Source organism: Trematomus bernacchii, unplaced genomic scaffold, assembly GCF_902827165.1.
Source record: "Trematomus bernacchii unplaced genomic scaffold, fTreBer1.1, whole genome shotgun sequence".
Lineage (NCBI taxonomy): Eukaryota > Metazoa > Chordata > Actinopteri > Perciformes > Nototheniidae > Trematomus > Trematomus bernacchii.
In genome coordinates, this window is record NW_022987559.1 from 498,357 (window position 1) to 563,203 (window position 64,847).

Genomic DNA, 64,847 nt, shown 5'->3' on the forward strand with positions numbered 1-64,847 from the left:
ATAATATTCAAAACAGGGAAAAACCCACTGAACACTATTAGCGATGAGTAACTTGTTAGAGGATTTGGATTTAACCGTCTATCTTCAAAATCTCTATTATATAATACATATTAAAAATATATTCAACGTATCAGGTTTTTAAAGGGGAACAACCTTCTTGTCTTCTGTCTAGTTACACCTTTCTTTACTTTTGTATTCTCGTTGTTGTCCAAGTCAAGTGAAAGGATGATGATGCCAATGAAGCAAATCCATTGTGCACATATGTTATAGGAGGACAGTTTGTAAAGTGAACGCCTTAGTGTAAACATTTTGGCAAGGAATCAACTTAAAAATACTTTGTGCAACGCTCCTAAATAAACTCCTTTTGCTTTGGGATATCTTTTGCATAAGAGACACAGATTGAAACTTGAAAGGTAGTTTATGAAACCAAGAGATCCACTTTGACTCGACACTGAAACACCAAGAGATGAATCACTGAGGAGGCAGAAATAAATGTCTCTTCACCAATAGTTGCCTCAACAGACCATAATGCCGTGTGCCCACAACGTTCTGAGCAGTAACGGAGCTCAATGCTCTGTTGACGATGAGGATACATGTGTTCTGCTGTTGCCATGCAGACACACACATTAATAGGGTGCGTTTAATTACATTAATGGAAAGGAGCGCTGCATGTAGCTCCATCATCAACCTTGTTTCCTTAACAACGGACCACTCTCAGCAGATTACCTGCAGAGTGCCCTGGATCTGATCACAGAGATTATCTAACGGATATTAGACAACACGCAGGAAGACTGACACTACCGTCACCAAAAAAAAGGCCTTTGTGAATGTGAAGCAGTTTCCCAAAACTCACCTAAATGATTCCCAAAAACAGACAAGTGTATTTCTCTTAAGAAAACTCCACTCACCCTCTCAGCTTTTTATTTAAAAGAAGGTGTTTTTATCTACTTCTGCTGAATGCAACAAGCTCAGGCGCTTCGTCTGTTCTGGCTGTGCGCTGTCAATTATTAACAAACTAGCTAACAAGTAACAACGCTCAATATTACTAGTTAATGACAAATCATAAGCATTTGTTTTCCCTATTAAAGTGTCTAAAGAAAGAGGTAGATGGGTTTAAATGTAAAAAAACAACCTCATATGGAGGAATACATGGTGCCAGAAAATACTAAGCGAAATATTGGCATTTTCTATTAGTCCTCTGTAGGGGAGGTGACACAGAGGCTTTTATTTCACGCATTTAGGCTATTTTAGTCCTAATGTTCTGTGGAAAGCTCATCATGGGCTTTCTAGCCAGGACACATCCTGTAGCCAATTTAAAATTTAAAATAAATAACTGATTAAATATATAAAGAAATATGACTTCTGTTGCTCAGAAGGGTGATGCTTGAAGGGGACCTATCATGCAAAATGCACTTTTGTACGTCTTTTATACATGAATATGTGTCCCCGGTGTTCCAGGGAACTCACCAAGTGTCAGAAAACACAACCCTCTCTATTTTCCTCCATACCCAAATCTCTAAAAAAGGGGCTGCAACGGATCTGCACTACGGCTATTGGGCCAACTCCACCAATCAGGAGGAGACAGCCACGGCCATTGCTGTTAGAAAGCTCTGGAGACGCTGTAGTACATATGCCAGGCCTGTAGGTGGTGCTGTTCTCACAGAATCAGCCCTTGCAAAAACAGAGCTAAAAAATGTCAAATTGAGCAAAATGAGGCATGGCTAAAATGCATGCTCTGTTTGGTATTTTGAAAAAAAAAAAGTATAAATATGCCTTATATAGGTATGGTCCTATACTATATTATTCAAATATAGCATGATAGGTCCACTTTAAGTCTTTCTAAATACATATTGTACCCAGGTGCTTTGTGGGGGACAGAAGGGATTGCTTCTTACATTTTCAAACATTTTCCAAACTTCAGGAAACAGATCATAAAGGATTTTGTTGAAACTATTGACCAGATAGATAGATAGATAGATAGATAGATAGATAGATAGATAGATAGATAGATAGATAGATAGATAGATAGATAGATAGATAGATAGATAGATAGATAGATAGATAGATAGATAGATAGATAGATAGATAGATAGATGGATGGATAGATGGATAGATAGCTTTGGTATAAGGAATAGTCAAACAGCAATTGTCTTACGCACACACACGAGCACCCGCCTACACACACAATGTATAACCAGTGAAAAGCATGCACTGTAGCATTAATTACAATAAATGACGTCACAGTTATTGAATGTTTGAACCTCTCTCTCTCTCCCTCCCTCAGCCCTAGCAGCCAGTGGTGGCCAGCTGCCTCTTTCCAGTCTTGAAGGGGCCAGTAAGCTGATGCTGGGGGGGGGCCACGGGGGCCTGCCCTCCTCCCTCTTCCTGAACCACCCGGCCCTGCTCCACATGAGCCAGAACCCCGGACTCTTCAGCGCCGTAGCCAAAGCCTCCCAAGCCTTCCCATTGGCCAGCAGCATCAGCCCCACCCCCTGCTCCCCATCCCCCTGCTCAAGCCCCGCCTCTTCCTGTTCCTCCAGCGAAATGGCGCACAGCCCGACCTCTCTGGGCGGGGCCAAGATTGAGTGACCGCGCCAAACGGCCAATCAGAGAGGAGGAGGAGGAGGAAGGAGGAAACGGAAACCTCGCCTTTCACACCAAAGCTATCTCTTTCTCTCTCTTGCGCTCTTCTTCCGATATTTTTCTCGCAATGGTTCTCTCTCTCGTTCTCTCCCAGTCTTTCGATGCCAAAAATACACAGAATGAAAGAGGAGAGAGGGAGGGAGGGAAGAAGTGAAAGAGGGGAGAAGGGGGGGGAAAGGGGAAGATTGAAACCAAAAATCTTTATCTATCCAAACAGACGGAGAGGAGGCAGCGTGGGACCTTTTTGTCAAAAACACGTGATATCGACATCGCTTTCTCTCTCAAGGAAAACAAACCAATGACTCTTTAACAGAGAAGCATGTCGAAGCGCATAAACCAAAAATGACAAAAGATAACTTTACTATGTGACAAAGGAATGGCGGCAAGGACAACAAAAGATGGAGGGGAGGACTGTGCTTACGTTTTCCCTTTTTTAAATTATTTCGAAAAGCTGCGGGTCTGAAGGAAGAGGAGAAGGGAGGAGAAGTTTAAACCAAAAATGTACCTGAGGAGGAGAAGGAAGAAGAAGAATACACAATGACAAAAAAAAAAAAAAAAAAACGACAACCATACCAAAATCCCAAATACCAAAAACCAAAAATACGGAGAGAAAAGCTTTATTCAAAGGACGTGTAAATACTGAAGCTATCCAGGACCAGGACTACTGCTACTGCTACACACACACACACACACACACACACACACACACACACACACACACACACACACACACACACACACACACACACACACACACACACACACACACACACACACACACACACACACACACACACACACCATCGATCATCCTGTCTGTCAGCTCATGTGTCTCTCTTCATGCTAGATATATATTGAATGATTTTTGTAAAGAGTGTTACAGAGCGAGTCCAGACGTCGCGTTTGAATGATCGCCGTCTTAGTCTCTTTACCTACCTCTGGTTCCAAGAGCATAGAATAGCTTTCTTCTTTGACAGAGGCTTAGTGTGTGTTTTTTTTTACACTTTTGAGAGTTGGGATTGAGTTATTTATTAGTGTCATTTCCATCATCATTGTCTTCATCATGTGTTCATTTGTTTTAAGTGTGACTATTCTGCAGAAACAGCGGTGAAGAGAAGCTCACCAAGTGCCATAGATACAAAAATAGAGTTGATTTCAAGGTGTGACTGAATTTATTAAGACCTAAACATTTAGCGCTCATAATCAGACCACTCTCTTAAAGATAACCCCATCACCAGAGCCTCCGTGACTAAATGAACATGCCCTGGAAAACTTCACACACTGAAAAAAGACGTTGGTTAGCAGTGAAAGTATGAAATGGGGCTCTGATTGGACATTTAAAAAGTAATAACCATTGAGACTGAAGAATAAATAAGTCAATAAAGGCAAGTTTAGTCACAGTCCTGCCACACACCTGTCTGTCTAGACGTGTTTACTGATGTTCGTCTGTTTCCATCATCACCCCATCGATCGCATTTCACTGTCATTTTCCACCTCAGACTGCCATTCATTCTCAAATGGAAACCAAAGCATTCTCAAGGCCCGGGCTAAAGAGCCTCCGCCAGGACGTTTGAACACAATGAAGACACACGGAGGGGCAGGACGTTTAAGCCCCTCTTTGGTGTCATCCCCTCCACCTGGCCCGTCCCAAAAACCCGCGGGGGAAGCTTTATTTAGGGAACTGATCCTTTACTCCGAAACCCCCCAGAAAGAAAGGGACAGGGCGGGATGAAGGAGGGATGCACCGTAGTGACGGGAGCAGGCTTCTTTTTTCTTTTTTTTTGTAAGAGGATACCAAAAATAAACCCATACCAAAAAAAACACAACCCAAGGAATGACAAACCAAAAAGAAACCCTAACCAAATGTGGCTGGAGGGGGGAGGGGAGGAGGACAAAGTGCTGGTGTCTGTCTGTCTGTCTGCGAGCTTTAGAGTTTCCCTCTCTGAAACTGTGTAGCATGGATGGAGGGAGGATAGACAGGCAGACAGACAGGTGAAGGACACACAATTCCTCCCCTCCTCTGCCTCTCTCTCCAGCCCAGCTCTCTGGTCCTGGATGGAGCTAAACGCAAATGACCTCACTGAACTGAAATCTTCTAAAAAAAAATTCTGTTTTTATTTTTCTGTTGGTTGTTTTTTTCCGATTGTTTTATCTCTGCTGTGTCTCTTGATGCCGTTTTATGTACTGTACTTTAGTGCTTATTACTCATTTGGAATAACGTACTCGCTTACTTATTACTACAAGAGCTCCTTATTTTTTCGTAGTCGTGCTAGAGATTTTTATCAGGTGGTTGGAAAAAATACTGTGAAAATTTAGCTTCCAGATTTTTATTAGATAAAGAAACAGACTGTCTTGGCAGAGGAAAAAAAAAACGACACACAAAAAGCCAAAAATAAATAGCAAACCTTGAAAAACCAAATACTGAACCAAACCAAACACAGTAGAGGAATCCCACGAGGGAACAGAAACGGGTCGATCTGTCTGAGGTGAAACTGCGTTGTTCTGCACTTATTGGGAGGCCAGAAAAGAAAAAAAGGGTCTGCAGTGATGTCTTGTCATTCATTTTGACCCCAGAGACGGCACTTCCGACGCAGAATAACTCACACACACAGCGGCCTCAGTCAAGGTTGACGTTTCTGAGAGCTGGACGTAAACGTATCCAAAGAATATTTGGTTTGATCCACACCAGAAAAACAGTCGACACGCGAGAATCGTTTCACGAACCAAACTTTAGATGTGGGGTTCGCACCTTCAAGGTGAAACCTGTTCTCCACATTGACTCTTAGACGGAATGTATCTGTTAGTGCTTCTATAGATTTTGTAGAAAAAAGATCTATGTTCTACTGCTTACTTATCGCTAATGTATTAAAAAGAAAAAAACGTACAAAAAAGACTTTGAGAAAAAAAAAAGATCCTTAAAAACATTGATGATAATAACTTGATTTTAGACCAAAAATTGTAACTATCTCTCTTTGGACTTTTTTTTTTTCCTTATTAATGATGATTTAGACTTTTGATTGTACTATTTATTCAGGATAGGGTTGATTTATTTGCTTGCTATTTATTTGTTAATTTATTTCTAGAGGTGCTTTTTCATATCCTGGGATGTATTTGTGATAGATTTTCTTATTTTGTGCCCCCTGATGAAGTTCTTTCCTACTTCTTTAAACCAAATAATACCAGAAATGCAACCACGTCCTGTCGGGACTTAATAAGAGAATATGGCGGATTGAATGGTCAGCCGTTAAGATGTGCTCACAGGAACGAGAGGCAGCACTGTGTGGCAAACACCTCATCATCAGCAGGGTAAACAATGCATTTGATAGAGGCTTTCTGGACTTCTCCTGATAATGGGACAGAAATGGTTAGTTTAATTCCTGTTTCAATGCATACATACAATGTGTGAGAAACTGCAGGATGAGGTGTTTTTTAAGACGCTGTTCTGCCTCTTCTTGATATCTTCTCTCAAGGGAGAAAACACTGAAAGCTTTACAGCTACGCAACCAAAAACACAAAAGAAGAAAAGCAACTGGGGCTAGCGGTTTTTACATGACAGGAGGCAAGCGGGTGATTCTGGATTTTAAACCCGTATATTACCTTCTACTTTGTCTCTTTTTTCAGTTTTTTGTTTCCACTTTTCTAGACGTCTGTTTAAAACTTTTTTCTTCATCCACTGTAGGATGTAAAAGAGAGATAGTTCATCATATACCTCATATTCTTTGATGATAAACCAAATAGATGAATGCTTTAAAATGCGGGGTTCGAGCGGGGATAACGGTGTTATGTGTGGAAAGTGTGATTTGTGGCATGAGAGCAGACGCAGTAAAGCCGAGGTGTGAACACAGAGGTTTGGGATTGATCTGGGAGTCGACAGATCATGGAATAGATCCGTTTTTCTCAAGGGATTCAGAAGTTGCCATTTAAGGTCAAAGGGCTGCACTGGTTCAAGCTCTGGTCCACACACACACACACACACACACACCTTGTCCCTCTGGAAAACACCCCCCGCTGTCTGTGTTGAGCTTTGAGCACAGCCCTCTCCTCACATCTGACCCTCGCTGTTTCCTCCCTGTCAAACACGGACTGTAAAGCTGCTCTTTGGTGCAAATCTAGACTCTAATCTGGATCAATCTTTTTGAATTCAAAAGCTTCTAGATTCTTGCTACAGTGCAGCTTTACCCATAAGGTCTCCAAAACCCCCTCTCGCCTTTAGGTCTTGCCTGATGAGGGGGCATATTGACCAGTTTATGTGAATCAGGGGTGCAGCAGGGCAGGTCAATGGGGATTGGCTGGGACCGCTGATGCTAGGTGACGCATCCAAACACTTCTCAAGACCCGGTGTGTGTTGAGACTTTAGAAGAAGCATTTGTTGTTTTGCTCTCCTTCAGCATTCAGAGGAAATGGGAGGATGTTTGTGACGAGGCTCTTCTTTAGTGAGCGTTAGGGTTTGAGGGACCGGGTGTGAACGTGTTGGTCTCTCCGGCGGGGATACCCCCTTAGTGAATGATACCAAAGTTAATGCCCCGCCATGGGATCCAGCACCATGTACACACTCCCTAAAACCCTGATGTCCACCTTCAGAGAGCGTTCAGAAACTCTTCTTTCCTCCATGCTTTAATCTCTCTCCATAAAATCAGGCTCATATGCGGCCTTTTACAACATCCAAAAAATGTGTTTTAAAGGAGTAACTTGACATTTTTGGGGAATTAAGTGTATTCATTTTCTTGCCAAGAGTTAGATAAGAACCAGGAAGGAAGGTCTTTGCAGGGCCAAGCTATCGTTCTTGCAGGCTAATATAAGTTCTGAACAAACTAACTAACATTTTTTAGCTTTAAAGGCAGATTTTGTTCCGTACATATAAATAATTGTTTATTGAAACTAAACTGAATGTATTAAGACAGTAGCTTCTAGCAGTGGAGCTCCTCAACTGAAAGCTCAAACTAAATAAAGGCTTGCCGACTGAAAGACCACATACATAATAATGCTGTGATAGCACCGTTGCAAATAAGCGTTGCCTGGGCTATTCATATTGAAAACAGTTCCTGTTTAGGTATTGTTTTGTACTTAAGTGACGACTTTAACCCTAAACTTGGCACTTAATGAAGACAGAATGAAAGAGTTGTTAATGGTGATGCTTTTAGATACTGCTGTGTATTGGATGCACTCACGTTTCTTTTAGAAAAACAGACACAAACGAATTGATCAGTGACCTATATATTTGTGCTAAAGTGAACAAAACAATATGAATCAGCAAAGTGAGTCATCATTTCCACCTCATTTGGACAGAGACATGCTAGCTCTTTCCCCCTGCTAAGCTAAGCTAACATAGCTCCATGTTGTTATCATAAGGGTTTAGGGTTCATCATCCAAACCTTGGCAAGAAAACCTCAAAACATGTCAAACTATTCCTTTGAAATGCAAGAAACAGTGCTTGAAATTGAATCATGTCAAGATAAGAAACAGAAGGAGAGACACGGTGAGCAGAGCCAAAAACAACAACAAACAAGCTGCTTCTTCTTCCTCCACACCCCCCTCTCCTCCATCCCTCTCTCCTCTCTGTCTTTCTCTCGTCTACAATACAGCTTTAGTCCAAAGGTTTTCCTCCAGCAACACAGAGTCAGACGTTAAAGAATAAAACCAAAGAGCTCTAACTTCTCTTCAACACAAAGCCTCCACCGACTCCACTTCTCTCTTTCTCTCTCTCCATCTCCCTGTGTACTCTCTTTAAGTCCTCCGTCACCTAGCGCGCCGGTCTTTGAAGCGCTAACCTCAGCTATCCAAAGGGGAATAATAATAATAATAATAATATTGATAATTAAGATGATAATGAAATGTATATTTTTAAGTATTTGTCATTGGAAAAATAATCTTCTCATAATTATGATGATGATGATGATGATGATGGTGGTGATGATGATGATAATGAAGTTTCTCTTGGTATCTTTGTAGCTGTTCTGATCCTTCTTAAGTTCTTGTCCTTTCTGCTCGTCATCACCCCTCCCTCCCTCCCTCCCATCCTCCCCCCTTTTTCATTTGGTTTACCCAGTGTGTGGTCCTAACGTCATACCTGTCTGACCTTTACCCCTGTGTGTGTGTGTGTGTGTGTGTGTGTGTGTGTGTGTGTGTGTGTGTGTGTGTGTGTGTGTGTGTGCGTGTGCGTGTGCGTGTGCGTGTGCGTGGGGGTTGCTGGATAAATGGGACGGGTGTGGTGTGTTTAAAAAAAAAAAAACACACAAAAAGATTCCTTGTTCTTTGGACAACAACGATCCCCCCACACACACATGACCTGTCAACTGTAACGTACCGTTTGCCAACTTCCTATAGTTTGAATTCCCCCTGTCACAACAGTGTGTGTGTTAGTGTGAATATGTTTTTATTTGTTATCATAAAAGGCCTTTTTTCTATTTGTTATGCAACTCTAAAACCGGTTTAAACTTTGTGTGTGTGTGTGTGTGTGTGTGTGTGTGTGTGTGTGTGTGTGTGTGTGTGTGTGTGTGTGTGTGTGTGTGTGTGTGTGTGTCTCTGTGTGTCCTCCTCCATCCTGTGAGCAGCCCCCCTTTCTCCCCCCTAATCCCCTTCCTTTCCCCCCTCTTCTCCCTTGTAGTAGCAAGTTAGCCTTTTAGTGTATTTATCTTGAAAACCAAAAAAAAAGAAGAAAAATAACTCTACTTGTTCATTGTACAGTGTTGTTCATTTTAAGTCATTTTTGTAACTGAAAGTGTTTCATTCATCCAAATAAAACAGGAGACAAAAACTGTACAGATGATCCCCTCCCTGACTCTTGTCCTGTTTCTTAAATCATACATCACTTTCAGGAGAAACCTCATTTAGGAAACAGGAGATGAACTTCCAGTTGTCATGTACCTTTACAACCAGAAGAGGGCGCTGTTAGACTGTATATCTCTCCTCACTGAGCCCAGGCAGAGATAAACCACCGGGGCTGATATTTCCGTAGTTATGGAGGACTACAAGTGTCATGGAAATATAAAGTGTCATTGATTGATGACTAAAGGACATTACAAAAAACAAGGAATTCATAACAGATATTACCAATTAATTACTACTTAAACCACAGGTAAATGGTTGGAAACACAACATATTTTATTGGTTACTATTTGGGCCAAATACTCATATTGTAATCCATCAATAAATAGGATAAAGGAAAACATGAAAGGAAACCTCTATACGATTAATAAATACCCAAATCAATCATTTTAAATGCAATATTGAAAATTGAAATACATTTTGAAATATTTACACATTAAATAAAGAATGCTAGATTTTAATCAGGCATTTGAAAAGGCTATTTATCTAATTTTGTTATAGGGACAGTGCATTTTAATACAAATCTGTATATAATACAAGATGTCAAAATGCTGAGAAAAGCAACACATATATAGTTTACATCCACAGTGCCTGGGCAGGTAACCCTTTCCCATTTGTGCTTTCATTTTATTTCTAAATTCCCTTTCCATGCTGTGCACCTCTTTCCAGGGTAAGTGATTTCCTCTTATCAACATCGAGACAATAAAAGCTCTGTCAAAAGTCACCCAACATGTAACTTCATGACGTACTGAAGGGTATAAAAACATTACCAATTTGTTGTTTTGACCTCAAGTCTGTGTTGTTTGGAGCTGCAATGATTACCCAGAGATTTCTGACACTCTGAGCGAGAGGAAGTCATGTTGAAGTCTCACCCTGTGTGTCCTCACCGTGTCTCCTCATCCTGTGTCTCCTCACCCTGTGTCTCCTCACCCTGTGCCTCCTCACCCTGTGTGTCCTCACCATGTCTCCTCACCCTGTGTCTCTTCACCATCTGTCTCCTCACCCTGTGTCTCCTCACCGTGTGTCTCCTCACCCTGTGTCTCCTCACCCTGTACCACCTCACCCTGTGTCTCCTCACCCTGTGCCTCCTCATCCTGTGTCTCCTCACCCTGTGCCTCCTCACCCTGTACCTCCTCACCCTGTGTCTCCTCACCCTGCACATAGGTTCTCACTTCCAGACTTGTTGTTGTCATTGGGGGTGATGAAGAGGAAGCAGATCGTCTTCATCTGTCCCTCCATTTATATTCTCTCAGCTGAGTCAGGGGACATCTGCTAGTTGACCTACAGTTGCGATCGTTTGGCCTCCAGAAGTGTTGATTCTCTGTTTTGTTGTCTCCTTCTCTTCCTCTGAGTAAGTAGAGTACGTTTTGTTGAACAAATAAAGTCTGTTCAACATATATTACTCACACATCTAGACTAAGAGAGATTTCATGTATCATAAAGAAATATTACAAGCAAAGAAATTCACATTAAAGTAAGTAAGTAAAACTTTATTTATATAGCACCCTTCTCAACACGGATGTACAAAGTGCTTTACAGTACAGTACACAATTCACAGTACAACTATAACATGTAGAATAAAAGGCATAAAACAACAGCAGGTAATACATAGGATAAAACATATAAAAACACTATAAACACTAACCAAACACCCTAAAACAAATCTAACCCTATCTACTAAATGGTCTCAAATCATGAATTGAATCAGTCATATATTGATTTAAAATAGGTGCGATAAAATAAACAGAGATATGGGAAAACATTTGAATAATAAAGGGCAGCATTAGCTCGATCAGTTCGGTTTCCAAGCCGAAGGGTCGCTGGTTCAAGTCTAGATCGGAGCAAAAATACAGATTCCTAGATGGAGACTTGCCAGTTTGCATCCGAGGCACTGCCGAGGTATCCTTGAGCATGGCACCAGCACCCCCAACGCTCTCGGGTGCCGCACCATGGCAGCCTCTTTCGCTCTGACACTGACTCTCTGACACTGTGTGCATGTGTGCATTTCGGCGCTTTGTGTGTGAAAACTGAATTTTCCCTGTCGGATTAATAGAGTATGTCTTAATCTTACTTTGCAATGCAAGTAAAGTAAACTTGTTAAGAAGTATTCAAGCTTTGACAAATTTAAAATATATTTTTAAAGACAGACACAGAAAAAGACATGCCATTGGTGTTATTCAATTCAATTCAAAACCTTTATTTATCCAGGTGAAATCCCATTGAGATCAATGATCTCTTTTTCAAGGGAGACCTGCAGCAGTAGGTTCCACATGAAGACATAAAAACATAAACAACAGAACAACAAAAGGACATTTTCATACAGCAAAAATTACAGGGATTACAATTGACATATCTATCCACATGTACAGGTACCAACAGCATCTGATTGTGTAGCATCCAACCGAGCTTTAAAAACATGTAGTGGTACCAGATTGGTAATTTTCCATTCTTTTTGCAGACTGCTCCAAGTTAGTGGAGCTGCACATCTAAAAGCTTTCTTCCCTAAGACAGTCCTAGCACTTGGCACATTTAATAAAACCACAGCATGCGATCTCAGGCAATAACTACTTTCAATTCGCCGAGAGATCAGAGAGCAGATATAAGATGGTAGTTTATCCAACATGGCTTTGTAAATGAACATGTACCAGTGACTGAGCCTCCGTACAGTAAGTGATGGCAAAACCGCCTTGGTATACAGTGTACAGTGATGCGTAAGTGCTTTACAGTTTGTCAAAAATCTCAGTGCACTGTGATACGCAGCATCTAACTTGCTCAGGCAATGGGCAGGTGCATTCATATATAACAAATCACCATCGTCCAGCACAGGTAAAAAGGTCACAGTGACTAGCCTTTTCCTGGCCTCGAGCGAGAAACAGGACTTATTTCTGTAAAAGAAACCTAGCCTAACCCTCAGTTTTTTTAAGCAGGTTATTTACATGAAATTTAAAAGTGAGACAGTCATCAAGCCAGATACCCAGGTATTTGTAACAGGCAACCATTTCAAGTTGTATTCCTTGCGTAGTTACAATATCCAAAGCCGTCTCTGGTGTATTTTATTCAATCTCACTATCTCAACCATACCTGTTCCCTCTGCAAAGCACACAACAGCTTTTTTACCCTCTATAAAATGCTCTTTCTTTGTCTTATATGAGGGGAAATAAGGTGGGAAAAAGTCTCCTCCTCTTCCTCTCCCTCTTCTTCCTCCTCCTCACAGTAGGTGGATGATTAGGTAGGATGCTGAGTGTAAGTGTGACAGCTTTCAGACTCCCACCTGGAGTTGAGTCACGGTGAGCATGTGATCCTGTCGCCACGGTGACTCGGGTAGATCTGCTGCTTGTGTCGTCGCATCGATATAAAAAATGTCTCCTTTCACGAAATGAATCTGCTGTTTACACTTTTTAATACTGCATGGGGAAATGTTACTGAGTACATTTACTCAATTATTTAAGAATACATTTAAAGTACTTGTACTCTGTTGCCATTTTATGTTATTTTATGTATAATAAGTACTTTTACTTGTTGTACTTCAAATACATATAGCTTTTTGAACTTCTTCACACTTACTTATAAGATTTTGAATTCAAAAATATAAATAATGACGTTTTTAGTCCAAATCCTAACAAATGTGCACATCTGCCCTGCCTCACCTTAGGAAATGTTGACCAGACACCATCAATAATTAGCAAATCTTAAATTCACTTAAAATGTTTGATAGTACATTACTGCAAATAACAACATGTATGTTTTTTGAAACAGTAAAGTCTTACCTCCACTTACCAGATTTCCTGCAGAGCTTTAACCACATAGTACTTCTTCCATACAATAATAGGATAGTACGATAATACTTTAATGGTAAGATCAAGTCTGAAATTTGACTTGCATCACAGCAGCTCCATGTGTAACATCAACATAGACAAATATCAAGACACATCTAACATAACATCACAATCACTGAGAGAAACATGCTGAAAGACCCTTTAGCGTGCATTTGATCTGGGATAAATGCATGTTGCTTAACATTTCTAATCGTTATTTAAGTCATATTTATCATACTCCTTAAATAGTGTCTCATTCCAAAATAGGTTATTAATACATACCATCCTTGAGGTAAAATATGGTTGCCATGTAACAGCGCTGAGTCATAATGTAATCTCCATATACTTGTTACAGGAAGCAGCAAATGATGTTCTGTTGGCCTGATGGGGATCGTAACTTTCTGCGTTGCATTGTCTGAGCACTAAAGGTTTGACATCATCTGAGAAAAGGAAGTCAGTCTCCGTGACTGTAAAAGCACCCTGTGGCACAGAGCGGGTAACAGGAGAGCAGCGTATCTGGTGAGGTGAGGAGTCAGTTAACACACAAACAGCCACTCTTTTGGCTCCAGAGGAACCGGTGAAGGTGCAGTTGGCCTCGAACAGGGCCTCACTGTGTCAGCGGGACGAGAAGACAGAACACCAGCTGTCAGTTAACCAGGAACACTGCCAGTGTGTGTGTGTGTGTGTGTGTGTGTGTGTGTGTGTGTGTGTGTGTGTGTGTGTGTGTGTGTGTGTGTGTGTGTGTGTGTGTGTGTGTGTGTGTGTGTGTGTGTGTGTGTGTGTGTGTGTTGGTGCCAGTGAGAGACAGTGCCAGCGGTGAAGTGCCACTAGGCAGATCTGGTTTCCCTCCCTGAGCAGCAGTGTGTGTGTGTGTGTGTGTGTGTGTGTGTGTGTCTGTGTGTCTGTGTGTCTGTGTGTGTGTGTGTGTGTGTGTGTGTGTGTGTGTTGCCTCACCCCACGACCTCTTACCCTCTACCAAGCCATACACGTAAAGAGTAGTTTTTTAGCACGTTTTTTTACAAAATATATTATTTAGGTGGCTGTAGCTCAATAAAACATCTTTCTTGTCAAAGAGTTTGTGTAGCATTATCCCTAAAAATAATTCAACTGATCTTTTTCAGGCAACAGATGTGTGAATTGCATGTTCTACATCAGACTAGCAACTTGCGTGTTAATAAACGTGTCAGTTATTTATGAATGATCAATATTTTCAGTTATAACATGTCACAGAAACATAACGACAGAAACAACACATGTGATAAGCTAAGGGGCGGGACATCTCTGAGCGGTTGACCAATCACAACAGGGCCGGTCAGCTAACCAATCAGAAAACACTGGGCTCTGGTTTCAGACAGAGGGTGAAAAGATTTTGATTTGATTGTTGATGATACTAAAGTTGATCCATTTACCAATGAACTCATTGCGCATTCAATTACATTTCTTAAAAATAATTTCTTGAAGGTTTCTCAACTTGTTCAAAACTCTGGTTCATTAAACATGAATACAGTTTCATTAAATCACCACAGAATTCGTTTTCATTAAGTACAAATAAATGATGAGATTTTGAAAAGATTACAGTTTGACTTGTCCTTGTGCTGGCTCTCACATTGTTATTCAGTCACTTCAATCTGTGTTTGTGGCTTTTGTGAGAACGTGAATAGGTTTTGATAAACTCAAACGTTATGCTGTTCTTTGATTTCCTGCCATCTATTCAATTTCAATGACGTGTTTACGATTTAATGCTTCAGGGTAAATCTGGAACAACGGTGTAATCAGCAGCACATAAATATCCCGCAGTGACTGTGGATGTGTTTTATATGTATTATTATAACGGCTCTGTTCTCTTAGATGTTCTTTCATCCCCTCTGCTTACACCTTGTCAATAAAATGCCAAAAACCTGAATGAAGGCAAGATGCTGACACTTCACGGAAATTAACATGAGAGCGCTTTGGGAGAGATAAGGATGTGACAGTCATTTAGTACGTGTATGCCTCCTCCATTCCTGAATCACAACAGTATAATGGAGATCTGAACGTCACACACACACACAACCACACACACACACACACACACACACACACACACACACACACACACACACAACACACACACACACACACACACACACACACACACACACACACACACACACACACACCACACACACACACACACACACACACACACACACACACACACACACACACACACACACACACACACACACACACACACACACACACACACAGAAAGGATGTTGCCCACCCACTGGATGACACATAACCCAGAGAACCCTGAATAACGCTCTTCTCAAAAGTCTTTAGAATGATGATTTTAAATTTCTCCAATTGATTAAAAGATATTTAGCAATAATTAGAATGATCTAACTACATAACTACACATGGTATCTAGAGCGAACAACAGCAAGATTTAGTCAGATAAACTACTCCTGAGAAAAAGTAAGATACTAAATGCTCCTGCTAGTAAATAGAGTTTGACTTGAGATCAAAGGTCAAAAGTGAACCTTGACACTCGAGAATGAAACAGGCGTTTGTAAACCTATGTATTATTGTGACAGTGACAGGGTCGTAAAGCAAACATAGCATCTAAGTGGGGAATGTAAAAAGTGTTACGTCTGATGAAGATCATAAAATATAAAAATATTGCAGCATAAGCATCTATAAATCCAGACATTCCTAGTGTCATACTCGCTCTTCTTTTAGATGATGTTATTCACTTTACTTCTGGCCGTGTGTTTTGATGATTCCTGTCTTTTACCATTGCTATACAAAGTAATGATTGCCTGTTACCTGCCAGCTGTACCTGCCTGCCATCACAACCTGTCAGACATGTTTCTTTATGAATCCATCTATATTGAATCTGCATGTCTCTTAGTTTAAATGTCATGTCCTTCCTACCTCTCCTGCTCTCCAAATCACCACAAGTCGTCCTCTCATCCAGTGGAAAAGAGCATGAAGAAGCTGCTGAGGTGACCTTGAGGTAATATAATGATTTGTTGCACTACAATAATGTTTCGTAACTTCAATTCTTATCCTACTGTCCATGTATACGCACAGCACAGTGAATAGATAATTAGTGGAGTGCTTGCGTGATTAAGGCTAAGGCTTCAAACTGCTATAATACACACCACACTGGTCAGAGAGAATGAATAACATCAGCTCCCACACTGTGAATGAGCCCACAGCGCAGCACCTCCACAAAGGGACCCACAGTAGAGCCACACACGCACATTTGAGAATAAAATCCGACAAAGCAGAGTATGATGGTGATTATGACACATAGCTATGCCACCCACAGTGGTGCCTGTGCGAGGGCAGAGCACATCAAACTGAGCAAGTGTAACACATGCTCTGTGTCAGTCCTCCTCCCCTGCACTGGCATGTAAAGCATGACACATACTGAGCCACCTACAGGCCTGCTGTCTGCGTGCCCAGCTGATGATGATGGGGGGGGGGGGGGGGGGGGGGGGGGGGGGGGGGAGCGAGGGTACGAGCCAAGGAGACGGATCTGCCACTGTCAAGTCTTCTCTGATTTTGGTGCAGTTTCCTCACTTGAAAGGGATTATTATTTGTCACATAATATAGAAGCTATTGAAACAATCCAAGACTTCAATAGAAAAATAATTGCTGCTTTTATTAAAAGGATATTCATATAAATTAGGGGGAAAAAAGCACAACGCCTAAAAAAGCAGATTTGTCTTACTCTTTCAGTTTAGAAATCCAATGCTGCATTGATTTGGAGTCACCAGGTCACGTGACACAGAAGCTATTGAAGAAATCCAAGAAAATGTTTTTTGTTTTATAATGGTAAAACAAGAGGTTTGTCCTACTTGTCCAGTGTCGCTATCCAATACTGCTTTGATACTTTACCTCAGCCACATCATAGACCAGGGGTGTCAAACTCAAATACACAGTGGACCAAAATAAAAAAATGGGTACTAGTCAAGGGCCGGACTGGTTCAATGTTTATTGCAAAACTTATTGAAATGAACTTATTGCACATATTCAACCTGGAACTAACAAAGCTTACATTATTGCCTATAAAAACAACATTAAACATTAAATAATCAGTTGCATTCATTTCTTATGGCTCTATCTGCAGAGTCATTTCTTATGATTACATTTCTCCACAGGCCAACAACAGCTTCAAAAAACTATTCAGAAGGAAAGTGCAGAAGGAAACATCCATTGAAACTCAGTGTGCTGCTCTGTGATGCTAGTTCAAGCCAGATACTTGGCATCTCATCTTGGGTGCAAGGTCATCAATGTTTGGGGTCAGGCTCTGAGCTGAGGAGACCCTCAGGATTGAGTGAAGGTGTGCGTGCAATATACCGGCGGGCCAGATCTAATAGTAATTAAAAATTATCCTGCGGGTCGAAATTAAATCCACCAAGGACCTGATTTGGCCCCCGGGCCTTGAGTTTGACACATGTGTCATAGACTCTATGCCTTACATTAATGCACACAATGTTCAACAATATCTGTTTTCTTTTTTTATTACTTCCGACTTTTATCCCATATTTTATCCCATATTTTATTCCATTCCAATACTGTTATATTTTACTATATTTTTTATTATTTTAAATATTTTTCTAGTTCTCTATCTGTGTTTTTTATTTATTTTTTACTTTCATGTATGCACCATGACATCAAGTCACATTCCTCGTACGTGTCAACCTACCTGGTGATAAACCTGATTCTGATCCTGATTCTGATATCACTCCACTGGGTCACATGACATGGAGCTTCCTTCAATTTCCAAAAACGTTCTCCAAATATCACTCGCAGTAATGAATGTACTGCTGCTGGATGTGATTTATCGCTGCATCCCACCCTCAGTTAAAACGTGTGAAGTCATGTTTGAAAGGAGCCTGGGGCTGTTATGTGGCTGCAGGGGCTCGTGTCCGGGCTCAGGGCTATTCTCTGGATGCGTTGAGCGTTTGGTATTCCTGGGTTATTCGGTGGCCGAGCACCTCTGTGATCCAATCTGAGGAAGGGGCGAGTGACCCAGACTTAACTCGGTGTGAGGAAGAGTAATTGAGGATGAGAGAGAGAGGGAGAGAAGCTGAGGCTGTCACAGGATCTGACCTCTTCTGTACATACAGTACATGCTTCACTCACACAATCACACATACATACACACACTAACCTACTCTAAATCTGGCCTCGCTGTGACACATATGCATGAGAGCGTGGAACAGAGGGAGGGATATTTAGATAGATAGATCTTTCCATCTATTTGAAATCTACATGATAAAAAGTGAAGAACTTCAGTAAAAACTGCTTTTAAGGATTTGAAGTCACTAGTATAATTTTAAACTCCACAAAGCAGTGAATATTGGGATCTCCTCCCTCTAGATATTTATGTCTTTGAAATTGACGGAGAACAAGCATTTGATTTTGTGAGAAGTGCTTCTGTACGTAGCACTTTCAAAGTTCAATCTTATTTGAAGCCAATACAGTAGCACTTACAATAGTTGGGCTTATTGATAGCTAATGAACTTGCAGATTTGATCCTGTTTTGAGTTTGTTTCTTCATGCTTGGATGCACCTATCCTAAATTGATTTGGATAAAAAGGGTCAGCTAAATGAGATTTAATTTAATTCTGACCCTGAGAGATATTGTATAGCACCACTATCAAGCCAGACTTTTAATTTTAAAAGAGCAATTGTTACACTCATTAGCTGTACATTTGAAATGTACTCTTGTGCTCCCAAAACTTAGATACCCTCTGATTTTGGTTGCATCAGCACAAAAACAGATGAGAAAATGTCCAGCCAAAAGGATGAAACCAATATCTTTAGTCCTTATGGTCACACAGTTTTAAAATGTATGTTTATTATTAACTTTACTTAAAGTGTTGTCACAACCTTAACACAAACTGGAGAACCCAAATGCACGACTCAGAGACAGTCTTGAATGTAGTAAAAAATGTCTTTTTAATTTCCAAGAAAACAGAAAATCCCTCTTAACAGAGTAGGTACTGGATTTAACATAAAGCGTTCACAAGGAGGAAAAAACAAGCGTAACAAAAGGAGAATTTAAGATGAACTTAAAGGGGACCTATCATGCAAAATGCACTTTGTGATGTCTTTTATACATAAATATGTGTCCCCGGTGCGTCGGGGAACTCACGCAGCGTCAGAAAATGAAACCCTCTCTCTTTTCCTCCGTACCCAATTATTTTAAAAACGGGTGTACAACGAGCGGATACAGATTCCATCCGAACTGACGTCAAATCGGCGGTGGACCCACAGAAAGTTGCTATCAGAATCAATACCTGACGTGTTTTGGACGTCTTTGTTTACATTAGCAAGCCTCGCTAACACTCAGAGCTAACCTGTACTGGAGAGCACATGTGTTTAATAAGCAGGGGAAAAAAGAACTCACCTTGTGATAAACCTGCAAGAGAAAAAGCATTTGAGCTCCATACTATTTCAGAAATAATCCTTGACGTGGCTTAAACAGGATGGCGAAATATCACAACCGAATTTAACTTTATCTCCGGTAGAATTCTGATCAGGCATTAGCTCCGCCTCTTCTTATTTATTTTTTTCAAGCTAAGGACCCAAAATCTGCGTTTCTCTAACAGGGCTTCAAAAGAGGGGTTTGAGCAATATGAGGCATGGCTACAATGGGTGAACTGTTTGGTATTTTGAAAAAAAAACTTCACAGACATGTTTTATATAGGTATGGCCATACAATATATTTTTCAAATATAGCATGAAAGGTTCACTTTAAGCTTACAAAAATAACAAAATAACAAAACCTGACTAGACTGGAAAAGATCCTTTCTTAGTTGAAGCTTGGCACCATGGAAACAAACAAGACGAACTGACACAGGACAGGGGGAGACAGGACTATTTAAACATGAGGTGAGTGGGAACAGGTGGAAACAATCAGGGGCGGGGCAGACGCTGATGATGGCGGGAAAAACACACAAGGGGAGGAAGTAACAGGGCCTGAAATGAAAGACAAGAGGTAAGTACAAAATAAAACAGGAAATGACAGACAAAATACATAAACAAAACTAACACATTTGACGAGACACAACAAGTGTTTTACGTTAACTTTAGGTAATTATTGTTCATTTGTATATTATATGTAATGCTAGAGACTAATTTAATATGACTTTGTTTATAAAGTACATTGTGTATCATAGCTGCTAAGATACAATCACCATTACATTCTGGTTTCATTAGTAATATATATATATAGTAATAAGTTAATTACTTTACTCAATTCAATATTTTTGATGATGACCGAAAGAGATGTAAGTCTTTGAGAAATGGTTTGTAAAACATCTCTAAATATTACAATCCAACCACAAGGAATCAATTATTATCCATTAAAAATGTATGTCTTAATTAACCATTTAAAGGTGGGGTAGGTAAGTTTGAGAAACCGGCTCGAGTGTGCTAGAATTTGAAAATACACAACCGGAGAAAATCTGCCACTTCCTTATAGAGCCCCTCCTCCAACACACACGAACGCGCACATGACCAATGAGGGCACGAGATAAGTTTGTGCACAGATGGAAGGCTGACAGGCAGGTAGGCCCTCCAGTTATTTTAGCCGGGCCGGCTAAAATGATTGCTCATGCTTTTTACAGTACTACGGCTTCCACAGGTGACATTATTTTATGGATTTCTTGTCAAAGCACTTAAAATATTCATTGCTATCGGGATGTTAAGAGCATTCCATGGAATATAACAAAAAGTGTATCTCGAGCCGGTTTCTCAAACTTACCTACCCCACCTTTAACAGTATAATCATTCTCAATTTACCATGTATTAATGATGGGAATCATCAAGTGTAAATATAACTGAAACAATGGCAAGATGAAGGAAAAAATGACAGTGTGTCTAAAGCAACTACCTTGAAAGAGGTGATATATAAGGACGGATGAGACTGAGAATATAATCAAATTAAAGATAAGGAAGGAAAACAGAGAGGATGATGGGAGGACGGGAGCTCGCACTTTGGTCACAGAGGGGGTAGAGAGGAGTGACAGAGGGGAATAGGAAGCTCTGTCCTGTGCCAATAGGAAGAGTTTGTTCCTGGGTGAGATACAGGAGACAGTGTCAACACACGCTGAGCTCAATATAGCTACTGTCACACAGCCAGGCATACCTCCCTCTCCTCTGCAGCCTCGCACCTTCCTCACCCGTCCTGCCTCACGTTCTTCTGTCCTCCTGTCATCTGAACAGGTTACATTCTTCCTCTACATCCCCTCAGTCCTCCCCCACAACCCCCGTCCATCAATGTCAGCTAAATGAACTGATCTCCCTTCCTTTGCTCTTCCCCTCTCCCCTCGCTCTCTGTATATATTACAGACTTGACACCCTGCCAGACATTGGTTTAATATAACACACATTCTCTGTGCCTTCCACCCGCTCCTCTCACATTACCCTCTCTTTCCAGCTCCCACCGCCCCGCTTTCATATGGGCACTGGCCGCTTGCTTTTTTCCATACTTTACCCACCGCAAAGGCAGCTTTTTGTTCTTGAATAGCTCCCTCATTGCCATGGTAATCCAACAGAAAAGAGAGTGTGTGGTTTCTCTGTCCAGGGCCTCGCGGATGAAAATAGTAAGTCATGATGGGTTTCTTTAAGTGGCCCTGAACCTGAGAAATCAGTCGCTGCAAATGTTGAGCCATTATGAAGAAGTCGCAAGTAGATATGTGTGTGTAAGGTGTGTGTGTATGAACGTCAGATTAGTCACATCTTCTTCTTCTTCCAGGTGGATTTCTTGTTTCCACTTCGGCCTTCCCTGTTGATCCCTCTCTTCCTCTGTCTCACTTGTCCTCCAACGTCCCCCTCCTCACCCCCTCCTCCACCACCCATCACCACTCGCTGTGGTAATCCCATTACTCATGTGCGAATACCAGCTGGGGAAGAGAGGGAGAAAAGGAGGGAGGGAGGGAGGGAGAATGTGGACAGAGGGATAACTGTGTGGAGGCCTCGAATCTCAACTAGACCGTTTTCTTTTAATTCTTGCTCTTAGACAAGGAAATTAATATTGCAAATAGTTTCACTGTAATTTAAAACTCCCCCTATGACCCTATGTGGGGTAAGAAGGGCATAAGAAGTGATTGAGAGGGACAGGGGGAGTGATATCTGGCCGTGTCTCACGACGGTTAGACTGGCAAGCTTGAAAATAAACAAGTTCTTTGATGACAAAGAACCCATTGACTCTTATTCCCTCTCTCTCACTCTCCCACTCCTTATTCTCCACAGCTTTGCTCTCTTTTCCTCTCTCTGTGTTTTTTCTTCCTGATTCGAAAGGGGTGAGGTTGGAGGGTGTGTGTGTGTGGAGGGGGGAGGCATTAACCGCCACCCTGCTGCACTTGTTGTCCCCTCAGCTGCCGGCTCTTTCTTTCATCCGGTGTGCTCTCGCCCTGCACGCCTTTCAGTCTAGCGACCCATCTTCCCTTCTCCTTTCACACTCGCACTGGAAGTAAAAACCTTTTTCTCCTCAGTCAAGGTTCTCCACGTGAAGAATTGAAGCCGAACAAGGGTTTAACTTTGCAGGCTTTCATTCAATACCGCCTGAAGTTGATTATGTAAGATCACTTGCTGGAAGTCAGAGATAATTGAAGCACTTTCAAAGAATAGGTGAATAATAAAAAGAAATCCAAGGCAGGAGGGAGTTGAAAAGAGTGTGTGTGTGTGTGTGTGTGTGTGTGTGTGTGTGTGTGTGTGTGTGTGTGTGTGTGTGTGTGTGTGTGTGTGTGTGTGTGTGTGTGTGTGTGTGTGTGTGTGTGTGTGTGTGTGTGTGTGTGTGTGTGTGTGTGTGTGTGTGTGTGTGTGTGTGTGTGTTCACGTCACCAATGGTATGAATCATCACATGTACATATAACACCTCTGTTGGTAGTTTTACGCCCTGTCCAGGAATTATAACCCTGCCTGGCTTCCACTGGTTGCTGAAATCATGTTAATCATGTACATACATTGTGTGAGCATGTGTGTGTGTGTGTGTGTGTGTGTGTGTCTGCACTGCCTGTGGTGGCACTGGTTAGTGGGCTACCACACCCATTGTCCACGGTAATTACACTGACTGGAGCCATCTGTGTTGTTGAGGCAAACACCAGAAGAAACCAGTGTGTATATTAGTGCTGAGTGCATGGCATGCTATGAAGTTACACCACTAAACAAAAACTCTGTAGGATTTTTGACCTTCTTGAACCACTGTAGTGCGCATCAGTTATGATTGTTTGGCACTGATTTCAATCATGCCGTCCAGATTGGGGGAGCTCACATGAGATCAAAAGTGCAGAGGATGGGGGGTGGGTAAGATCTTCTATCTGAGATATCTGGTGATGTTCACACCCACCCCAACGGCGAGCTTTCACATACACACAAACACTCCAGTGACAAGATCTCCGCTCTCCCTTTCATTCTCCCCGTCTTTCTCTGCGGAGCGTCTGTCTGTCACTCTGATTAGGAACGGACAGAGTCACATAAAGCACGGAGGGGATGAAAAAGGGCGGGATGGGAGATAGAGGGAGTTACAGATGATGTGGAACCAATAGGACAAGGCTCTTCTGTGATACACTCTGTTTGTCAAACACATCATCCCGTTCGCTCCCCAAGAGCCAGGCGGGTCTGATTTAATGACCAAATGCATGTGACATATTCAAGGATTAAATGTGAAAAACTCATTGCATACATGGAACATTAGCAGATCATAATGCTCAATATCAAACCTGGAAAACAATCTGATCATTCTGACTGGGCTTCTCGAGAACACAAATTGTACGTTTTAACTTATATTTAAGGACATCTTATACCTATCTTCGGCCAAATGGCATGGCAAGCTGTTAGAAAGGGAGATATAGAAAATAATATGAAAAAAAGGTCTCAAGCCTCTGGTCTCGGCCCCTGGGAACACAAAATACTGCTTTTAAAATAAGCATTTATTTCAATCAATCAATGTTTATTTATATAGCCCAATATCACAAATGTTACATTTGTCTCAGTGGACTTCACAGTTTGTACAGAATATCAGTATGACAATACGACACCCTCTGTCCTTAGACCCTCACATCGTACAAGGAAACACTTCCAGAGAAAAACCCCACAGTTTAAAGGGGAACATGGGAGAAACCTCAGGGAGAGCATCAGAGGAGGGATCCCTCTCCCAGGACGGACAGACGTGCAATAGATGCCGTGTGTAAATTGAAAAGATAATACATTTGCAACATAGGTAGTCCAAATGTTTGGAAATGCATGTGTCTATAATAAGAAGATGAATCCAGGAGGATGTCCATCCAGGACTTATGATCCAGGACCACAGCAGCAGGCACAGCCACGACTCAAGATCCAGGGCTCGCGATCCAGGACTCAGGACCACAGCAACACGATCAGCCATGACTCCGGATCCCGGCGTATATAGACACCAAAAAGAAATGTGGGGAAGCTGGGTTATTCAGAACATGAGAGTACACAAGTACAGACAGAGAGATTCAATTTCTAAGCATAAGCAAAAAGGACAAAAGATACTTAATTTGGCAACTTCTGAGAGAGAGTTTCCCTTGAATTTAGCTGACATTTGCCACCCATGGTAACTACTCGTAGAATGATTGTTGTTGTTTTTACAAAAAATAATTCTGTCATTGGCAAGCGCTCACATCCTAATGAGACACTCTGTGATAACTTTATTAAAAGCAAGCACACTGCAAGGTCCACCATCTGTTGCGAAATGCACCAAAACAACAATAACAGACAGTATTTCATTAACAGAAGGACAAATACAATTTATTTTGTCTGCTACGTTTGCCTAATTTATAAAGCGTTGTCCGATATAAATGTACATTTTAAATGAAAACTGCCTATGTAGAGAATGACCTTCCCAGATACCCATGAATGAGACCCCTTTGACTTTGTTGTAAGAACAGCTATGTCCTTGCTGTTCATTTAGTTTTAAATTAAACAATAAACAAAGTTATTTTCAAAATATGAACGTTAATGGTGCTCTTACATGAAACAAATACACCTTTTAGGATATTAAAGTTAGCACAATTATTTAGATCCACCAAAAAAATGGGAATGTGCAAGAACATTTGTCTCACAATCCATATAGGCCTGCACATGAATGTATAACCACGCTTAATATTTTCTCACACATTCAGCTCATGAGTCCATCAACCTTGAGCTCAAATAATGATGACCTGAAAATGAGTGTGAGGGAGGCAAAGAGAGGGAGGCGTGGAGCGGGAGGAGAAACAGCAGAGGTGTGAGAGCGAGGGAGGGAGAACGGACGTCTGGATGAGTGGTGAAAGACGACAGGACTGCAAACAAACAGAGGGAAGGAAGGAGGGAGAGAAAACAGGAGAGGTGGATACACAGTGAGGAGGAGGAGGAGGAGGACAGAGGGAGGCTGCTGAGTGTAGCGCTGTGTTGATCAGTGTTCAGACTGTACTGTAGATTTGTCTGTAAATGTCATCTCCTGTGCTTGAGTTACAATAGAGCCTGTTCCCACACCGGCACACACATTGTTTTTCCAACCTGCACTCAATCACTAAATCACTCCTATTTGACTGTCAGGTGTTTTTTCTCTCTCCTTCTCCCTCTGGAGCGTTACCTCTTGTCCTCTCTGTGATTTCTTCCCTCTCATCTTACCCTGGGTGTGAAGACACTGAAGAGATCTTCACCTCAGCCAGAAACACAGGCATCAGAAGATGGGGAAATTATACTTATGTAGTGGATGCATGCTCTAGGAAGAAATTGAGAAACAAGGGAATAGTGCCACTCTCTTGTCTCTCAGCCTCAGCGTGAGAAAATGCCACAGTGCAGTGGGTTTTTCCTGTGCTGAAAAAGAAGACAGGACAGGATAGCTGTTTCCTGAACGTGGATTTGTCTCTCTCTTTAGGTCCAGTTTCTTATCAGGCAGAGCAGAGTGGGTTTCCTGCGTCTGTCAGAGAATGGCCAGTGAAGAGAGGAGAAATCCTGTTTGTAAATCACCCTGCAGGGACCTGCTGCTGTCAGGGGACTTTGTTTACTTTGTTTTACTACCACTGTCTTATCCTGTTGACAAGGCAGGGCAGTGGTGTGTATCGCTGATGTCACAACAAATGCACAAAAAACACACATAAAGCCTTCAGCCACTGTCCCAGGTGTGACACAAGAAGGCAACAGAGGAGATGCACTTCACCTCCCATGTATGACGCCCCACACACCCACTCATCTGCACTTACTGTATTGATGACATGTGACAGCTTTATATCAGTGGCACAGGAGGAAGCAAAAGGTCATGGTGACACGAAACAAGCCTGGGCATGACACCGGTCTACACAATCTAACGAGCCATGCTGAACATCTGATCAGGTGAAAGAGTTACATTTGACATGACCGGATGTCATGAGCGGATGTCTCTGTGCTCGGATGTCTCTGTGCTCTGATGCACATGATGAACATTCATTCATTGTGACTTGAAGGCCTAATTCAGTTGGCTGCACCTTAACAAAAAGAAGGTGATGAAAAGGGTGTTAATGCCCAATGATAAACTGGCATCAGAACAGGATGCAGGTTCATATTCAGATGCAATGTAGGCTACATTGAGGCCTCAAGTATTGAATTTCAAGTATCACTCCAAAGCAATTACAGGTAAAGCCTTCCAGGAAATGTCATATTCATTATTTTGTAACTGGGTACCTTCTTACAAGGAAAAAGAGAGCAGCATATAAGGGGTTAACACACTTTTGTTTAATTAATAACATCAAGCTTGCCATGTTTTATAATTAACTTGTCAGATTAACAAAAAATCTATGGAAAACAAGGTGAAAATTACAATATTTAAAGAAAATAATGTATTTATGGCTTTTTTTTTAAAGCAGATTTAGTCTACCCTTTTGAGTCTTTTTGGACTAATTCTGTGACTTTATTTTACGTTTTATTTATTGCCCCTGTAGTATTTTCCTCCAAACTAAAATGTCACTAAAATGTGTCTAAAATGATGAGATGTGCATAAATACTGATTTTGAATTTATTTATGTTAATTTTGGTCAAATCTGACGCTTTCATGTTTAATTTATCGATTTAAAAAGTGTAACAACAATCCTGATGTGAAGGGACCCCATCAGAAACGTAACCAACCGAGGATTGTTGACGTAAAAAGCCGAGCCGCTCTCGAATCTTTTAGGACCCGGATATGATGTCACCACGGCAACGCGCTTTGGCGGTCTCCAAGGCAACGCCGCGTGCTGCAGTGACGCCAGCCGAGGCCCCCGGCTCGTGGTGAGTGGGCGTGACTCGCCACGTTAGCCCCCCCCCTCTCCCTCTCTCCCGTCAGTGTGGGCGGGGAGAGAGAGAGAGAAACACGACACCCGGAGGACGGAGAGACGCACGGGGGGGAGGAGAGAGCAGCACTGAATGGTGTGAGAGAGAGTGGAGAAAAAGTCCGTAAAGAAAGAAAGAGAGTTTCTTCTTCTCCAACGTTAATTCGTGTCAAAGCGTTTTGCGGCGGAGTGATGTCAAACAGCGACGAAGATGCGGAGTAAACAGCTTCCGGACAGTTAGCGAAACTACTTGTTCAAAGAGGCACCATTTGGGACGGTTGGTCGTTTTCCGGCGCAGATTTCAACGGTCCAAGTTACTAGGAGCAACAACGAGGTGTTGACGGTCGGTTTGGACGGTTGGCAGAGAACCGGGGACCCGGACCGAGAGAGCGCGCGGCGGCGGCGGCTCGCGAAGAAAGAGCCGCTGAAGCTACAAAAGTTTGCCGTGTTTCTTCACCTACTTTTCCCAGATTGCAAACTAGAGAGAAGGGGGGGGAGGAAAAGGCCCAGAGACTGACTTTTCTTTCCACGGGCAACTTTGTGGAATTCACCACCAACTTTAGCAGCTCGCTGTTCGAAACTAGAACATGAAAACACCTGGAGATAATGGTAAGTTTGCTTGACTGTGAATTTCTATCCGCCATTGTGTTTCTTGTTTACTCGCAAACTGAGGTGGGAGAAGTACCCAGATCTTGTACTTAACTAAAAGTAAAAGTATTAGAGTTTAAGAATACTCTGTTACCAGTAAAAATCCTGCAATCAAAATGTTACTCAAGTAAAATCACAAAAGTATTAGCATCAAACTATACTTAAAGTACCAAAAGTAAAAGTATTATGTATGCACATTGGCCCATTTCATATGTTTTGATTATAACTATTGATGCATTAAAGTGTTATCAAAGCTACAATTACTTTGTATACTGCAGGGTAGCTTGTGAATTTACTCCAGGTGTAACTAAAGTCTTATTTAAGTGTTGATTATATTTCACATAATTAATCCAAATATGCAAAGTAACTAAAGGTATAAGGTAAATATAGTGGAGTAAAAGTACACTATTTACCCCTGATTTGTAGTGGAAGTAGAAGTACAAAGTAGGAAACATCCTTATACTTAAGTAAAGCCCCACAAAATGCACTTAGTTATTTTACACCATTATCCACCATTGTGTTTCTTGTTTAGCTGACAGTAACTGCATCGCTGATTAGCGCACAGTAGTTATCAACATCCGCTTCCAATCAAAAAACCTGTTGATTTAAAGTTGCTCTCAGGATCAGTGCAATAGTCCGTGGTTTGGCTAGATAAGATACTGAAATCTGGTGCAGCATTTTAGTACTGTACTCTGGTTCAAGAGGAAGTGGTTTAACTACTGTACAGTTGTTACAGCGGCATCCTCTCCCTGTCACCCTGACAACCTTATTTCACCATCCACCACCTTTCAGAGAAAAAGAATCCTGGAAGCTCTGCATGTTTTTTTACAGACTGAGAGAGAAAGAAAGATTTGGATGTGTTAAGTTAATTTTCAGACTCTTTTCCTCCTGGTGGTGGTGTGGAAGTGATTGGATCTAAACAGGTCTGCACAGAAAAAGCTGATATTAACCCAGTAACTGTGTGAGCATACATTTGTCAGGTACTTGTCCTGTCAGCACATTGAAGTGAGAGCAGCAGGGGGGTTTCCAGTAGTCAGCTGAAGTCTGTGTGTGTGTGTGTGTGTTATTGTCTAATTCCTGAAATGCTTGCATAAGTTTGTTCTTGCTCCTTTCTGTTGAAGGCAAGGCGACTTTTCTATAGAAGGAGGAAGTGGAAGTACTATAATGTTCGCCAGCTATTCAGTTCATTATTTCCCAGTGTCAGTAATAAACTCCCTGACATTGCCATTTTTAATAGACACAACTATAACTTTTAACACAATTAGACTTTACACACAGAAGACCCAGTGGACAGCATTTGAAAGTATATAAAACACATGTATTGTCTATCCCCCTTTGTGCTAAACAAAATATACATATTTAATATGCTTGTATTCCTGTTGGAGCAACGTGGTGACATCCTAAGTAGTTACTGGCAAGCATTTGGCACGCGGCCGTGTGAGTGACTGACAAACTGTGTGGGACCCTTTTCCACTTGGGACGATCCCCTCCCTTCCCCCACCCTTCCCCCACCCTGTCCCCTCCTGACTCCCGCTGCACCCGGCCTCAGCCCCTCAGCCCTCCACATTCCTACACACACACACACACACACACACACACACACACACACTCTCTCTCTCTCTCCTTGCAGCAGCCCTGAGGAGGCTGCCATGACATCACACCACAAGTAGCCCTTTATTACAAGGACCTCAGTGTTTGTGTGGCAGCAGATATCTTAAGTCCTTCTGGGAAGGTACTAAAAATGGATTGTGCTTAGGTTATGGGTTTGATGTATGTGGTTGTGTGTGTGCGCGCGTGTTTATTAGGTTGGCCGTAACAGTAGCTGGAGCTACTATATGTAAGATTAGTGTAAAGTGTGTGTGCTTCAAATCAAACCATTCTTATTTTACATTTACCTTTGTGGCTGGGGCAGCCTTTAATTTTTTTATATATTTATTTTTTGTTAATTGATTGTATTGTTAATAAAAGTTACAAAGTTAATGATTTTTTTTTGGCTTGTAAAATAGACTTATATTCTAAGCTTTTATCAAAAAGAAAGTAGATTACTAATCATCGAGTACGTCTTGCCCATGTGCCGGCTTAAGTGCCATTGAAGTTTTTGTCAGAAAGTATTACATTTGATGAATTCTATGTTGAATAAGTAATAGGTTAATCCTTTCAGCACTAATTGGTAAACATAAGAACTGTGCCTGAGAGGCATTATCTAAAAACAACTCTGATCTTATAACTGCACTTTTTAAATAGTTAAATTATGGAACTGGTTAATCTGTGGTGCTTTTCTGATCTGTCTGATCTCCTGCTGTTGCGACGGTTGCAATCAGTACACAAGTTTTAACCTTTAACTTGTGTAGATCTCATCGCTTGGAGTGAACACATTTCTTGAACACAGAAGGATATAATTGTGCCTGGATATGTGTAGGATAAAGAATGTAATCATCCCTTCCTGGGATGTTTGGTTATGTAGGATTATGTCCCATACGGTAAGCTGCCTCTGTATGGAGCTTACCTCCTTTCTCTCCATCACCGGACACTTCCCCTTGCACTCCTGTTTTCCACAGTCACTTCATTAGTCTGCGTAGATGATAGGATTTCTGCTGAGATAGAGAATTGATATGATGAAGCAGGAAATGGCGGAGCTGCATCTGTTGTTGTCGGCAGATCTCTGTTGGTTTTGTGGTGTTCGAAAGTATCCGTTTTAATTGATATCTTATCATTGCTGCTAACAGTTGTCTCTGTTTCGGTTTGATGTAGTCTAGGGGATTGGTTAGAGGCAAAATATTCTACAGGTTTCATATGTCAGCAGAGGGTTGTGTCCTATCTCGGCTAGACTACCACCAGGGCTGAAACGAATCATTATTTTAATAGCAAATAATGTGCGGATTATTTTCTAGATTAATCGTTTGGTCTATAAAATGTCAGAACATTTTGAAAAATGTCAACCCCAGTTTCTCAAAGTCCAAGGGGATGTCTTGTTTTGTCACTTCAAACGATATTCAGTTTATTATGATATAAAACAGAGTGCGCAAGAAAACTTAATATCATAGCATTTAATTTTTTGCATGAAAAATTACGATTTAAATCACATAAAAAATAGGTGAAGATTTATTTTATTTTATTGATTCATCTATTAAACGACTAAAAGTTCCTGCTCTGACTTCCAAATGAGTTTATATCAACATTTGTCCAGATTGATTTACTCATGGATTGTTTAACCTTAATTGATAAGGACAGGACACAATATTAGCTTGCCGACTGGGCCTCTCCCTCCCTAATATGTTATCTACACTCCTGCCACACACACTTTGCACTTTGTGTTTCACTCATTTTCTTCCATCAATCCCTCCCCAAGGGTTGCAATTTTTCTTCTGTCATTCTTTTCTCTCTCTGACGGGATAAGGACTGGTGTGTGTCTTTGTGTGATGGAATTGCATAGTGGGACCCCTGGCTCTGGAGTGGCCATTGTGTATGTGTGCTTGTATGTATGTGTGTGTGTGTGTGGAGTATGGGACAATGGTGGGAGTGGGGCAGGCCTTGGGGCTGATTGTGTGTGGACTTGTGGGGCCAGGGACCTCTCATTGTACTTATAATGGTGCGGAGTAGCTCATAGTTTGGTGGTGCTTTTGACAAGTGAAGAGACCGTACTTCTGTGTGTGTGAAATGCATTTGTGTGTGTGTGAAGAGAAAGAGTGAGTGTGTGAAAGAAAGCAACGTAAATGTGGACATCCCAGTAGATTTTTCATCAGTCATTCAACTACATAGTTTAACGATTTATTGTTTTGTGCCAGTTCCCCAGAAAGATTGACATGTGGAGTTAGTTTGCCATTTATTCTAGACACACAAACAGTCACACACACACAGTCCTGCTTTATGATGTGGCATGGCAGGAGACAAAAGGCCTGCTTGTGAGCAAGGAATTGAGAGAGAACATTTCACCCTTTCCCTTCCCTGTGTGGGTTTAAGTGTGCATTTGGGAGCATATGCTTTTCAATCTCAACACACAACCACTGTGACGATAAGCGCAGCGATTAGCCTTATCTATGAAAACTCCCTTGCAGTGCTGACCACAGCAAAACCACTACCTCCCATTATCCCAATACCGTTTTACAGCATGGTTTATGGGACAGTGCCCTGCTGTGATCAGCCCCAGACAGCATGCTGTAAGCCTTAAGCAAATGATGTCGAACAAAAGTGGTTATCTTCTATCTGAAAAGGCTTGCAAATTGATTTGGTTGCCAAGAATTAACTTTGAATGCGGGTGTGAACATATCAACTATTTATAGAATACATTTGCTGACAAAACTGGGCTAAAAATCTTATGCAGCACTTTTGTATCTCTATATGTGATAATAGTGATTTTAATTGTGAAGTACTATAGCACTTAACACTCGATAATAAAGAGTTTGTTTTTCTAACAAACTGAGAAAACGCTCACAGTGGAGAGGCAGCATGGCCTACTTGTACTTGTCACAATAGTTCTTCATAAAAGTTTGATATGGTCAACTCGTCGTCCGTGACGCTAAGTTGACAAATGACTTCTGGTAGACGGGGACTTCAGTTGTGGAAATGTCTGTATTTAGCCAGGAATGTGACCAAAGGGAACAATGTGCTTAGCCAGTCAACACTAATGGACCTCCCCACATTAGTCCTGTGCCGCCCTTGACCAGAGAGACCTCAGCCAACAAGGCAGCGTTACCCTTGGCTCCCTGGTGCTTCTGACCACTGCCCAGCACTGCTAGAGGCATGTCATTCCCACCCCCACCCCACCCCAGGGACCCACACATTAACCTCAGATCTGGCCATTGAGTCCCATAGATTATCGGCCTCTCAGACCTGTGTGATCAGCTGCAGGGTCGTGAGGTTCGACACTAAAGAGCTCCATTTGAAATTCACTTTTTACGCACTTAACACAGCAGTAGAACTAAATGTGTCCTGAGGCCATGCGTCTGTGATGTGAGTTGAGCCTAGTTTTACTGCGATACCATTGGTTGTAGCCACCACATGACCCCATATTGATAGTATTGGTTATTGGTCTGGCATGGTAAAGGGTGGGTCAGGTTGGGAAGGACTGATGATGGATAACTGTAACAATTTGACTAACATATGTGTGAGTACACATCGAGAGATCGCACACACACTGCTGCTTTTTATTTGAATTCTTGGACCTCCCACATTCCTGGTTAGGAGGTTAATAGTTGCCGGCTGTGTTGCATTACACATGAGGGGGAAACACAACAGTCACTATCTCTGCAAGCCTTTCCTGAATACATTTAGAGACTTGCAAAGGCATGCATGCATTTATATAGAAACATATTTCTAGTACCCCCGGAGGACAAAATGAATACAATTGATTCAAATAAGGCCTATTATTTTGAAGTAACACTTTAAATTGAACCAACTCTTTAAAATGCTCTTAATACCACCATCGCACACACACACACACAGGGTCTCTTTTCAAATGGGTATCAGAATTCATGTTGAGAATGCAGTAGGGTGTGTTGGTGTGCATGGATTGACCTGCACTGTTCCGCAGCTGTTTGTGTTTGCGCATGCATGTGTATTGTAATGTAATATGGGGAGTTTACAGAGCTACATTGTTGTAGAGGTGACTCAGAGCGAGGCGCAGAATGGCATGCTATTGTAAAAGAATATCAAGTGTGTGTATATGAAGGAGACACGGTTTTCTGGGTGTGTGAAGGTATTACTTGCGAACAAAGTGTGTGTGCCGCTGCATGTGGGTGTATAACGGCTTCTTGGTGACGGCGGCGCCATTGAAACTGATCTGAGTCTGATGACATGCACGTACACACAGTACACACACACACACACGTGAAGATCAGGTAACTTGATTCCTCTGATCCCTGCAGATGAGAGGTTTTATTGTGGATCCTCACAATGACCTGTCCTTTAGGTTAGATCCTGGAGTGTCACCTCTCTGCTGGCTGGTCATTACAGCACTTAGTCAGTCAATCAGTCATGAAGACAACTTCCTTCACCCCTTGCTCATTGCACCACAGCCTGACCTGTTATGCGCGCACAGACACACACATAGGGCACTTTCTCATAATCCTCTTCCGATGTCGTTGTACCCAACACGGTGGCCATTTTTGCCAATTGAAAAGCTCTGCCCGCATGTTGTTGTAATGTATACCCCTAATCTGCTTAGATTAACCCCAATAATACTGGTCATGCTGAGGGCATCTTTACAGGAGGGACCAGTACACAGTGGGCTGCTAACGTACATTCCAGGCGGGATCAGCGCAAAAGGACAGGGTCTTTTATCCACTATGAATTCAAATTAGCAGACTGACGTTTTTGACTAACTTTCATATGGCCAATTTGCATTCTGTAAATATGTCTCTAACGGGACTTTGTAACAGACCACCAGGCAGTCGGTTTATGAAGTGTTTTTTTGTCGTATAATAATCCATTATGTGCAATTTTGAAATATTTGGACAACAGCAGTCAAAGAAAGATGGTAATATGTCATATTTTATCCAGCAGTGACACAATGATTAAAAGCTTGATTGGTGCGTGTGTGTCTGTGAGTGTATAAGTGTGATAGATCCTTGGCTGTCCCAGGCCCTCTGGTTCAGGGAGGTGGTGAGTGGGGCTCCTAACCCCTCTCTAACCCCTTAAGTCCAGGGCAGTCAGCAGACACTCCCTGCAGAAAGGCAGCAGTGTTTGAATAGTTCCTCTGGCTATTTTTATCTGGGAATCTGCCTCTGTGTTGGACCCAGGGAGTGGGGGTGGAGGGCAAATATCTCATCTAATTTCGGCCGATGGGAAGTCACCAAAAGGACTTCTGTGCCACTTGCATAGTGTCGATATTTTGTGCGAGCGTCTGTGTGGTTGCCTGTTGGGCATTGAAATGCTGTCTGGCGCCAAGTTAAACTTTCTCACTTATCACTCCCTCCTTTTCTCCCCTCTCTCCCTTCCCCCATCCCTCCCTCTTTTTTCTTCACCTCTCTCTCTCCTACCCTCCACCCCATGTAAGGAATGCGAGATCACGTTTGGAGTTTTTCTTTTCAACCAGTCTTTCCTCTTCGTCTGTCTTTCAGTGCGCCGTCTCTCTGTCTTTCCCTTGTTCCTCTCTCCCTCCATGTTCAGACCTGTTCTCTTTTGTACGTCAGAGCTCATTTTGCACTTTGAGCCAACTCATCGCAGCCTATGTATCGGAGAAAGAAAGTTATGTGCATGTGAAAGGCAGGGCTGTATGTGTGTGTCTCTGAGGGAACAAACTGTCCCAAACAGCTGTGATTAAAGGATTTGATTTTGTGTACCTATAGGTGTTTTAAACATATACACTTTTAGTTTCAGTTAACACCACCTTGAAGCCAAGTAGCCAGCTTTCTGAAAAGTGTAAAAGACTGTTTCACACCATCCAGAGATCACATCATTGCAAAGCAAATGGCACTCTGTCCAGATGAAGCAGTAGCAAACTGAGGGAAGAGATAAGAGGACATCCTCTGCCTTTTATCAGCTGTGGCTGCTTGATCTCATTTCATCCTTCTGGACTACCCAATATGGGGAGCATTGTCTTCCATACTCTAGATTTAGAGACACAAACCGACCGTCTCTCCGCCTAAATTAGACCAAGTGATGGCTAATCTACGCCTTGTTGGATCACAGGCCTGCCGCTGAATACTGCTCTTCCTTATGACTTTGGAGCCAGATGGAGCCATCCTACGAAGTGTGTGTGTGTGTGTAGGAGAGAGAGATAATGTTTTCATTTGGATCAGGCTGTTGTGTGTTTGCGCACACATGTCCCTGTAGGGAAGTGAAACCTTTTTAGGCATCGATTGACCCTCTCATCCTCTCCTCCCTCTCACTATCGTTTCTGTGTCACCAATCCATGGACTAATACCCCAGTGGCAGCTCCTCTTCCATTAGCCTCCTCCCCCCCCCCCCCTCTCTCTCTCCTGCTTCATGTCACCCTACCCTCTTTCTTTTCACTGGACACCCTGATTTACCAGCCAGCATGACTCGATGACCAGATACAGCATGGTTGTCGGCTAACACGATTTAAAGAGTACAGAAAGCTGTCAGTTGCTGACGAAATAGGTGGTGGCTGAAAACTGAAAATATGAGCTACAAGTCATTCTCTGCACCCCAAGCTAGTGTCAAGTGCACGTTTCCCTCAGTGCATGGAGCAGTTTGAACATATGTTTATACACACACACACTCACAGCCTCGGGCTCCTTCCAAGCTGTGTGGTCATGGGCAGAATAAAGTGCGTTGGATTGCACTCCCAGCAGGACAAACATCTGACTCTATTTCTGCCCACTGGCCATTGTCCTCTTAAATGTTCTTAAGACTTCCTTCCTCCAGGGCCTGGGCTTTTCTCTCTGCTCTCCAGGTGTGTGTCTCTGTGTTTTTCCGCTTGTGTGTGTTTGTCTGTTGGTCAGAGAGATACTGAATAATGCATCGTATCATTGGAATGGTATTTATAGGAAAGCAGAATGATTAAAGTTTAATGACAAAGCCGGCCATCAGTGCTGCACATCATATATCCACGCACACACAAACAAACACAGCTGGACACTTATCTCATCGCTTATTTCCTTCGGTGATTCTTAACAAGTGAGTGTGCCAGCCAGTCTGTGCAATTACTCTTTTAGTCCATTCACACAAACGTTTCACGTGTCTTGTCATCCTAGTCACATGACCTCTGGTGTTTTGACCCGTCATTGGGTGGGATCAATTTTTAGTAGCATTTTTTTTTTAAACTATTTTCATAGAATTTGAGTTTGAGTGGATTTCTAGTGCTGGAGTTTTACACTTTGTTATAGAGAGATTTAATCTGTACAGACTTACATTCTTCCTGTTTTGAAACATTTGCATTTTGCATCCTAGAAGCCTTTAATGCTTTGAATCGACTATTGTATACAAACATGTGTGTCGAGCGATTAAGGGAAAAGTTTGCAATTTGCGTTTGATTCATGACATCAGGGTTAAGCAGCTTGCCATGCCCCTGCTGTCTGTGTGTACATGTGTCCTGAGTGTGTGTGTGCCACTGCCTCTTTACAGCAGCCCTGCCCTCGGCCACAATCGTTTTATCCACGTCCATTTTTAGCATCAGATGTGGCCCAGTGAAATGACGTAACAACCGGGCAGTTGCATGCGGGTGGGCGCACACACACATATAAGGCCCACTGGACATACGACGCACAGCGATTGTTGTTTTAGGGGATTAAAGCTTTTGATGTGAGCTAGATCCCCTGACCAGTCACAGGGTGAGAGGGAAAAAGGAAAGTGAGGAAGAATGGATCAAGGGCAGCAGAAGAGGGATTCACAAAGCATGAGGGGAGAGATGACGAGCTAAATGGGAACAACCAGAAATAGGATAGAGGAAGAGGAAATGAACAAAAAAGAAGGAAATGAATGTTCTGAATCCGGGTTCATTAGGAAATTAAAGCAAGTCGTTCCATGAATCACTGATTTAAAAGCTAATCTGGATTAGGGTGTTCTGGTTTACAGGGCACGTAACATCAATACAAGTGCTAAAAGGCATCCAAACACTCTTTAGCAGAATAAATCTTTAGCAGTTAATCAATTGTGGATTCAGTCAAACTGAAAGTGTGGTGTGTGTGTGTGTTTGTGTGTGTGTGTGTGTGTGTGTGTGTGTGTGTGTGTGTGTGTGTGTGTGTGTGTGTGTGTGTGTGTGTGTGTGTGTGTGTGTGTGTGTGTGTGTGTGTGTGTGTGTGTGTGTGTGTGTGTGTGTGTGTGTGTGTGTGGTGTGTGTGTGTGTGTGTGTGTGTGTGTGTGTGTGTGTGTGTGTGGTGTGTGTGTGTGTGTGTGTGTGTGTGTGTGTGTGTGTGTGTGTGTGTGTGTGTGTGTGTGTGTGTGTGTGTGTGTGTGTGTGTGTGTGTGTGTGTGTGTGTGTGTGTGTGTGTGTGTGTGTGTGTGTGTGTGTGTGTGTGTGTGTGTGTGTGTGTGTGTGAATAATAACACTTTGTATATGTGTTACCTTGGAAACAAAACCACAGTGCAGCATCTTTTACTGCCAGAGACATCAATCAAATGTGTTCTATTATTACACCCTTGACTGCAGGCGACACAAACAATGCAAACTGAATTAGCAGTGTAACCGTGATATTAGTGAATTACTTTTGCTCATAAACACACTAATATACTCGGCTCTTTGTAATCTCTCTCACACACGTGTGCATCTAACATCACACACACACTCTCGCACTTCTCTCCAGCTGGCCCCCAGCTAGCATCCTCACTGTTTGTGTGTGGGTGGTGTGTTAGTAGGGTTATTGTGTTCGTCTGGCCCAAGTATTAGCCGGGTTCTGTGCGAAGGTACACTCTCTCCCTTAGGTTAGTTGTGAGAGGAGGCAGAGTGCAGAGGTGTGTGTGGGAACGTGGGATCCGTACTTACGTGAGCGTGTGTGACTCATTGATGTCAGGGACATGAATGTGGAAACTTGTTTCCCTCTGTTTTACAAGGTTGGGCAATAAATCGCAAAATTGTTGGCACCCTCATGCATTTCATCTGTAATATAAATAATAACAAATATTTGGTCCACTGCAAGGTTACATGTTACATTACATTACATGTCATTTGTTAGACACTTTTATCCAAAGCGACTTACACATTCAGTACTGTGGACAATCCCCACAGGAGCAATTTGGGGTGAAGTGTCTTGCCCAGGGACACAACGACATGCTGACTGCAGTGGGACTCGAACTTGCTATCCCCTAATTCGAAGTCCAGCACACTAACCACTGAGCCACAGCCTCACATGTATATCAGATTATTCCGAGCAGCAATCATATTACTGATAGAAACACCATGCCCACATTCAGTGCTTCTCAGTGAGACCCTTTTTACCTGATGACTGATAACGTGGCAGAAAATGTAAATAAAAATTGCCAAAATAAAAACGATCCACAGGTTAATCCTCTTAAATGGGGTATTTGCCATACTTTCACAACAAAAGTACAGTTTATCAGCATATTTACTCGCATAAAGAAAGACAATAGTTGGTTTTAAAGTGGTTTTGCACCAAACACATGATTTTTATTTTTAGTTTATTTAACGGTTTGCTTAACATGCAGAAGTATTGCAAAAAGGGGAAGGAATATTCAAGGACAATGTTGATGCTCCTTTTTCACATTGTTGAACGTTCTGCAACAGTGATTTCAGAGCTTCTACAATAATCAAACTAAAATAACACAACTTACATTTGAATTGAAGTACTTCCTGATTACACAATTATCATTCAGTGTGGATGTGAATGCACTGAGCCCGATCTATTGTATGCATGCATGTCATCAGACTTGTATTGTGGAGGTGTAACTGTAAGCCAGCTGTCAGTGCATGGGGAACCCCCGTGCTACCTTACACCCGGGACTGATGACCTGAGCCCTTTGGAATCAGGACGTTTTTATGTATGCGATACGTACAATATGTGTGTCCGTGTCTTTGTGCGTGAAATGTAACTGAGAGCCATCACCATTGTATGTTCACACACATGTACCCACACACACACACATGTACCCACACACACACACACACACACGCCTCATGTTATGAGTTCCACGGAGCGGAGGTAATCAGTGTGTGTACACTCATCTCTTACATAACGGCATCCAAGAAGTAAACTAACGGAGGGGTGACAGTTCACCGCTCTCCCTCTCTGTGTTTTATCTGTGAACTTCCTTCCGCATCGCTCATTCATTTCTCTTTTTTCACTTCCTTCCTCCTTGTCTGTTCCTCTTTCTGTCTCCTGACACCTGTGTATTTAGTTTCTGTACTTTATATGCACACTATTTGCCAATTGGCACAACAGCATTAAGCACCGGGTATGATAAATAGATGTGATGAAAATAGTGCTGTAGCATACTTAGAGTAGGTAGAGTTGGTACCCATTCAGAAAAATAGTCATATTAAAATAAGTAAGTACTCTCTGGGGCAAATCAGTCCTTTAATGTGGATGTAACTTTCTCTTCCCGGGTCCTTGTCCAACTAAATTCCTTCATCTTATTCTCTTATCAGCCTCTCCTGTTCTTTTCTACATTAAGCAAAACAATTATTTTCATTATTGATTATTTGTTTTATTAATAGTTAAATCCTCTATTGTATGAAATGTCAAAAAATAGCTATGAAATATCTTTCACAGTTCCAACAAGTCCAGAGTGATGTCCTATAATCAATTTATAATTATTTTATAATGATCATTGAATCTTTTGTCTATTACTTTTTACATTGTTTGCTTGACAAATACCCCAAAACAATAAACCAATTAGCAAAATAGTTGCTAACAGTTTTTCTAATACTCCTTTCATTGCTAAAATAAGTTCAAACACACTGTCGACTTAGTGTTATTGTAGAATGTTAATTTTGAACCGCCATAACCTTTATCCAGGATTGTTTCCATCTGTGGTGTTGAGTCTAACTTTCTCCCCCACAATCCTTTAAGTCAGATGGTTTGGTGTCATGTCTCGCTAGTTTGCTCCATTGTGTTAGCAAAGAGGACAACAATTGTTTAGTCTACTGAACAGGGCCGAACATTTCACAAACACCCCCACTCGGCATGGCCTGCTGCACTTTCATGCTGTGCATTTTAAATGTGATCACATCATTACTGATTACATTTTTTCCTTTTGTTTGAACAGTGAAAAGTGACGACCCTTATGACTCACAATATCCATTACCATGTGACGCACTTCAGTGGATGCTCGTCACATACTGACCATTTTACAGAGAGCGCACTGAGTTCAGAGCCACTTCCGTTGCATTGCCTGCCTCTGGCCACACTGACCACATTGTGTGTTGAATCAGGGACATCATTATCTCATATATGTCACTAAGGGAGACCATAATGACACCATTCACCTGTAACTCTCAGATAGACATTAAATCCTGGGTAAAAGGGTGAGGGAGAGGGAAAAGGACCGTTCTTTGCCACTGCAGGGCGAAGTGTGTTTACTGAGCTCATTACATAGAGCTGATACCATTGTTCAGATGGATGACTGGCACCGTTTTGACTTTTGTAAGGTGACCTGCCTCAGGGTGTCCCATCACCTCTTTAGAGCTTCTTCTCTTTCTCCCCTGTTATTCATTTCAGTATTTTTGCTCTTCTCTCAAGTTACATCATCATCAGCCTTTCTCTCTCTCTCTCCCGCTCATCCTTCCTCTCCGGGCTCTTGCATAACGTCCAGCTTTATTTGCTCCAGCTGAGGATTCTAATCTTTCCCACGAGGCAGAGCGCGAGAGCAAACCAGGAGAGGAAAGGAGTCGACCTTTCTAACCTGCCTGTGTGCCCTGCCTCGTTAATTCAATAACTCCCGCCAATTAATGAGATCTGGAGCGGGGCTTTATTTACAAGCACCACCAACACACTCTTATGTATATGTGTTTGTGTGCTTGATTATTTCTGCTTTCAGTTTGACATGTCAAATGTGCTGGATGCAGTGTTGTGGTCTCTTTTGGCAGCCCAATGCTAACTGCGGGATAAGTAGTGATTATCAGCCTGCAGTCAGAGTGCACACACACATTCACACACACCTTGGGGGACCATGATGATGTGCACATTCCACCATTGGGGCCAAATGTGCTAATGTCAATGAGACCATGCGCTGACTTGGCTCCAATCCAGGAAGACATAGTGTTACTGTAACGCATGCACATAGACTTGTGTGTGTGTGTGTGAGTCTTGCAACTGAAATACTCCATGCAGAGCAATGTTCATTGAAGCACATGTTCCGTCTCTGATTTCTCTCATACACATTCACAGAGGCACAAAGACCCTCTGCTGGCTGGCTGGCAGCGACGTCTGTGCGAGGTGAACGTTATGTAAAGCTGATCAACACTACTTAATCAGCTTTAGGAGACGTGCTTAACAAGCTGACCAAGTTCAGGGTTAGAGGAGGAGGAGAAGAAGGAAGCAGTGTGGAGGCTAAGGAGCACAGGAGCAGGGCCTGATGGGAAACTAGGGGAAACTAAATAGAGGTAGAGAAGAAGAGAAAGTGGTGACAGGCGGTCTCTCGTCCCTGTTTACGACAAGACAAACACATAAACACTGTGTGTGTGTGTGTGTGTGTGTGTGTGTGTGTGTGTGTGTGTGTGTGTGTGTGTGTTGTGTTGTGTGTGTGTGTGTTGTGTGTGTGTGTGTGTGTGTGTGTGTGTGTGTGTGTGTGTGTGTGTGTGTGTGTGTGTGTGTGTGTGTGTGTGTGTGTGTGTGTGTGTGTGTGTGTGTGTGTGTGTGTGTGTGTGTGTGTGTGTGTGTGTGTGTGTGTGTGTGTGTGTGTGTGTGTGTGTGTGTGTGTGTGTGTGTGTGTGTGTGTGTGTGTGTGTGTGTGTGTGTGTGTGTGTGTGTGTGTGTCCCACATTCCAGACAATGTGAGTGTTTGTTTGGTCCACGTCATACAGCGGACACACGTAGCCTTCTGCAGACAAAAACCTGGTATTTGTACAGTCTGTGTTCAACAGGACATCACGATGAATGTTGAATTAACGGAATCGGCCAGCATGTGTTGTTGCCGTTTCAATGAGTCACCGCTGTAAACACCACTCTTGCAGTTATTAAAGTGCCGGGAACATGAGCCAGGGCTAAGCAACGAGCCTTACCGGCCTTAAGGAAGTAGTTAATAGAACATTCTCTGCAAGTTAGTCTTCATTAAAACACCAGTTTACCATTGCGTTACTGCCAAATCTGAAAGAACAAAACAAAATATTTGATTCGCCTTATTCATCTGCAATACTTCATTTAGCTCAATAGGAAAAGTTTTACATAATGTGCTGCTATTTACTTTTATGCACGTTTTTCGGCTCTCCTTTTCTCCCTCTACCGCACTTCAGTGAGAACAGCTTTATACAACTCAGCAAAGGGGCCTAATTTATCATATTTATTTTTAAAAACAGCTTTAATCTGAAAAAGCTTCAAGGCTTTTAATGGTCATACGAACATAGCTACAGTGTAGTTATGACAATGAAAATCTTAGGTCACTTGCATGCAGGCTGAAATTCAAACACATCCCATCCGCCCTCCAAGGCAGTAAACATATGGGAAACACTTCATCATGTAAAGGTACGTTTTTGTTTAATTTATTCAGAAGTGTATCTTCAAAACGGCATTTAAAAAACCCCTGAAGAAAAGGAATGTGCTGCGAAACAGACATTCCTCTACTTAACCTCTCCTGTGGGCAGCATGTCCAAACTGAGGTTTTGCGTTCTCTCTCTTGTTTTCCCTTTGGACTACATCTTATACCAATTTGGATGATTGATGATCATTAGAGAGAGCAGCGTTTCCAAGCACTCTGCCTTCACATTTGTCTTCTCTGGGCAAAGTGAGTTAAATGATGATGTTTAGTTTATCTCACATTCTCTTTACTTGTGATGACACTTTGTTGCTCTTGTGGTTCACCACTGTCAAGTAAATGCAGAGAAAACACTCTGAATGTGAATGATTGTATTTTAGTCATGATAAACGTTTGTTCTGGTTGTGACAGCGACTCTGTCTTTACCCCAGTTGTGTTATATATTTCACTCGTTCCTCTGCTTCTCCTTTTCTTCTCCCTCCGTTTGACCTTTCTCTAGTTTCCTTTCTCTCTCCTCTCAATCCCAAACACACAAACCTCTTAAAGAATGACTAGCAGATGTGGACAGAGCCTTTTCCTTCATCTAAAATTAGCTGAGATAGAAGAATGGCAGGAAAAGCGCACAGGGTTGGACGCACAAACGGGGGTTGGGGGTTGGGGGGGGGGGTTGGGATGTGGGATTGACGGAGAAATAGACTTCAAGTGGAGGAAGGAATAGGTTGATGGGACTCAGTGAAGTTGTGTGTATTTCTGGTGCTGCTCACACATTGCTGACGCACAGGAACCACTCAGAGTGCAAAGTCTACCTCCGCCTGATACTTTAAATGTGCTTGTATTGCTGTTTAATAAGTCGTGTTATGTGGCCCAGTGGGAAATGTAATATATTAAGGAGTGGATGTTTTTTAAACCATCTTTATTTACATTCTGCATACTTTTGTGACTTAAAAAAAATCACCTTACATCACCAGCAGTTGTCTTTCAATTATCCACATTTTTTTAAAAATAATTTGAATAAGTATATGATACAAAGATTCTCATTTAAAGGGACAGTTCAGATTTTTGTAATCTTACCTGCGGTGCTGTTTAATCTAGATTTCTTTGCTGCAAGTTGCCGATTGTTGGCCTGGCCATATCGGACGTAGAAAGGTCTGCCCTCTCTCAAATATAATAGAGCAAATTGTCACTTGATGCATGAGAAAAAAACGTAAGATAAACTACATTTCCCAACAAAGTTTCTGATCTTGAGTAACTTTGGCAGGATTCATGTTATGTTGAATAAGTATTTTTGATCCTGGGGTTAAATTTCCCTTTTAAAACCAAATATTTTAAAGAACCCTGAACTCCTGCTTCTCATCTGTGAAAGCAAAGCAGACCTATCAGCTCCACTCTGTCTCTCTCACCCTCACCATGATGAAATGCTGCTGTGAAACTTCACATCCTTTGATTTTGTTCTAATTACTCATCACTTAGCACTATGTAAGCTGGATGTTGTACACAGCTCCAGAGCCTCTCCCCCCCCCCCCCCCCCCCCCCCAGCAGCAGGAAGGTGTTAGGGACAACAGGTCTGGTTGGCAAGCTGCTGATGTCCCTGTTCACTCGTCACCCAAGGGCCCTCTGCTTCACCCTCAAGCTCCATGTCTCCCCTGATGATTGCATCGCTGCGTGTGTGTTGGATGGTTGCGTACTCACTTGGGCAACAAGTGGTACTTTGATTTTGTTAAAAGAACTGTCAGTACATTTTCGTTTTGTAGAAATCATTGCAGCTTTTATGATAGTTGTCATCACTTTTCAGAAAACACTCTGTGTATGCGTGTCTGTGTTTATACCGTACTACTCACTCGGCATACCGTGTGAATGCAAGCCATCATCAGAGAAAAACACGACTCCCCAGGGTCACCTATTGCTCTCTCACCTCCAGGCTGAACAACAGCGCATAACAAGAGGCACACACACAGTCACACACACACACACACACACACACACACACACACACACACTCACACTCACACTCACAGTCACACACACACACACACACACACACTCATATAGTTCATCCACACGCTTCCCATCGGGGCTTTGGAGTTATTTTCGATGAGTGTGAAGATGTTTTTTTCTGTGGCTGATTTGAATTCAGGATTTGAAATTTAGCTCCAGCTGAACGAGTTACATGTAAAGTAGAATAAAATGATGGAAGCTTCTTTTTTTAAACAAAAGTGCACAGTATAAAAAGCTTACTCCATGCATGCAAAGTCAAGAGGGGTGTGATAGACATATTGACCTAGTATCATATTGCGATATGAATTATTTGTGATACCGTATCAATTTTCAAAACACTCAAATTTCTATGAATAGTTTAGATACGAAGATATAACTCATTTAATATATTATTTCATTTGCAAAAGTAGTGTGTGTGTCCTCTCAAATGACAGCTTTGATGTTGGTGATAAAGTGATACATCCAGATCTGGTTCGTTTGCGTTCCCGTGTAAATGGGGCCTTAGAAATATGACCGTTTTCCATTATTGTAAGGTGCCATTTAATGCAGGGTTGTAACTTTTTACTTATTTCCATCAGCATTAAGAATGCAGTAAGTTGTCTCGGGGGTTACCAAGGAAATGACTGGGCTTTCTTTGTATTAAAAAAAGTCCATTAGTAAGGCACCAGCAGCTATGTTTCACTCAGGTACTTAGCTGTGAACACATGTGAGAACAAAACAACAAAAAGAGAGAAGACTAGTGCCATACATTTCAGTATAGATAGATACATTCATTCAGATGTCACTGCCATGAATGTATTGCTTTGTTCAGTCAAATATAAAAAAGGTCATTTTTAGATGCAGCAGCTGCACTTGTTTTCTAAAAGATGGAATTTGAATGCCATAAGAGGTTTTGTGTAAAGGCAAGATATTATCAGACTATGAATAGGAGGAGTCTAGCGAAGTGTCCCGAACATAAAACATCTAAAAACTAACTGTTGAGACAAACTGCCACTAAAAATGTGTTTATTTACTTTTTTTCAGCCAAATGGTTGAAATTTCAGAGCTCTTTTAATCGTTTTAATTCAGGAAACAAGCCAGAAACCACCAGATGCAATACCAGATTAAGATACATAGCACCGCCCTGATCTCAACTACTCCCGCTAAACTCTCAGACGTCTGGTGTAAAGATCAGGTGTCTCGCTGCCTTGCCATCACGGATCCAGAAAAGTTAATCCACTGTGGAATGTGTCTGCCTCACACAGCGGCCTCTGTGTGTGCTCACCACTCAGTTGTCTTTTGCAATGTTTCATAACGTTGTTTATTTCATAATGTTGTAGGAAGAGGAGGGAAAAGATCTCAGTCAAAAGTGCTCGCCGTCAAAGGGACAAAGGCCTTGTTGAGTATTTTTTGACGTGCTGCATGTTATTCTCTTCAAACTCGGGCCTTGTTGCCAGCTTGTTGTTGGTTTACACTGAAGCCTTGTTTTGCCTTGAGCGGCCATTGCTTTAGGAGAGGGTGGAAAAGTTCTGTCCTGTTCCCAGCCAAGGCTAGTGGACACACACACACACACACACACACACACACACACACACACACACACACACACACACACACACACTGTCATGTAGCGCAGATCTCTGTCTCCTGGCGACTACCTGTTGCTGGCAGATTCAGCCTCCCACTCCTTTCTCTCTGCGCCCCTCCATCTCCTGCCCCCTCCCTCTGACCTGGCTCTTCCCCTTCTCTAATACCTGCTCTATTTGAGTCCATGTTCTAGGCCTGAAAGGATTAATTGCCGTTTATGCTTTATGTTTTTGTTCTGTTCGTTTCTTGGGGGTTATTTTTAGGCCTTAAGTGTCTGGTTGCTAGGATACAGTGTGAGAGAGAGAGAATGGAAGAGAGTTTGCGTTGTGAAGGCTGAATTACAAAATAATTCACGCACTGAGTCAGCACTGACACACACAAACACACACAGTGTTTTGTCTGAGGTTGTTATTGTGGACTTGTTTTTCTGGTTCTGTGTATCTTTTCAGCGCTGCGTGTGTCACTCTTATTAATGTTTTAACATTCTGGCTCATCTTCAGAACCTGCTGTTACATGCACATCTGAACGTTAGATGCAAATATGTTTGAGTGCATTCCTAAGATTGTCTAGTGCAACAAGTGTGCGTCACTTTTACATACTTTTCTCCTTTTTGCATTAAAACAAAGTCAAAGTTAGAATTCCCGCTTTTACAATTACGTAGAAATGGAGACGCGTAAACATGCTCTCAAGGGTACAGAGGCCACAATCAAAGCTTGGATGTTACATCATGCCTGTATGCAAGGCACTTCCAGCTTTAAGCCTGGTCTTTTCAAAATGAAGTTTCTATAAAACAAAACGGCTTTATCTCACGGATTTGTTTGTTTTTGATCACAAATCCATTGTTAATCAGGCTGGAGTTGGGGAACAAAACACAGCACGTTCACCAAAAAGTATTATTTGTGTCCCATGCGAAAACAAAAGTCAGCGTTTCGTTAATTGAATGTATGTACGAAAGTTAATTATTGTAAAACGTCCTTATTTTAAGCCAAACCATGATGTAACAAAGCCTTTGTTGCATTATTCTTAAGTGTTGTTTTGATTTACAACCTAAACCATGTGTTTAAAACTGGTAGATAATATAATACCCTTGAACAAATTGAGAATGTGGTGCAGTTGTATAGGAATGTACGTTGTTGGAGACAAGGTTGCTCAAATACATTCTCCTTTATTTCCAAATATTCTTGTTTTTGTTTCTATATTTGCATTTAAGGAAAACTAAAATACATAACGTAACAATCCATAAATCTGAAAAGGAGGGAAAATATATCAAATTAATATTGTATTTGTTATTTCTAATCGTCCTCTCAGTTTGCCTCTGTTATTGCCTGAGTTGGTTTTGATTCCTGCCAGATTTGAGCGTGTATCAGAAAAGACATGCATGGACACACACACAGGAAACAGATATGTTGTTGTGGTGCAGAACAGTTGCTAACATCCTGTACCGCTCTAGTACCACATTCCAGGAAACCACCTCCCAAAAGTGCCACCTATCTCTTACTCACATATACACACGCCTGACAGATATATGGTTCGATGATGCCACAGCTAATTTACTCCTGTGTCGCAGAGTCACCCCTTGACCCATTGACCTCACACACACACACACGCACGCACGCATAGGACAGAATTTAAGTTTTTTTAAACATACAGTATATAGATAGTCCCATTTGAGTTGGTTTTCTTTCCCATCATAGGTTCATCATTTCTTCAAAGTTTGGGAAAGCTGTAAAGATCTAACAGGTCCATGCTACAGGCCACAGGCGCCTCTCTTCTCTTCCACTCTGTCGCCCCAGTTCACACGCTGGTGTTAATGTACTTCTCCAGCCGACAGCTTGGCAGAGAGCTGATGCTTCACCTTTGTTCAACAACACACTGCTTACACACACTCCTGCCTGTAAAGCTGGCTACACACCAACCCGATTTTGGGAGTCAGAGGCCGTCAGAGGCAGTCGGGCATTCGCGGCGCCCTACTCAGGTTGGTGTGTCCTGCACCGTCGTCTCTTTACGGCACCTTTTCACAGGACTTTCTCCGACCTCCCGCGGCCGATTCAACATGTTGAATCAGGTCAGAGAAAGTCGGCCCAAGCAATCACTCTGATTGGCTGTTCACACTACCGCTGCCTGCTGGTAAGGACAGTTATTGCCACTCGTCGACTGAAGTATTTGCGGTGTGTTCGTAGGCGGGCGGCGTAGGTGGGCGGCGCAGGCGGGCGGCGTAGCCGACGTAGCTGACGTAAAAGTCGGGACGCCTTCGGTACGCGTTCTTTGGTCTCAGGTGGGTGTGTAGCGGCCTTAAGAGTGTTCCACTATCCATGCCCCTCTGTGTGTTAAACACGCAGACATTATCTCAATATCTGTATCATTTGTATTTCATTTAAACTAGCTTATCTTTTAGAGTTAAAATAACAAAGCCATAGAACAATTAGACAGTTGACTGAATCATTTGCATATTTTAAATATGATAAATACTTGCTGGTTTGACTTTTCAAAGGTAAAGATTTAATAAGAAACTATATCTATTTTGGTTTTTGACTTAGATAAAGGAAATACTTACTTACTTGTTTTATTACATGTAGCAGTATGAGACCGGTGGTGATGTTGCTGTGACGGCGCCCAATAGTGTGTGTGTGTGTGTGTGTGTGTGTGTGTGTGTGTGTGTGTGTGTGTGTGTGTGTGTGTGTGTGTGTGTGTGTGTGTGTGTGTGTGTGTGTGTGTGTGTGTGTGTGTGTGTGTGTGTGTGTGTGTGTGTGTGTGTGTGTGTGTGTGTGTGTGTGTGTGTGTGTGTGTGTTGTGTGTGTGTGTGTGTGTGTGTGTGTGTGTGTGTGTGTGTGTGTGTGTGTGTGTGGTGTGTGTGTGTGTGTGTGTGTGTGTGTGTGTGTGTGTGTGTGTGTGTGTGTGTGTGTGTGTGTGTGTGTGTGTGTGTGTGTGTGTGTGTGTGTGTGTGTGTGTGTGTGTGTGTGTGTGTGTGTGTGTGTGTGTGTGTGTGTGTGTGTGTGTGTGTGTGTGTGTGTGTGTGTGTGTGTGTGTGTGTGTGTGTGTGTGTCCCTCCCTCTCCTGGGAGCAGCATGTCACTTTGGTGAGAGTAAATATACCTAACAGCGCCCTGAGAGCACCAGGACTCTTCTCTCACTGACACAATATTTTTCTGCTGTTCTTAACGCACTCTGGGGAACACACACACACACACTCTCCCACCAGGGTTGTTTATGTGTGTGCTTACACAGAGCAGAGTCCGGTTGTCCGGCCCACCTGAGAGTGCATCAGGTGCGCCGCCTCAGGGCTAAAAGTGTGTTTGTGCGTGGACAGTGGTGCTCCGTGTTTTTGTTCACATGATGCGTTTGTGACTTTTGCTCTTTTAGTCCTTCAGTTCCCGTGTGAAAAAGGTGTGCGTGTAAATGTGTATTTTCCAGTTCCCAGGTGGAGAAACGCATGTTGGTAGTTACAAGGTTGTACAGTGTGTTAAGTTATCCCTTGTTGGTAGATACTAGAGCACTGGGATTCTCACAGCCTAAAATCAAGCTCTAAACACCGGGCTCTTTAGAAAATCTTTAAAGACCAGTGCACTTTTTTGTCAAGTTTTATTTTGTCAAAATTCTCTCAAATCCTCGTTTTTCTACTGCTTTAGTATACTTTGTTATCGCAACTTGGTCAGAGGGGTCATGTCTCCTAAATGTGTTGGATTTATTATAACTAGTAACATAACATAACGTAATAATCAATTTGCATAACATCTGCAAATGGATTTTCATAAGGCACTAACACAAAATATTGCCCTGTGGAAAATTAGAAATTGTTCTGTGAAAAGTTGACTCTTAGCAGAAGTAAGTCATTGGACGTTTATTAGTTAAAGTCTGCATCTAATTATTGGGAGAAAGTCAGTTGATACATCTAATGTAGTCTTGGAGTTTATACTTTTTAGAGTCAACCCTGAAATACTCTACAACACACTTCACAGGGTTCCTACCGTCATTAAAAACCTGGAAAAGTCATGGGAATTCAAAATGCAAATTCCAGGCTCTGGAAAAGTTATGGAAAACAATATTTTTCCCAAAGTTTTGGAAAAGTCATGGAAATGTAACTAAAGTTGCATCAAATATAATTTATATTTTATCTAATCGCCGAAATAGTAATACTATAAGAATAATAAATACTGTATAGTAATGAAACGTAAAATGGTATTTAACTGTCGAGGTATTTTGCTGGTGAGAGATCACGCCCTCTAGTCTACAGTGGCTTTAGTCTGTAGGAGCTAGTAAGCCTACTATTTGATTTGTTTTAGATTGGCACAACATGTTTCAGATGCAGACCTTATTTTCCAGCTTACCATGTTAAAATAAAAATGTTTCAGTGGTACCGCTGAGAAAGAGTAATCTTTTTGGTCATGGAAAATTAGATAAAGGTCATGGAAAAGTCATTGAAAATCATTGGTGAAGAAGTGTATGAACCCTGACTTCAATACCATACTCTCTCAACTAATAGACATTTGAATGATGTTACTTAACACATTAATAGTCTAGCATGTGAACTAAATGTGTATGGCTGCAGAAGGAGAGCTTGTTCTGTAAGAGACGATCCCTATGGATACGTGTGCCTTTTTCTTTCTGCTGCTCCTCCCCTACAGTTTCCTGAAAAAGAGCTCTTGTCTGTTCACTGGAAGAAGTGCTATAGAGAGGCAGAGATATAACATCTTACGTCATGTCCTTCTTACTCTCTGTCCCACTTGTTCCCTCATCTCCTCCTCTTCCTCCTTCAGCCCTTCTGTACTTTCCCTCTTGTCCCCATCCGTGATGTGTGTTCTCTCACTGTTGAACAATGTGTGTGTGTGTGTGTGTGTGTGTGTGTGTGTGTGTGTGTGTGTGTGTGTGTGTGTGTGTGTGTGTGTGTGTGTGTGTGTGTGTGTGTGTGTGTGTGTGTGTGTGTGTGTGTGTGTGTGTGTGTGTGTGTGTGTGTGTGTGTGTGTGTGTGTGTGTGTGTGTGTGTGTGTGGTGTGTGTGTGTGTGTGTGTGTGTGTGTGTGTGTGTGTGTGTGTGTGTGTGTGTGTGTGTGTGTGTGTGTGTGTGTGTGTGTGTGTGTGGTGTGTAGTGTGTGTGTGTGTGTGTGTGTGTGTGTGTGTGTGTGTGTGTGTGTGTGTGTGTGTGTGTGTGTGTGTGTGTGTGTGTGTGTGTGTGTGTGTGTGTGTGTGTGTGTGTGTGTGTGTGTATTTTTATTTTTGGCCTATCCAAGGCCACAAAGCACTCTCTTGCTCTTTCTCTGTGACTCTTCTGCAGCTATATGACATTGAGTAAGAGCCTATAGAAAATGTAGACTGTGGGCGACCTCCGAGAATAGTTGAGCAGCCTGTGAGGCGTACATGTGATGTGTGTTTAACCCCCCTGGCTCTCAGGTTAGGCAGGGGGCACGAGCGTTCTTGGCTCCAACAAGAACAATTGCTCCGAGGGAAATTAGTCTCTACCTGGATTATTTACAAACCACAGTTCTTCCAAAGGCTGCTTAAAACTTACTCTGCACGCTTCAATAAAACCATCACCACAAGCATGTGTAATTCATCAAACAACTTGCCTACTTATTTATCTTCAATCTAACTCAAGTTCTGCAGAATTTAAAGTAACACAGTTGGACATTTTAATGTAAACTTTCCAAAACATTGGCTTCTGATTCCAGCATTTCTTCCACGGGCAGGAAGTGAATTTCTAACATTTTGATTAGAACATCCACTTTAAGTCGACTGCTCTAATGTATATTGTCAAAACCAAAAACTGGTGCTTGTAATAATAGTTGTTTTGATGGTCGATTCATCGTATTTGAAAAAAGACCAGATTGCTTTCAGTCCGTCAGAAGTCCAATTTTGGGGGTCTTCTTATAGTTTATATGATAGATAGTTGTTTACTTAAGGGTATGTCTAAAATAAGGACAATATACTTCAGAAATGAGTCAAATAAGTTAAAAAGGTCATCTTACGTCATGGGGCATTAAACTGTTAGGTGTTTAGTTGCTTATACAACAAGTGCTGTATTTTTAAAGTTGCAGCTTATAGTAATCCCAAAGTACAAAAAGTATAAAAAATCATTTCGAATCATTCAAGCTTATATTTTAAGATTAATTTAGCATTTTTAATAAATACATTTTAAGTAAAAAATCCCTTCTGAATGTTTTACTTATCCCATCAATATGTTTCCAAACTTTTCGCTCTCTCCGTCCCTCTCCTGTCTTTCCGTCTTTCTGTCTGCGTCTCACTCTCCAGTCTTCCTCAAGTATTGGCCTAATGAATGTTTAATGGACTTGGTGGGAAGAGTCCAGACACTTTGGGATTCAGGCGTACAGGCTCTGATTACCCTCCTCCTCCTCCTCCTGCTGCGGAGCCCACCCTCCTGTTTTCTCTCCCTCCTTTCACTCTTACTTTCTCTGTCTCACCCTCCAAGTCTTTTATTATCCCTCCATCCCTCCCCTCCACCTCCTGGTCTTGTGTTTCTTTCGTCTCTGTTCCCCGAGCTCGGCGCTTCAGGCAGATTCACTTATCCAAGCAGCTGTGACAAAGACAAGGCTGTGTATACTTGTATAAATGTGTTATGGGCAAATACTCACTGTCTCTCAAGTTTGAGTGTTTTTACAGACTCTCCTCACCCACACACACTTGCACTGGTCGTTTCCCACATCCTCGCTAAAGCTACGTTGGGTTAAAGTAGTGAAGTAGTAGCCAACTGCCTCTAATAGCTGTTCAGAGGCCCTTTGCGCTTTATGAAAATCCTGAGTCTGCAACTCCACTGTTAGTTTGGCACAAGCCTGTCAGTTGGCTTGCTGCTGAGTAGGACTCTCTCCTCTTCACCTCTTTTCTCACTCCACTACTCTGTGTGACTGCCCGTCTGTCCCTGCCTCCTTCCCATCATCGCGCGCCCTTTCCTGGCACCGCAGTCCAAGTCAGTCATGCCGGTGAGGCAATGTAGCTGCTGCGATTATTTTCATCAATTCACTGTTTTTATCAATCAAATAGTGACGCATTTTGTCACTGAAATGCAAGACAAATCAATATATCATCAAATTCAAACACGAAGCAAATTCATATAAATGTACCCCAACAGTGTTTGTTTACATGAAAACAAACAGTGTTTCTGTCCAAAGTGCATTGTGTGTTTACATTTCCCTCCCTCATAAATCATCTGCAAATATTGTATTGTTTACAATTTGCTTTCCTGCAGTCGCCTTCCTTCTTGCCTCTTATGACACGTTGCCAACTGTTGTTGTTGAATGTCAGAATATGGCAACCATCCATCCACCGTAGCACTACTAGTTGTCTAAATGTACTTGTTAATTTAAACATTTATGTTAAAGAGAAGCAGCAAATCATCACATTTAGGGAGCTAGTGCTATAGTTAGTTGAACATTTTAGCTTGTTAATAGTTTCTTATCCCGTTGTTCCAGCTCTAAAAAGTTAAGAGAACACAAGGCAGACGAGACAGAACTTAAGGATGGTAGAAACTGTAATCACAGTACAATGAACTCTAAGTTATAGCACCTGAACTCATGTAAAACTGCACCAAAATGCAGCAGGCACACAGCGACGAATCTTCCTCGTTACCCATTGAAGATGACCAACACGCTGCCCTGCACCCAGCCTAAACACAGCACCCGGCCTCTTCACCTTCTCAAGTCTTTTGTCATTTTCTCTTTCTTTCTCTCTCACTCTTTCATCTACTCTGTGTGTGTGTGAGAGTGGAGGTCATTGTTGGATTGTTGCGCGGCGCACATAGCTGGAATAGCATCAGTGTTAGAAGTCTGCCACCGAGATCACACAGAGGAAAAGAGGCATCCGCACTCGTAGAGGGTAGGAGGAAGGGGGGGGGGGGGGGGGGGTGTAAGCAATCTGATCTGGATGACAACAGACTACCAGACGAGCTATGATCTCATCGCTCCCTCATAACCTCCCCCCCCCCCCCCCCCCCTCCTTCCTTCCCTCCATCCACCCCCTCTCTCCTCTCCCACTCATTGTCTCTCTTTCTCTCTCTTCCCACTTTTGTTTCCCCGATCTCCCTCCCCCGTCTCCTTTTCCTCCAAATTTCTTTTCTCCACTAGTCCCGGTCCTCACCCGTTCTCGTCTTGCCTTCTTCTCTTTCACCCCGACCCCCTCTCTTTCCCCCAACTCCCTCCCCTTCATCCTCCTCCTCCTCTTCGTCCCATTTGCATCATTTTCTACCACCTGCCCCTCACTTGTCCACACACACACACACACACACACACACACACACACACACACACACACACACACACACACACACACACACACACACACACACACACCTCTTGACGCACTTGCACTCTCTAGTGTCCCAGGCCAGAGATTAGGCGCACCCCTATCGTCAACCCTCCACACCAGTCTCTACATTATTGATGCCAAGTCTGCCTGTGTGTGTGTTTCAGAGTGTGTGAGAGAGTGTGTGAGAGAGTGAGGCTTGTGTATGGATGCTGTAATGGCTATCTGGTGTCTCCCTTAGGGGGGGGGGGGGGGTTTGAGGGAGGAAAGTATCCAAAGCGAGAGAGTCGAGGTCAGAAAGGTTAAGTGTGGTGGAGGGGCTTTGGTTGGGCTCTTCCCTGCTGCTCCTCTTTCTCTCTTCTCTGTCCTAACTTCACACACACCATTCGCTCACACACAAATTCCAAAAATTCCCAGCTAAAATTCTCCTATTTATTGTACAAGGATGATAAAACAGATCTGTGTGTGTGTGTGTGTGATAGCTGATCCTGTTTGAGTCGGGACAGCTCAGCCTGGGTTGGACTCTGGGAGGACAGAAAGACAAAGGCACCTGTTCTTGCTCTCTGCATTCCTTTAAACCTAATCCCTACCATCACACACACACACACACACACACACACACACACACACACACACACACACACACACACACACACACACACACACACCAGGGTTCCCGCGGGGTCTTAAAAAGTCTTACATTTGATCATCAGAATTGAAGGCCTTAAAAAGTCTTAAATATGATCAAAAAAATAAGAGAGGTCTTAAATATGATTTAGAAGGTCTTAAAAATGATCGTATTTGAAAGGTACTTCTGTGGTGCGATGGCGTCTAAATGTGTTTTGGGGGAAATGTAAGTAACCAGTACGGCAATAGCCTTTCAGTTCCCCCCAACAATTTGTATTGAAATAAATCAACATGGAACCGGTAATCACTAACTTTGTTTCCCCCGGCCCCTTATCGGAGAACACCCAGCTAGTAACCTAGCAACCAACCAAGCTTCAGCTAGCGGCAGTCAGAAACTCAGGTATCTTCGAATCTACTTAAAAATAAATATGGGGAAGTGTAAGTTCCACCGTATTTGGTTGGAAAACATCGAATTTAGTGCTTGGTTGAAACCAGTGGAGGGGAACGTGTTTGAAGCCCGCTGCACCTTTTGCAAACAAAATTAGCATTTGTTTTGCTAATGCAGCGTTAGCAAGTGCAACAGTCTACGTCAAGCCTAAAAGCGGAGGTGCTGTGGACGCTAAATACCGTAGCTAAACACCAATCATACAACAGCATGAAGGCAGCAGAGCTCTGAATATAGCTCTTGTCACTCACTCACTCACACACTCACTCACACACACACACTGTTTGTCTAACACGCTAACACAGTTCTGTGTACTGTTATGCTGTTATGTTCAGTCATCGTTCTTATGTTGAACATGAATACATTTACTTTGTAAGTAATTATGGGACGTATTTCTTCTTTCATACTTTCTTCCTGTGAAATAAGTCTTAAATTATATTCAAAGTGGTCTTAAAAAGGTCTTAAAAAGTCTTAAATTTGAGTTGGTGAAACCTATTGGAACCCTGACACACACACACACACACACTATGCTATGAAGTCGCTTTTATAAAGGCTGTTGCTAATAACGGTGTATAATGTGGCACTTCAGGTGGAGAATGTCTTCTTGCTTTTATTCACACTCAGCCTGACTGTCAGTCCTTCAGATATTTACGTGGGATCCATTTCACTGAAGGACCTGACATTTGATGTGTGTGAGAATCATGACCTCTATGACCCATGCCAAAGTAAAAGAGATAATTGGAGATGCATCTGGTCAGACATGCAAATGCGCTAAAAATCACAAACTCGCATTGTCATAAAACTCTAAAAGCTGGAATGTTGTTATTATTTTCATTATACATTAATGCGCCAAATATTTTCTTGACTAATTACCAGCTTCTCAAAACCCAAGTTGATGTCTTTTCAAGTTGGGTCTTGTCTTGAGATGTAGCTTCTGTTACACATTAACCTGATGGACTTAAGTGCTCATGGTAATTAATGTGCATTGTCCCTTCTTAAACAAATACATATGAAATGTAGTAAAGCAGAAAGTGTCTATAAAACTGAATTTTTAGTTTTTTGAATGAAAAAATTACACAATAACCGATATTAAAGTAGATGACACGTGTTTTTTACTGTCCATCTGAACTCCCAGTACAAAGAGTGATCTACTGTTGGCCACTGAGTCGCTTGAGATAAAGTCAACAGTATTACTCATTTATTAGTATCAGCCAGATTGGCCATTTTGACCATTCGCATCCCGACTTGTTTTGAGACAGTCACTATCAGTTTGCTATGTCTGGAAATAATGTGTTGTCCTCTACAGTGTGTGTGTGTGTGTGTGTGTGGGTGATTGTGTGTTATTGTTGGACGCTCAGCCAGGCCAGTATGTTTATGATTACCCCCGGTGTGTTCCTCTGTGATTGTAGCGCACAAGTGTTTGATCGAGCAACAAGTGTTCCTCTGAAAGTGAAAGAGGAGGAGGAGGGTGGGAGGAGAAAAAGGAAATAAAACGACAGTGAGCGAGGGCTGTTCTTCATTCTCATGCTAACTGCTGCCTACTTATGCACGTCTGGAAATTACACACACAGACGGTACATTTTTACACCCATTGTCATTTCACACTTTGTATTTTTTGCTATAGCTAACGGTCTGCACAACCTTTCGCTTCAACCACCTACTATCTGCATAAAATCCAATGCTTAAAAAATCCTACCTCGAATTTGGAGATTTAAAATGTGTAGGCCTATTGTTTGACTGAAATTCAATTTTTTGTATTTTGAATTGCTAAATGACTCCTTAGTAGGTGGATTTATTGACCATGTTATCCAAATATATCACCCAAATTGTAGAAAATCAGCAAGAAATGGTGGTGAGGAATATCTAATATCCTACATAAATGTCCTTTCCACCAATTTTTAACAAGAAAACTGATAAACTAAATGTGAAAGATGGTTACGAGTCTATTACATAGCATTACAAAAATAGTAAAGTAGTTGAGTCACGTTGATGAAAGGATCAAGTATTATGTTTAGATTCATAAATGTCTGGCAGATGTGCTATCAACATTATTTAGAGTTATGCAACAGTGACTAAAGGGTCAGAACAGGCCAGCGGAGATTATCAGAGCTATCCATCTCTGCCTCAGGCCACCATCCAGAAAATCCATTGACAAGCCTGCACATCCATAATCTGTTGGTCTGGGCGTGTTTGTTTTTTTTCAATCTCTGGAGCAGCTTGTCTCATTTCCTCTGTTTGCATTTGCATGTGGTGCAGTTAAACGCATGGCAAACACTGATTTCATGCTAGTTTATATGTCTTTCCATGTCCTCCCAAAGAAGGAAGTAATACAAAAATAAAGCATGAAAATAGAAAAACCATCCCTTGTAAAACAGCAGACCTGTAATGAATACTACATTTCACTTACAACTTTCAACAATTAGCCGCTTTCACACCGGAGTACTTTTCCCAGGAATAGTTCCGATAGTTCCTGGGGTTTTGCGTTCACACCAAAAAGATCTGGAACTAGAACTTTTTTTCGGGAACCTTTTCACCCCTTTTCAGTCCCTGCTAGAGAGGTGGTACTTTCCTGGGGAGGAAAAGGTTCCAATTTCTGATTGGCTGGGCGAATTGCAAACCACGCCCCGTAAAACTCAGAAAGGTTTTGTGAAGCCGCCATTTTATTTGCTCGCATTAGCATTAGCCCAGCGCACTAACGGAGAGAGACTAACTTATGGCAACACAAAAAAAAACATGGGAGCGGTGGAGTGATGAGGAGGTGTCGGCGCTTCTGGCGATTTACTCCGGGGACTTCGGGTGGCAGTATACGCCGTGAAGTTGTTTGCAGCCTGCCAGTAAAGCAGCAGCAGAAGAAGAAGAAGAAGAAGTGACGTCAGCGGCTTCATTTGCGTAATCCTCCCTCAGGAACTTATTCCGGTGTGAACGTGATCTACTAGATAGTTCAGGAACTAAAGATTTACGGTGAACTAAGTTCCGGTAACTATTCCTGGGAAAAGTACTTGGTGTGAAAGCGCCTACATTGTTTGACATTTGTTTAATGCAGTTAGTTTTATGGACTGTAATTTTCCTCCATATGTTTAACTAATGCTTCACAATCAATCATAATTGTATCAAAGTCATAATATGGACTAGTGCAATATTAAAATCACAGAAAGCACAATATTTGCCAAAGAATAATATAATAAGTATTGAAGAGCTACACAGATATCCCGGCCTCAAATCGTTTTACAGAATTAGAAAAACATATTTTCTTGGTACAGATCCTCTTAAAAATCACACCATGATCATTTCAATATATTCCCTTTTTTTAATATCTAATCCCTATTTCAAAATTGCAATATTATACAATGATACACATTTTTTTTTTCAAATGATGCAGCCCTATTTTTAACTCAATGTCATAAGATAATAAGAAAATAACACCTTTCCTCTATTATATTGCATTACATCAGATAAGGTAACAATTGTTTTTTGATCAGTCAGTGTAATGTGATTATTTGAACCAAACATTATGAACTAACATCATCTGGCATTACATATCCTGCGCAACAACACTTTATCAGGGTGGATGTTTTTCCTTTGGTTACTCCACCTCCTCACAATACCTCACATGTGCCTTTTCTAACTGCGGTGTGTAGGATATTGTTGATGAAATAAAATACGAGCTATATCTGGCTGAATATTACACTGTATTAGTCAATTTTGCTGGGTCGTGTCAAATTATGTTGACCACCCAGGCGACAGAATGTTAGTGGGAGACTTGCACAAACATTATCAAACACGAGCACTTGTACAACATTTGGACACACGCACGCACACACGCACACGCTCGTGAGGACAGTCATATGCCCACACCCACAGTCTCTTACTCTGCAGCAGGTGGAGAGAGATGGAGGGACAGACAGGAGAGATGACTGGCCATGTTGTTTTCCTTCTGGTCATTGGAAAGAGTGACTGCATGAGAGGAAAGAGGTGGAGGAGAGGTGGAAAGGTTTTTCATGTGCCGTTCCACAAAGCCCACTAACACTACAACTTTCAGTATTGTAGTTTCAGTGTGTGAGTGTGTTTCCTCTGAAGAGCTTCTGTGGTAATGACAGCAGAGAAGTGTGGTTTATACAAAAGCCTTAGACTACGTCCACATTAAGCGCTCTACATATTTATTTGCATCTCCACTAAGATTTTCTAGGTTGTTCTATTAAAGGCCGCAGGCCACATTTAAACAACATGAAGAAGGGACAACAAATATGTTGGTTTTCGTCTGTTTGATTCTAAACACGTGTTTTTTTTACAACATCATTCACAGTTTCGTACGCTAACCGCCCCGCTCTCTTTATCTCTCTTTTATAGGGATCGCTTTCCCAGAGTGGGCTTACAAGCCAGAGTCGAGCCCCGGGTCCCGACAGATCCAGCTGTGGCACTTCATCCTGGAGCTGCTCAGGAAAGAAGAGTATCACGATGTTATCGCCTGGCAGGGAGACTATGGAGAGTTCGTCATCAAGGACCCGGATGAGGTGGCCCGGCTGTGGGGGGCCAGGAAGTGTAAACCCCAAATGAACTACGATAAGCTGAGCAGGGCTCTCAGGTATGAAGACACATACACTGAATGTGTTTGATTCATTTGGTATCTGTAGGTAAAAGTGTGTAGTCATTTCCTCCTGTTCCTGCTCTTTAACTTCTCCTCTGTGGGGACCAGCGAATGCACCAGATGAGCACATCATTATGATCTGTGTTCCTGACAGAGCTCCATATTCACATGTATATCTACCTTATGCTAATATCTAACGAGCCCACAAGCTCCAGTTGAATGGGTTATTTACTGAGGCAATCAAATTACATAAAAACTATTTACAATAGCCATGGTGGTTATATAAATCCACAGCGCACTTAGAGAAATAGCATTAGGTAACGTAGGTGGAAATTCACTTTTAAAGAACAGGTGGACCCCCCCTCTGAAACCAGGCCTGATGAGTAGACTTGCAGTAATCTCCCAACAAAGAGAAGTGTAGGGTTTTAGTGCGTTGCCACATGGACGGTAGGAAAAAGCATGAGCCTTGTGGGACTAGCTTCTGGCTCTCAGGGCATCGGATGAGCCGGGGGTTTGTTTCTCCGCTTCATTGACAGAGGATGAAATTGCTACTTTTCCATATCATTCGAGAAGGACAGGCAGTACCTTTCCCAGGCTCAGCAGGAGAGGAGACCTGCTCACTTCCAATAGGGATATTGTCGGGTAATGGAAGGATACTTTAAATAATTTCTAAGTCTAGCTGTTAATAGGGAACACTCAGAAGACTTGCAATTCTTGTATACTTGTTTTCTTATATTCAGGGGCATTTTTGATGAGAGCAAATGAAGGGAGAGGGACAAAAATAATGACAAGCCGAAAGGGTGGGAAATGGAAATTATCCATACAGCCTGCGCCCAAACTCCAAGGACCATCAGGGTTCCTTGACCTGAGTATCTCGTCTGTGGAGGTCACTGAAGTAGTAAAAGACTCGAGGGCTGTGATCTTGTGTTTAACTGCTCACCAACCAAGCTCTGCTTCTTTTATAACATAAAGAAAGTTTCCCAGAGCTTAGAGAATTATTCAGAACCTTGAGCGAGAGCACCTCTTCTCCTCCGGCCGAGGTCAAGCTGTTTTTGTCGGACCAAGGTCAAGCGGTTTAAGATGAATGAGATGTGAATGCATTGATCCAGCAAGAACTTTCTTTTCCTTGGACTATTGTGGTAAAGAGAGAGCTGAGCCTGGAGGAGATGCATCAGTCGATCCAACGCTCACCTTTGGTCGTGAACTCTTGAGTTGCATGTCTTTTGAAATACTTGATCACGAGGCCAAGCACACTACATGCTCCTTCCCAGCAGCAATGTGGTTTCCATGTGCTAAGAGGCTGTGAGCACGTGTTGAGTGAAGAGAGAGGTTGTTTGACACACATAGATAAACTAGCCCTGGTGCAACTATTTAGTAGATGATGTTATGACTCTTAATCACACACAGACACCCCCGAGGCTACACTTATTGTGAAGAAACATTCTGTCCAAATTACCAGATAACCATCTGTGACCCTGACATTTGATTCCAGTTATATCAATGACCTGCTGGAAGCATTTCATTCAGACACACATACCCCAATAGCTTTAACTCCCCCTCTCTGTTTCACCCACACATTGCATTGCCTGACGAAGCACTAATAGCCCTTTAATCAAGTCTATATAAAGTGTCAATGTCGTAAGAGTGGCCGCATGCCTTCACACGCTATTGACCTGGACAAGTTTAGATACTATAATGCTCCAAGTAGAGTTACAACACTGACCCATTTGACTGGTCACACCTATAACACCCTTTTCCATTAGTGAGTTAAGACGATTCCCCACCATGATCATGATTGGCTTTACCCGCTGATTTGGACATTATTATAAAGAATAACACAGGGGGATATTTCTAACTTTTTGTATCTGATGTTCAGTTTGAGTTTTTCTCTGACTAGATCTGCTTTGCTGACTTTTAATGGGCTTTGCTTTGTACGGGGTAAATCAAATTGGACTGACATGAAGTCAATAAAGCAAATTGCTTCAAGACCAACAACATAGTTTGGGGTTTTGCAAGTGAAAAAGTCCTATAAAAATAGATAAAAGCTGAGCTGCACAACACATGCTTCTGATTTTGTTTGTGCTTTTGGCTTTCACAATAGGTCATAAAACATTTTTATTATAGAAAGAAGAAACATCTGAAAGAATCGTGTGATCTATATTATAGCACATTTACGTTCAGCTATATACACAACACATATCTCTGTGCGACTTTTCTCAGCTGATGCTAGTTAGGTAAGAAGAGCATCTCATTCACGGGGTTGTTTGACCCCGGCTTTTTGTTTACAGCCAAACAAAGCTAAGATTAGGCTAAGCACTTCAAAGAAAGCTAACATAAGGAAATGCACTGAACTTCTTAATTTAGGGTTAGCCGGGGGGGCTTATGTGTGTGGTCATTTACACTGGTGAGATTAAGATAATGTCTGGTACAGATGGGATCCTGTGGGAACATAGGGAATTAACATGGACTACTAATGTGGGCATGTACACGTTCCGAGTCTGGATTTAGGATTCCTGAATGAGAGAGGAAGTGAATATACACGAGGATGCTTGTGGTCAAGCTGTGTATTTATAGCACGTCCATCCTCTAGAGCTGTAGGAGATTTTGAGCTTAGGCTGCAGTAAGTGCGTATATACAGCGGTACTTAGTGCCCTGTGATGGGAACGGACTTACAGGCTGATTATCAGAAAGTTTCCGACACAGGAGTTTCCCCTCTGGCACTCGTGTGTCCTCATCCAGCCTCCTTCAGCCAGGTCGCCTCCCTCTGTGCTTGTAATTTAAGCAGAGTCACTTCAGGCTTAGACTGGGAGAACAGTCAACAAAAAAAGCACACACACACACACACGTCCGCATAGTCACCTGATTTGACACCAGAGCTTTGGTCAGAAGACACTGGAAATGAAGCCTTTCAAGATGCACATCAATAGTAATGTGGGAGGAGGATTAATGGCTCTGAAGATTAATGAATGTATAAAGGAGGCACAGAATGCACATGTGCATGGTAACTGTCCCCACATGTAGCCAAGTGTTGGGGAGCAGGCCACCTCGTGCCCCTCATCTGGAGAAAACCTGGAGTCTGCTAATAATGGAGACCACAGTCGGCATGTGGCAATTAGCGCACACACACATGCTCACACACTTTAAAGGCATGCCTGTTTTGAAGTTTTCTTTTTATCACTTAGCCTTTGTAATTATTATTTTTACCTCACTGATGTTCTGCTTTCCTGTCTGCCATGCACATGGTGGAAATTCCCTTAATCAGCAGTGTGTGTGTGTGTGTGTGTGTGTGTGTGTGTGTGTGTGTGTGTGTGTGTGTGTGTGTGTGTGTGTGTGTGTGTGTGTGTGTGTGTGTGTGTGTGTGTGTGTGTGTGTGTGTGTGTGTGTGTGTGTGTGTGTGTGTGTGTGTGTGTGTGTGTGTGTGTGTGTGTGGTGTGTGTAGTGTGTGTGTGTGTGTGTGTGTGTGTGTGTGTGTGTGTGTGTGTGTGTGTGTGTGTGTGTGTGTGTGTGTTGTGTGTGTGTGTGTGTGTGTTTCCTTTGAGGGGACACTGTCTCGGTCCATGCGTCATCTTGTTATCCCTCTCCCACGGCCGCTGTGATATTCCCACTCCTGTTGAGAGGATTACAGACCCACTGTGTGTGTGTGTGTGAACGCTGTCTACCTCTCTATCATGGTAGAGAGGTGAAAAAAAAGCCTGATATAAAAATAGGAATTCATTCTCACGTTAAAAAATACTATTATTTATGCAGGAGGACCCTTTCTTTACCTCATTCAAGATTGTTTTTCATTTCAAATGAGGTTCACTTCAAAGTTGGTGTGTCCTATCTTTAATGCTATACCAAGATGTCTTTCCTAAAAAGAAAATGTAAGTAACATTTTCAGATATGTTTGAGTGCCATTTTAAGAGGTTTCGTTTGTGTTTCTGACACATTGTTTTCATTTGATCCGATCTCCCTATACTCATAACTGATTGGTTTATTTATACATGGGCTCTCCTCCTTTCTTAAAACCATGGAGGCATACAATGAACTTTACACGGGTCCTGAGGAGATGCAGTGTTTATTTAGAGAGAAACTGGCACCTACTCTGTACATTTACTACCACTTG

The 64,847-nt window shown here is 42.2% G+C and overlaps 2 protein-coding genes across 2 annotated transcripts in view; both read left to right on the plus strand.

The window, feature by feature from the left end:
- The window catches only part of pou2f2a (POU class 2 homeobox 2a), a 55,371-nt gene extending 45,957 nt beyond the window's left edge, over positions 1-9,414 (plus strand). Inside the window, 1 exon segment of the mRNA XM_034123998.1 lies at positions 2,285-9,414. Coding sequence (XP_033979889.1) covers positions 2,285-2,589 — 305 coding nt within the window. The 3' untranslated portion in view covers positions 2,590-9,414.
- An 18,207-nt stretch (positions 9,415-27,621) lies between these two features.
- Positions 27,622-60,739, plus strand: erfl3 (Ets2 repressor factor like 3; the record flags this gene model as incomplete). Its single annotated transcript, XM_034123985.1, is given in 2 exon segments — positions 27,622-28,192; positions 60,505-60,739. Coding segments are annotated over 2 exon segments (257 nt in total), but the record flags the coding sequence as incomplete, so codon positions are not given.
- Positions 60,740-64,847: the final 4,108 nt, after the last annotated feature.